General features: G+C 50.4%; 1 protein-coding gene across 10 annotated transcripts; it reads left to right on the forward strand.

Moving 5' to 3' along the window:
• Window positions 1–29160: 29160 nt before the first annotated feature.
• Window positions 29161–60506, forward strand: CYTH4 (cytohesin 4). 10 transcript variants are annotated; one of them, XM_088837210.1, is made up of 15 exons: window positions 29161–29280; window positions 37910–38100; window positions 38798–38880; window positions 40777–40841; window positions 42106–42172; window positions 43653–43771; window positions 45433–45513; window positions 47367–47479; window positions 49537–49685; window positions 54557–54668; window positions 56059–56135; window positions 56600–56671; window positions 57206–57360; window positions 58577–58697; window positions 60228–60506. In XM_088837210.1, the coding sequence occupies exons 2-14, from the start codon at window positions 37953–37955 to the stop codon at window positions 58647–58649; spliced, it is 1314 nt and encodes a 437-aa protein (XP_088693336.1). In that variant the 5' UTR covers window positions 29161–29280; window positions 37910–37952; the 3' UTR covers window positions 58650–58697; window positions 60228–60506. The 10 variants fall into 10 exon arrangements, with proteins under 10 accessions (XP_088693336.1, XP_088693337.1, XP_055251480.2 ...); XM_088837211.1 differs by having other exon boundaries at window positions 58577–58661; XM_055395505.2 differs by having other exon boundaries at window positions 58577–60506.
• Window positions 60507–60948: the final 442 nt, after the last annotated feature.

Here is a 60948-nt window from a genome sequence, read left to right on the forward strand (position 1 = left end):
TGATTAAAACTCGCCAACCAACTTTGATGTCTTTTCTCTGTGCTTTGCCTGGGCTGAGTGGAGACACTGCAAAGACTTAATGGCACGCAGCCGGGGTCAGGAAGGTCAAGGGTCCCCCCACGTCCCAGGCTGGGCGCCTCACAGGCCACCTAAGGACTTTGTTCTGGCTACTCCCCCAAAATCCACGTTATTTTCCCAACCCTGGGATCCCATAGGGTAATCTCTGTGTTAATCGAATGAAAACAATGTACTAAGTGCAGTATGGGATCCTGGATTGGATCCTGAAACAACGGGGGAAAAAAAGATAGTAATGGAAAATGCAGTAAACTCCAAGACAAATTTGAAATTAAATAATAGTATTATACCAAGGTTAAGTTCTGTGGTTATATAAATGCTGTGAACATTAGGGAAAACTGGTTGAAGGATATGGTGAATTCTCTCACTGTCCTTGCAATTTTTCAGTAAATCTAAATTTATTCCAAAATAAAATGTTTATTTAAAAAGAAAATAGAAGAATGCACTTCTTTGGGAAGACACAGCCAATGAAGATGGCCACGTGACTTGGAAGCGAATATATGTACTGTGTTTTACCCCCTGTTTGTCCCCTGGGGTGGAACTTCCTCGTGCAGTGAACAATCTACTCAACTGTACATGGCCATGACGGCCTTAAATTTGTACCTGCCCTCCATGTTGAGAAAGCCAATCTCCAGGACAACACAAGCAAAATCTTCCCTGACTTAAGGGCACCCAAATCCCGCCTTCACTCTGTGAGCATCCATTATATACCAGTTGAATACCTAGCTCTGGGCTTGGCACTGCAGTGGATAAAAAAAATCAGGAAGTCGAGAAGCTGCCCCTGAGGAACCTATAACCTGTAACGAGAGTGACTCAGAGGCCTGGGGACCACAGAACATCTTGGGATGGCCCCAATCTGCAGGTGGCCCTATGGCTGTAAGGACAGGGCAGGGATAGCAGCAGAATAAATGGGGAGTAAGGCAGCCTGGTTGACCACCACCGGGTGTCTGCAAAGCAAGAAGGGCAGTAGCAGCCTCTGCGGGCCTCCAGTGAGGCGGCCACTGCTCTAAACCCTGGCTGGTGGTATCTCTATTGTTCCCCCACGTTACAGATGAGAAAACTGAGGCCCAGAGTGGTTCGTGAATTTGCCCAGGGTGACTCGATGCACTTGTAACCATTACACTGGAAGCAAACTCTCATTTTACAGATGGGCATTTGAGGCTCCTGTGCATGAGATCAAGACCAAGATACAGCAGCACTGGCCTCCTGTCTAGGCCTCTTCACTTTTTCTTTTTTGTTTTTAATTATCTATATTAAGACATAGTTTATATACATTAAATGAATCCATTTAAAGTGTTCAGTTCCATTCATTTTCACAGATATTGGGTTGGCCCAAAAGTTCATTCAAGTTTTTCCATAACATCTTACAGAAAACCCAAATGAACTTTTCGGCCAACCCAATATATACATGCATGAAATCTCTACCACAATCAAGACGCCAAACATCAGAGAACGTTTCCATTCCTGTGGAAGGTTTCCTCTCACCCCTGCGCATCCACTCCCCTAGCCCCGTACCCACCCAGAGAAGCTCTGATCTACTTTCTATCATTACAGATTACTTTTCTAGCGTTTCACATAAATGGAATCACAGTATTCAGCCTCTTGCAAAAGGTTCCTTTCCCTCGGCGTGCTTTTGAGCTCCATCTGTGTATGCCCGTGGTCCATCCCCTTTCGTTAGTGAGCAGTTCCATCCAGGGATGTGTCACAGTTTGGTTATTCATTCAGTCCTCTCTTGACCACACTGTGCAAGCTCCCTGACTCACAGAAGCACGGGGTCTCTGGGCACGCGCAGAGGGATCATAGTGGCCATCTTTATCCAGCTCCGCCTCTGCACTTCTGGTATCCAAGGCTTGGCCCACGAAGCAGCTGCCCAGTCCAACTCACATACCTCCAGTGACAGGGAGCTCATTCCGTTAGGGGACAGCCTCTTCCATCCTTGGGCAGCCGGGCCTGTTAGAAAACCCTTCCTCATGTTCAGCCCAACCCACCTTCCTAGATCATGCTCACAGAGGTCCTCATTCTTATCCAGGGGCTGCTCAGGTCAGCTTCCTCCCAGCACCACAGGCCTTAGCATTCTGGAAGCACCCAGCAGTGTGCTGGTAAATGTTTAACTTGTAGCTGTTGTTCAGTTATCTTTGCTTGTGTGTAATATTGTGTGAGATCCAACCAGTCTATTCTAAAGGAGATCAATCCTGGGTGTTCATTGGAAGGACTGATGCTAAAGCTGAAACTCCAATACTTTGGCCACCTCATGCGATGAGTTGACTCACTGGAAAAGACTCTGATGCTGGGAAGGATTGGGGGCGGGAGGAGAAGGGGACAACAGAGAATGAGATGGCTGGATGGCATCACCGACTCGATGGACATGAGTTTGAGTGAACTCCGGAAGTTGGTGGTGGACAGGGAGGCCTGGCGTGCTGTGATTCATGGGGTCGCAAAGAGTCGGACCTGACTGAGCAACTGAACTGAACTGAATGGAACTGAATATTGTGTGATATGATTGCATCAAAATGCATTTATCCCATCTCCTATTATGGATATGCACGAGGCTTGCGATGTTTGCTTTACAAATAGTTCTGCTGTGGATGTTTATGGACACCTGAAGCTGGTGAGTGAGGTTTCTCTAGAAGAGGGACAGTAGAGCTGTTGGGCACATACATCTTTCACCTAAATGCAGAGTGAAAAGTCATTTTTCAGGGATCCTCATGGTCCACACCCTGACCCACATTTGGCTTTGTAAGACTTTCTATTCTTTTGCCAACTTCATGGACGTGAATTGGCATCTCGTTGCAGTTTTAACTTATATTAACTTGTTTCTAGTGAGGTTGAGCATCTTTATCAGACACTGATGATTCCTGTTCCATAAATCATCTTGTCATATCTCTTGTCCACGTCTCTACTCTCTGATACTTATTCGGCAAAGTTCTTTATATATTCTGATTTTCAAACTTAAATTTACTATATGCATTACAAATCTTTGTTCCAGTCTTCAAGATGTCTTATAATCAGTTGTGACTTTTAATACATAAAATTTTCACTTGGATGTAGTCTGATTTAAATTTCTTTCCTAATAACTTGTGCTTCTGGAGTGAGTTTTGCTTTCGAAGTTCTGCCCTATTCCCAATTTCATAAAGACATTCTATCACATTTTCTTCTAAAGCTTCTAAAGTTTTGTTTCCTACATTTAGGTCCTTAAACATTTGGGATGGATTTTAGGCTGTGGTAAAATAAGATTTCTTCAGTTTTCATGAGATTAAGGATTTAATTTCACCATCTCCATGGCCAATTACTCCAGACCACTTTTAAAATAATTTTTAAAATTCTGCTTATTTATTTTTGGTTGCACTGGGTCTCTGTTGCTGCACAGGCTTTCCTCTCGTTGTGGAGAACAAGGGCTACTCTCTAGCTGTGGAGCACAGGCTTCTCCTTGCCGTGGTTTCTCTTATTGCGGAGCACGAGCTCTAGCACACGCAGGTTTCAGTAACTGTGGCACTTTGGGCTCAGTTAGTTGCGCTCCTGGACTCTAGAGCACTGGCCCAGCAGCAAGAGGGATCTTCTCCAAACAGGGATCGAACCTGTGTCTCGAGCATTGGCACGTGGATTCTTAACCACTGAGCCACAAGAGAAGCCCCAGAACCATTTTTATTTATTTGCTTCCATTTCTTGGCTGCACTGGGTCTTCACTGCTGGAACTCTATCTGGTTGTGGCAAGTGGGTGCTACTCTTCTTTGCTCCACTTGCTGCGGAGCACAGGCTGTGGGAGCACAGGCTTCAGGAGTCGTGGTGCCTGGGCTTAGTTGCTCTGTAGCATGTGCGATCTTCCTAGACCAGGGATCAAACCCACGTCTCCTACGTCGGCAGGCAGATTCTTAACCCCTGGACTCCCAGGGACATCCCAGCAGCACCATTAATGAGCACAGCTGCCCGTCTTGTCACCATTGAGCTGTAGCCGAGCTGTCCATAGCAAGTGTCTCTGTGAGTGTGTGAGTCTGTTCCTAGCTTCTCCATCTGTTGGTTTATGTGTCCACACTGGAGCCAGCATCACGCTGCCTTAGTTACCGAAATTCTGTGTTAGGTCATTATATTCAGAAGGGCTAAGTCTCCTCTCAAACTTTTTCAAAGTTGTTACAGTTGTCACTAACCATTTGCTCTTTCACAGAAATTTTAGAATCAGCTTGTCAAGTTGCAAGAAAAACTATGACAGGATTTTGATTAGAATTCTGTTCAATTTATAGAAGAATTTGGAGAGAATTGACATCTTGGTAACATCCTTCAATCTTCCTACCATTAACATGTCATATTTCTTCTTTATAGCTTTCAATAAAATTTTATAATTTCTCCCAAAAAATGTCATGCACTTTTTAAGTAAGATTTATCCCTTGATACCTTATTACTTTCAGTGTCATTATAGCTAACACTTTTAAAATGTCATTTTCTGTTTGTTGCTTATACATAGAAAAATGTCAAACATTGTAGATTGCACTTATATATATGGCAACCTGGATGGAAATTCTTAATATAATTTATGGAGAGTTTGTTACTAACGAGTCTGTTTTTGTAGACAGTCTTATCTGTGAAAAATGACAGTTTTATTTCTTCCTTCCCAATTTTTATAACATAACTCCTTAGGTTGAATAGAATCAGTGATGGCAGGCATCTTTGCTTATTTCTGATTTTAAAAAAAATGCTTCTAGTATTTTGCCACTGAACGTGATGCAGGCTCTTTTTGGTAGATATTATTATCATATATTATTATCAGTTAAAGAAACTTCCTTGCTATTCTTAGTAATAACAGCTTTATCTTGATCATAAGTGTTTAGTTTTTTGAGTGCTTTTTTTTTTCTTATGTATCTATGGAGATACTGCGAATAATATTAATACATTCCCTGATATTCACTTGGGGCTTCCCTGGTGGCTCAGCAGTAAAGAATCTTCCTGTAATGTAGAAGACATGGGTTCGATCCCTGGGTTAAGAAGATCCCTTGGAGAAGGAAATGGCAACCCACTCCGGTATTCTTGCCTGGGAAATCCTGTGGACAGAGGAGGCTTTGCAGGCTTCAGCCCATGGGGTCGCAAAAGAGTCGGACATAACGTAACAACTAAACAAAAAAAAAAACATTCACTTAACCAATGAATTAGGGAAGTCAGGTTTATTCCTGCATAAACCTAATTTAGTGTATCTGGGAAATGCTGCTGACTATCCCCCAATAGCCATTCTCCATTTCTTTTTAAGAACAGAGCTCCAAGATTTGTAGCCAACCCCACGCATACCCAGCTGAAGTCCGCATCTCTCAGTGACCCTGGCAACAAGATGTGGTCCCGTAATTACATTTGGAGGAAAAGGGGATGAATGGAGTGCAGTTTGTATTACCGTCTCCTTGAGGGCTATGCCATGCATCCTGAAATCTTTTTTTCCTCTCCACTGGACAGGAAGTATTGACAGAAATACTGCTGCAATCCTGGATGTGTGGGAGATGGTAGATTTGAACCATTCACATCTGGATGTGAGAGAGAAATACACCTTGTCTTCTTTAAGCCACTGTGTTTGGAGGTTGTTTGGTTATAGCAGCTTAAACTGTACTCTAAGAAATGCAGTCATGATGATTGTCTTTTATATATTGCTGGCTTCAAACTGCCAATATTGGTGGGGGACCCCAAGTTCATCAGTGAGATTTGCCAGTAATTTTTCTTTTTCACGTTGTCTTTTTTTTTTTTTTTTTGAGGGGATGGTATCAAAGTTATACTAGTTTCATGAAATCAGTTGGCAGTAATTATCTTTTTTTCAATTTTTAGAGACGTTTGGATAATGTTGTATTGTCTCTTCATTGAATATTTTGTAATATTCGTAAAGTCATCTGTACCTAGTTTGGGATGATGTAGGAGGAGGGAGTGGTAGATTTTAAACTACTAATTCCATTTATTTAATAGATACAGAGCTATTTGAAATTTCAATTACTTCTCGAGTCAATTTTTGTCTGTTTTTCTAGAAATAGTCAATATATCTTTCTATTTTGCTTGGGTTTTCAAATTCACTGATATAAAGCTATTCATAGTATTACTTTGTATCTTTTTGAGCTCTACTTTTTAGTTTTTGTTATATCCCTTTTTTTCATTCTATATTGATTATTTTTGTCTCCAAACTTTGTTCTTAATTGTTTCCCAAATTTGTTCATTTTATTTGGAGAAGGAAATGGCAACCCACTCCAGTGTTCTTGCCTGGAGAATCCCAGGGACAGCAGAGCCTGGTGGGCTGCCGTCTATGGGGTCACACAGAGTCGGACACGACTGAAGCGACTTAGCAGCAGCAGCAGCAGTAGCAGCATTAGTCTTTTCAAAGAACCGACTTTTGGCCTTGTATATCCTTCCTACTATACATTTTTTCCACTTAATTTCTGGTCTTTGAGTTTATTCTATTGTTCTTATTTTAGTTCTCAGTTTTGAATGCTTAGATCATAAGTTTTCCGCCTTGTTTTGTCTCTTGAGGGTCAAAAGACATATAAACTCTTGAGGCTATAAATTTTTCTCAAATACTACTTTAGCTACAGCTTATAGCTTTTTTTAAATTGTGGTACAATTTTGATGTGTAATATTTTATTGTGTTTTAGTTCTAAGTATCTTAAGGTTTTCATTATTATTTTTTGACCGTGTCATTTGAAAATGTGTTATTAATGTTCAAATGCTGGGGAAAGGGGTTTTTTGTTTTGTCTTCCTAATGGTATTGTGGTCAGAAAACATGGACTATATTTCACTAATTCATTTAAATTTGTTGAGACTTGCTTCGTGTATGACTTAGTATGAGGTTTGTTTTTTTCATAAATGTATAGGTTCTTCATACAAATGAATTTGTTTACAAAACAGAAAGAGACACACAGGCTTAGAGAACGAACATATGATTGCCCAGTGGGGAGAGATAGTTAGGGAGTTTTGAATGCGTACTGCTATATTTCAAATGGATAACAAACCAGGACCTACTGTATAGCACATGGAACTTAGCTCAATGTTATGTGGCAGCCTGGATGGGAGGGGAGTTTAAGGGGGAATGGATACATGGATATGTATGGCTGAGTCCCTTTGCTGTTCAACTGAAACTGTCACAACGTTGTTAATCGATTATATCCCAATGCAAAATAAAATGCTTAAAAATAAATGTGTAGATCTTCAGTGTTTCATGAGTCAAAGATGTTAACTGTCTGCTTAAATCTTTTATATCATTACAGATTGCTTTCACTTGTCTCTTGATCTATCAGCTCCTGAGAAAGGTATTGATATGCTAACTCTCACACTATAATGGCGAATTTCTCAGTTCTTGTAATTCTGTCACTTTTTACTTTTGCTTTAGAAATCTTTGGGCTGTATCATCAAATGCATACAACTTTAAAACTGCTAAATCTTCATTAAAATGTTAACCTTTTATTAGAGTAGCAGCCAACATTTTCTGTCTTTCTCGTATTCTAATATCTGGCACTGATATGGAACTTAGTAAATTGTTACAGAAATAAGAATTTTTAAATTAAAAAAACAGAACAAAACAATGGGATGAAGTTGCCCTGGTTGTCTCTGACAGGCCCCCTAGAGGCAGCACTAGGATTTGATTTGAGTGGAGGCTCACTCTGCCTTGGTCAGCCCCAGGCTCAGCATCACAACCAAGAAATATCAGAAACGGGTGGCCAAGGAAGACCCTGGCTGTCTAGTATTTAAGATTCTGCACTTCCACTGCAGGGGGCACGGGTTCGAATCCTGGTCAGGGCACCAAGATCCCACATGCCACGCAGTGCAGTAAAAAAAAATTTTCTTTTAATTTAAAAATTTAAAAAAAAAAATGAAGAGGAGGAGTGACTAGCTCCAGGCAGTCACCATTGATGGAATCTGACCCCCAGCCTGGCACGGTCCTTCCAGAATGACTGGGCTCTGGAGTCAATCAAATTCCTTGAGTTTTGGTTCAAACAGCCACTGAGGGCTGTTTGCTACCCTGGGCCCCAACCCAGCTGCCTCTGCTGATTGCTTTGGGACACTTTCCACTTCTAGTCATCTCCCTTCTTCCAGCAGCCTCCAGGGGGCAAGTCCAGGGCACAGAGAGGGGATTTTTGCTTGGGAGATTCCCCACAAAGCCCTGGATGCAGAGCGCGGACCCCTTTCTTCATCAAGTATTCTCCTTCTGCCCCTGGATCAGATTTTGTGTCCCAGACACATCCAGGACCGAGCACAGCCAGGCCACTCTTGCTCCCCAGCCCTCAGACCCCAGAGCCCTCCCCGCATACCTCCAGACCATCCTCCGATTGATGGATCACTGAGAACTGCCCCTCCAGTCCTGGTTCCCTGGCCAGGTCACCTTCCTCCTCCTCTTCTTCACACATCTGCTCCTGGGGTGCTGTCTTGACCTTTCTCTTACACCCCCTTGAGTCATCTCAGCCCTCTCTGGGTTCTATCACCATCCAGAAATTACGACTCCTGGATCTCGCTCCCCTGCCCACTGGAGGGGCTCTCCCCAACCACCGCAGATGGCCCACTGGTCCCTCCAACTCCACAGCTTTCCCCATCTCCCATCCCATTACAACACAACTATCCTAAACTGGGGCCAAGACAGTATCACCGTTAGGCTTTTAAAATTTTTTGCTGTTTTAATATTGTGGCATTACCTCTGAATGAGTAATACATCTACATGGTCTAAAACCTAAAAGGCACACAAGAACTGACCATGGCAAGTCACGAATAAGCCTGTCTTCTAGTCCAGTCACTCAGTCTCCTCCTAGAAAACCACCTTCATTGCCAATTTCCTTTGTGTCTTTCCGGAAGTATCCCAACAGAAAAAGGTGTTCATTATTTCCTTTATCTCACCCGCAAAGGGAGCACACAATGCCTGGTGTCTCCACGTACGTAGCTGGTTTCCATTTATTATTTACCTTCGAGTTTGTTCCATATTTGCCGATCAAGATCTTCCTCATTCAGTTTGGCCGCTGAAGAGAATTCCATTGTTTCACGTGCTGGAATTGATCTGATTACTTCCTACCGAAGGATGGTTTGGTTTTTCTCAACCTGTTTCTCCGCCAGCTGTGCTGCTATGTATTACAACGTGCACACACCGTTTGGTCAGGTGTGAGCGTCTGAAGACTACTGTGTGCTAGAGCTGTCATTTGTCTCAAATCCCCTCCTGGGCTGTGGCAGCCATCCTCCCACCAGCAGGGCATGAAAGCTCTTTTCTCCTCGTTCTCATCAGCAGTCTTCTAGGTGACTTTCTTATGTTGCTATCCCAAGAAGCCAAAAAAAGAGAAAGCAATGGCATCTTAATTTGCATTTCTTTTAACACGAGAGGGCATTTTTTCATAGCATTGAAAGCCATCTGCATTTCCCTTTTCTGGGCACTGTGTTTTCATGCCCTTTGCCCATTTTCTTATTCTGGCTTGGTCTTTTTCATTGATTTTCATTTTAGGGAAATTAGTTCTTTGTCACATGGGTTACAACCACATTTACCCAGATTGTCACCATGTTATTAATAGTGGCTTGAACCAAGCAGACTTCTTCAGAAGCATGTCATTCAGTCTCTCTGTCTTTTCTCGTCTGGCTTCTAGTTTCTTTGTAATTCTTAGAAAGGCCTCCGCCATCCTGAAATTGCATTTCTAGAGCCTTCTATGGTTTCTCCTTGCTGTCACAATCTTGGTTTTACGTTTGGCTAGTTGACACATCTGATATTATCACACTGTACCATATAAGGTACCACCCTTACCCTATTCTTTCCAAATAGCTACCCCCCTTTTTTCTTTTTCTTTCTTTGGCTATGCTGGGTCTTCACTGCGGCACGCAGGCTTCTCTCTGCAGAACACAAGCTCCAGAGCATGCAGGATCAATAGCTGTGGCTCACAGGCTTAGTTGTCCCAGCATGTAGGATCTTAGTTCCCCGACCAGGGATTGAACCCATGTCCCCTGCATTGGAAGGCAGATTCTTAACCACTGAACCACCAAGAAAGTCCTAGATGGTGCTCCTTGACCAACACCATCTACCCCAAGACTGTATCTTCTCCCCGCTGCCTGAAGCAACCTTCATCTCGTGCTACCTTCATACATGGGTTTAGTTAGCCTTGAACTGGGCAGCATTCCTGGGCTTTCCCTCCTCTCTGTCCAGCATCCAGGGCCTTGAGGGGTCTCCCTCCTGAATAGCTCCACCTGCTTCTCTCACAGTCCATCTCATAGCCTGGCTCAGAACTCACCGTTTCTCTCTAGAGGTGTTCCAATGTGTCAGTATCAGTGCTGGGGGGAGGTGTCCAACATGTCAGTGGGACCCTGTTTTCCCCAGAGAAGGCCCACTCCCATCTGGTTAGGGCAGGAAGGTCTCGATGCTGGTCCCTACCCACCTTCACCCTCTATCACCACCAGGCCAGACCCCAGAGACCCTCCACTGCCCGCTCAGAGTGGTCTTGCACCCGCCATTCTTCCAGCCAGAAATCTGTGCTCCTCCTCCTGCCAGGCCAGATGTTATTTCTCCCCAAGACTCTGCATTGGGTGTCCCCTCCAGCTCCCACCACTCACCTCTCCACTCCTCAGCACAGCCCCTACCCTTACTGTTGGCAGGTAGGAGCAGAGACCACCCCCATCCTCTAGTCAGCCTGCCTGTCAGCCTTCAGGCACCACATGAACCACACAGGACAAACCAAGGCGCAGAAACTCCTTGGCTCCAGAGGACAGAGGCCAGGAGTCTTGGGGCAGCTTCTACTCCAGCCACTCTCAGTGTCCCCCCCCTCCCACACGGACCCCCAGCCATTTAACCCCGTCACCCTCACCTTTTTCCTTGTGCCCTTGCTATGATCAGTTGTCCAGCTCTGCCTGCTCTCATGTGGGTGAGCTGGAGTCCTGACCCTAAGCAGGGCGGGGAGGGGAAGACACCTTCAACAGGACCTGGCCTGGGGGGTGGGGAGCCCAGGAGAGCTCAGAGCTGGCAGAGACACAGACTATAAAGAATATAATAAATAGAATGAAATACAGGTGGTGAAAATGCCCTGAAAAAATAACAAAGGAGGCTGGGGAGAAGAGAATGACACAGAAGGGCAGAGGCAGACTTAGTCTGACTAGAAACCAGGCTGAGTTCTCAAAGATCGCAGGCTGAGCACTGCAGGAGGAACTTGCCAAGGGCAAAGGTGGAGAAGAGCTCGAAGTGTTCTCAGGCGCAGCCAAAAGGCCCATGGAGCTTGAACGAAGTTCACTAGGCCAAGTGGCCAGCAGGCCTACAGGCGCCAGGCAGGACTGTGCACTCAATCGGCGAACAGGGAAGCCACAGGAGCCACATCAATATGGCACCCTCTGGTGGCCATGTGAGGAATAGACCATTGTGGAATAAGGGCAGAAGCTGGAAGACCCTGTCATCACAGAAATGTCCAGGAGAGAGGGGACTGAGGCTAGGACCACCAAGGTGGTGGTGGAGGAGGTACAAAGTGGCTGGACCCAAGATATATGCTGTGTGGTCTACAGACTGATGGAGTCAAGGATGGTGCCAGTTTCATTTTTAGCAACTTGGCAGGTAGATGTGCCATTTAACCAGGAGCGGGTGACGGTGGGAGGAGAGGGTTTGCAGGATGGGGAATTCAGGCTTCTGTCCTGGAAATTTCGGTTGAGAAGACTGTTGGACATGAGAATGTCAAATATGGAGTTGGATGATGTGTCTGGAGCAAGGGAAGGAGCCAGACTAGAAATATAAGTGTGGAAAATCCTTCTTACCATATACTTGTCACTGAGTATGAAATGTCTGGGGAGGGGGAGAGATATCTGTCCCCTCTCCAGGCTTTCCCAGACCCACCCTCACCCAGCTTCGGCCTCCTGCCCTGGCCCTGCTTCTCTTCCTCCCCTCCACACCCCAGCCAGCAGCTCATTCTCAGATTGCTCTTCCTGCCCAAGTTACCCAGAGCACCCTTAATTTCTCCCTACTTTGTTCTTCCAACCACACACTGGCTGCCTGCCTACCTCCCTACCCTCCACCCCCTACCCAGCCCATTCATGGGCTGCACACAGTGGTTGGAGAAAGTCCATGGGGGCAAACTCCAACTTCAGTCTTGGGAAGGCACTGAGGTCTCAGCCATCCCCTTACTGAGCCCTTGAGGGCACTCTTTCACACAGGCCCCGGGCCCTCTGACCATCACCTATTCAGGAACCACAATCCTCCTTCAGTAGACCTCAACTCCCGTCTCACTCTAACCCAGTCAGAGATGGGTCCTCCTCCAACTTCCTTCTCCCCCGACTCACGGACCTGGAGTCAGCTGTGTGGTCACACCGACCCCCTTCACTTGCTGGAGAGCCGTGAGCTCATGGCCTGTGATGTGCAAGCCAGAAACACTTCTAAATATCTGGGAGGCTAGGGCCACCGGGCCAGGTTCCCCTCATCATCTGTCCCGCTCCTCTCCTCCAGGATGCTGCTCTGTTCTTTCTGCAGCATCTCCAACTGCTTTCCCACATTCACCCCTTCCCACACTGAGCCTCCCAGCTTACAGAGGAACAGTCCTGGGGCTTTGCCTGTGTTCCCCCAAGCTTCTACCCACCTATCCAAGCCATCTCTTGGCCTTACCTTTTAGGAAACCCCTCACCCACTGCAATCTGGTTTTGCTGTGGCATAACCATAGCAAGACAAGACCCAGACGTCAATACACAAAGATGAGGGGTCCAGGGACTAGGCCTAGAAGGGCTGGAGGCCAGGGACCCCAGTGAGCCAAAGACACACTTGGGAGCTAAATCTACATACTCAGGTTCTTCCACAGTACTGTACTTCTGGAGACTGGCCTGTGTCTATGTATTAGGCCATGTTCTTCAAAGGCACCAATGGAGCTCCAAAACGGATTGCCCCTCACCACCCTTCCATTGAAACCACTCTCTCAAAGGTCATCACTTCCAGATTCCTAGATCCTAGGGCCACTCCTTGATCCTGTATCAGTCATATTTTTGTGCAGGAACTAAAACCACCCTAGTTACCTTCAGTAGAGAGGGATTTAAGGTGGATAATTGGGTGCTTTAAAAATCACAGGAACTACTCTGTGAGTGGGTGGGCCTCCAGGAACAACTCCTAGAACACCGCAGAACTGACCAAGGGGAGCTGCAGCCAAGGCCACGAGCAGGAAGCTTTCCAGGCTGAGTGGCACAGAAAAGCACAGTGGGGGAGGGTGAGAGAAGGCAAGTGAGCTCACCCAGGGCCCCATCACAGGCTCCGTTCTCTCAGCCTGTCTGCATCACTCGGCTGCACTCCCTGCCCTTTTAAGCATACTTGCTTTGCATTTGCTTGGCTTCCTTTGCCCGAGCTCCAGGTGTCTACAGACTCCACTTTGCTGCAGGTAACAGAAACCCAGCAGCAAGGGCTTGATCAGGTCAGTTAGTCAGTCAGTTCAGTCGCTCAGTCATGTCTGACTCTTTGCGACCCCGTGGAACGCAGCACAGGCCTCCCTGTCCATCACCAACTCCCGGAGTTTACTCAAACTCATGTCCATTGAGTTGGTGATGCCATCCAACCATCTCATCCTCAGTCATCCTCTTCTCCTCCCGCCTTCAATCTTTCCCAGCATCAGAGTCTTTTCAAATGAGTCAGTTTGATCAGGTAGGGGGCCTTATTGCCTATTCAGCAAAACATTGGGAGGAGGCCACCCAGGTCTGAAGCAACAGTCCTGGGATGCCGTCGGGAGCCTCGGCTCTGCGGTGTCTTGGTCCCATCATCCTTAGCGCCTGTCCTGCATCTCCAGCTTGTTGCTGCGTATCTGCAAGATGGTGGCCACACACTCACCCACCCCTGCCCCAGTCTCACAGTCACATTCCAAGCAGCAAGAAGGCGGAAGGGCAAAGGACCCCAGATTGCATTCTCTTAACGAGAATTTCCTTTTACTCAGGAAGGAGCACCCTTCCCCAGGGACCTCCTTACTGGTCACAAAGTGTCACATGGCCACCCTTGGCTGTAAGGGAGGCTCGGAAATCATAATTTAGCTTTCCAGACTCAGTCGCAGAGGAAGGAAAGGAGAAGATGGATTGGGAATAGCATTGAGTGAGACAATTTTTAATGTTTGCAGTAGCCAAAAAGGGAATCACTAATGGTTGTCCAGGCTTCAGGCAAGGATGGATCCAGAAGCTCATATCCTGTCGTTCGTGTGTCCACACTCAGTCGTGTCCGACTCTCTTTGACCCTTTGGACTGTAGCCTGTCAGTTTCCTCTCTCCATGGGATTTTCCAGGCAAGAATACTGGAGTAGCATTTCTGCCTCCAGGGGGTCCTCCTGACCCAGGGATTGAAGCCACGTCTTCTGTGTCTCCTGCCCTGGCAGGCAGGTTCTTTACCACTGCATCACCTGGGAGCCCTTATAAAAGGTCATCCAGACTCAATCTCTCTTGCTCTGCATCTCCCCACTCACCATCCTCTGCTTTGGCTTAATTCTCGGGCTCCTTCTGATAGTACAGGGGGCTCCAGATTTGCACCATTTGCCCAGCTAGAAATCACACCTGAAAGTTTTGTTTTCCTCCTTGTTCTGGCAGAAGTCCCAGGATTGAATCTCACCGGCCCTACTTCAGTCATGGGACTACTGGTGAATCAGTCACCACAGCCAGGCGATGGAGTATTATCAGCTGCACCTGGGTCATGCCTTGTCCCCCTGCTTCCTGGAGTTACAGATGAGGTCAGCCTCATAAATCACCTGGACTGAATGTGGAGGTGTGCTGGTCCCAAAAGAAAGCTAAGACCCTCTCTGGTTAAGGAAGAGCAGATGCCAGGTAAACAGGAACAGCTGATGTCTCTAAATCCTGCCCTCTCCTTCCCTGACCTCTCTCCTGCAGTCCTTCTGCCTGTCTAACCTCATTCTCATCTCTGGGCCCTTCATCCAGCTTGGAACCTTTAGCACAGTGCTCCACGGGGATCTGAGCTCAGCCCTTTTCTCACTCCAAAGCCACCATGACCTCAGGCAGTTCCATGACCCTGTGGTCATCTACATGGTGATGATGCCCAGGTGCATAGAGCAAGCTAGATCTCGCTGTGGAGTTCCAGATGTGTCAACCCACAATACTATGTCATGTATAAACACATACAATATACACATACGTTTGTAATATGTAAATACATACCACAAATGCACATAACATAAAAATCACCATCTTAACTGTCTTGAAGTGTACAGTTCCGTGGTATTAAATACACTCATAATGTGCATCCAGCAACCCCCCATAGCTCTTTTCACCTTGTAAAACTTCACTCTGTCCCCATTAAACAGTGACTCCCTACCCTCCTCCCCCCAACCCCTAGCAACCGCTGTCCTACTTTCTGTCTCTATGATCTTGACTACTCAAAGGACCTCATATAAGTGGGATCATATAGTATTTGTCACTTTGGGACTTTTTTCACTTAGCATAATGTCCTCAAGTTCCATGTTGCATGGATGGAACTTGCAGACATTCTTCATTTTGCAGAATTACTTCAAAAAATTCTTCATTTTGCAGAATTTCCTCTTCTTTCAGGCTGAATCATGTTCCATCACGTGTCTAGACCACAGTTTGCTTATCCATCCAACCATCAGTGGATCCTTGGGTTGCTTCCACATTTCAACTATTGTGAATAATGCTGCCACAAACGTGGGTACCTTTGAGGCTCTGTTTTCAATTCTTTGGGGTCTATACCCAGAAGTGGGATTTCTGGATCATATGGTAATTCCGTTTTTAGTTTCTTGAGGAGCCACCCTGTAGTTTCCTACAGCAATTGTACCATTTTCCATCCCCACCAACACTGCACAAGGGATCCAGTTTCTCCACATCCTCACCAACGCTTGTTTCCTGTTTGTCTGCTTTTGTAAAACAATAGTCATCCTAATGGATATGAGATTCTATCTCACTGTAGTTCGACATTTCTCTGAGGATCAGTGATGTTGAGCATCTTTTTATGTGTTTATTGACCATTTGTATATCTTCTTTGGAAAAATGTGTGTTCAAGTCATTTGCCCGTTTTTTAATTGGACTGTATGTTTATCTGTTGTTGAGTTTTAGAAGTTCTGTATATATTCTGTATACTAATCCCTTATCCTAAAGTAAATCAACCCTGAATATTCATTGGAAGGACTGATGCTGAAGCTGAAGTTCCAATACTTTGGCCACCTGATGTGAAGAGACAGCTCATTGGAAAAGACCCGGATGCTGGAAAAGATTGAAGGCAGAAGGAGAAGGGGACAACAGAGGATGAGATGGTTGGATGGCATCACTGATGCAATGGACATAAGTTTGAGTAAACTCTGCGAGATGGTGAAGGACAGGGAAGCCTGGTGCGCTGCAGTCCATGGGGTCACAGAATCAGACTTAGCAACTGAACAACAATAATCCTTTATCAAATATATGATTTACAAATATTTTCTCCCATTCCCTGGGTTGCATTTTTATTCTGTTGATAGTGTGTTTTTGCACTAATTTTTAAAATTTTCATGAACTCCAATTTATGTATTTTTTCTTTTGTCACCTGTGCCTTTGATGTCTTATCCAAGAAATCATTGCTAAATCCAATGCCATGAAAATTCTGTTCTATGTTTTCTTCAAAGAAGTTTCTTGTTTTCGGTCTTAAATGTAGGCCTTTGATCCATTTTGAGTTAATGTTTGTAGATGGCATTAGGTAAGGGACCAACTTCATTCTCTTGCATGTGGATATCTAGTTTTCCCAGCACCTGTTGTTGAAAATAATACTTTTCTCCATTGAACGGTCTTGGCCTCTTTGTTGAAATCATTTGTGTCTGTCTACTTTTAATCTGTCTTATCCAGTCCTTTTAAGAAATATACATATATACATAACTGTCGGAGTAACCTTTCTAAACTGTAAATTACCGGTAGGCTTGGCTCCCAGTTGTTCACATCTGGTTGTGCAATCCACGGGGGTCACAGAACCTCTCTGGGGACTCAGCCTCACTCATCTATGAAACGAGATCACAATGGCTGTCTCAAAGGGATGTGGTGAGGAGCTCTGGAGACAAAAGACATGAACACCCCTCTGCAGTGTCTGGCACAAGAGAGGTTTCCTACCAAGGGTGGTTCCTTCCTGATCTATTATCAGTCTGGTAAGATAAGAACTATATGGTGTGTTCTGGCATGCAAAACCTCCCACAGTCTAGCAGCCATTCTTCTTTGAAAGCTCATCTCCCCGCCCCCTACTATAGCCACAAGCACAGATTCTCTCACCTAACAGCATGCGCTCTGACCCACAGATGCGCCTAGAGGTCACCTGCTCAGCCTCACCTCTGTGGTCCGCATATGCTGTTCCCACCACTTGATCCCCCTCCTTCTTCTGCCTTCTCTCCTCCAAGCCAGTTCACATAACCTCCCCTCTGGTCCCTTCATTGGTTATCCCCACCCAGAATCCATAATGACTTGCATACCTGTTCCAAGAACTCATCACATGCCCATAGAACCATCAGAGGATGGACTGCCCCGTCTTACTGGCTGTCCAGGGCATGGCTGGACCTCACTTTGTCTTGAGCAGAGGCAGTGACATGAAAAGACAGATATGGTCATTGTGGGATCTCACATCCCTACCACTCACAGACCCTGGGACCCTGGACAATACGCTTCACCTTGGGGACCTCAGTTTCTCATCTGTAAAATGAGGAATATCATAACTATTTCACTTAACGTTTGTGAACATCGGAGATCAATGGACTGTTTAACGATGTATTCAAGTATTACAGTAACACTTTTTTAATGTAAAACTCTATCAAATGGGACCTGTAGATGTTGAATGGACACATAGGTCAGCCAGGATGGGAAGCCAGGATGCAAAGGCAGGCCATCTAAATGCAGAATGCAGGTTCTCAACCACCTTGGCAGATGGACAGGTGGTGAAGGCATGGAGGAAAGAACGGATGGTGGATGACGGGTGGAGGCCGGGAGGGTGAGCCAGTCACTGGATGGAGTCAAAAGGCTGCCTGTGAGGCTTTTCCAGCTGAAGTCCAGCCTCCCCCCACTTACCCCCACTACCCTCCAAAAGGGGCTGGACTAGGGTGAGACACATTGAGGCAGTCATCTCTGGTTCAGAATCTAAAGGGAAGCCAAAGTCACTAATCAAGATAAATTAACCTTTAGGTGATAGCTTTGGAAATCAGTGCCAAAAAGTAATGGTGAACAAAATATCAAAATAATGTTAATTTTTTACCATTTAAATAAAGATCAACTCTCACCCAGCAGTTGTTTGCCCTCGTCTGCCTCCCTTGGTCCCGGCCTTACCTACCACCCTAGTACCCCTCTACCCCTCACCCAGCACCCCCAAGACATCATTTCACTACCACCCCCATCCCCACCCTGAGCCAGCATGAAGAGTCAGGGAGGGAAGTGATGGAGAATGAAAGAGAAGGCAGGTTGGGGGCAGCGCTGCCGCGCTATTCCCAGCACCCAGCCCTGACCCCCACACAGACCCCTCAGAGGAGCTTCTGGCTATGGCTTCTCTGAGTGGTATCCCCTCAGCCACCACAGGGTGGAGCCCGTGGGCCGGTTTTGGTCTCAGAGGAAAAGGGAAGGGAAGAGGGTGGTCAGAACCTCCTGGGTCCCCCATGGCTGGGTGTTGGCTGCTTTTTGTGGATTCTTTCATGAAATTCCTCACACCTTCCCTCGTGGGAGGTTCTGACATGATCCCAGGTTTTAGAGAAAAGGAAAAAGGGGCCCAGGAAGGGAAAGTGGGCCATAGCTGGTTGGGGACCTGGCCGTGTCTGCCAGGCTCCAACCACTTACTGGGAGCCCAGAGCACTTGAGCCTCGAAGAGGGCACTCTGGGTTGGTCTTGGGTGGGCAAAAGGGCCCATTCTGTAGAGCTGTAGACTGAGGCTGATGTGACTAAGGCTTTTAGCTCCTGTCACACAGCCAAGGGTGACGGAGGAAGCAGGGGAAGCTTGACTGTCTGGCATCATCCCATGCCTTCCACCCCCTGCCCAGAGTGACCCCCAGCCGTGAGGCCCCCTGTCCTGGCCTGCAGACCCGGGTCTAGAGAGAAAGTTCTAGCAGGTGGGAGTCAGAAGTCTTTGTCTGTCCCGACTCAGTGATGACTTAAGCCAATTCACATGCTCCATCTGTCCCAGGACCATCTCAGGGCCCTGTGGGCCTGGGGTCATGTGAAGAAACCAGATGGGGCCTTCTCGCAGCACTCCCAACAGCCTGGTGACCCGAACAGCAGAGTCTGAGGGGCATCCAAGGCAATCGGACAGGAGATAAAGAATAAAAAGCCCCACCACCATTTTTTCCTCTATAACCATAAGGATCCTTTGAGCAGAACATTCTGGGATTTCAGGATTGCAGGTCCATTGCCATCACAAGCTGATCTGTATCACCATCTCTGGACATAAGTCCTATGGCCCAGCCTGGTCTAGGGGCCTGGCTTCCTGATGACTGAAGGTTCTGGTTTCCAGAGCTGCCATGATCATATGGGGATGACCAACCTCAGAGTGAAATAATGGCTCTCATTTCATCCCAGGGCCCCTGTGGGAGCATTACCATCTCTGAAACTATGGTTAGCAGATGGAGAAGGGTTGCCGGCTGGCCACCTGCCTTTTGGTTAGAAGGGACTTTACAGTTGTAAAACGTAGAAGGTCAGGGATCAAAAAGTCCTGAGAACTGATTTGGTCAAAACTTGACACCCACCCCAGCCATTTATTCATTCAACAAATACTTAGCATCACCATGTCCCTCAGGCTAATGAGTTAAAACCAGCCCCTTAGAGTTTATGATCCAGCAATGAAAACAAATATTCCTGTCCTGAAGGCAAAAGGGAGCCAACTAAAGTTTCTTAGGCAGAAGAGTGACGTGACCAGATCTATGTCTTAGAAAAATCAGTCTGAGTACTATGAGGGCGAAGGGTCAGGGTAAAGGTGGGGCAAGGCTTGAGGTCAAAAGACTACTCGGCCTGTCACAAGAGGAAGGACAATGGTGGCCCGAATAGGGAGGTGGCAGCGAGGAGGAAAGTCTCCTGAATAGGGAGTCTGTGGCTCTGAGAGTCATTTCAGACACCAGGCTCTAGGGAACACTGATTGTCCAGGCAGGGAGGAGGGAAGAGAAGGGGTCAAAATTGACACTTGGGATCCCACCTGAGTGATTTAGGGGTGGGTGGGAGCAGGGGAGCAGTGTTGCCCTTTGCTGAGCTGGAAAACAAGCAGGGAGCCAGTTTTGAGACCCACTGAGCTGAGAAAGCACCCAAATGGAGCTGTCAGGTAGGAAACTGGAAATGTAGGTCAGGAGTCAGAACACTGGATGGAATGTCGGTGTGGGGGTGCAGGCCTTGAATGATAAAGAAAAGGTTGCTAGCATCCTACACAGCACTGTGTCCATGTCTGCAGGGCCCAATGTGCTGATTGGCGTGAGGAGGAGTGGCAGGTGTTGTTTTCCAAAGATGGCGCCACCAATATCCCCCATCCACCTATCCTCTCCCAATGTGACCCTGTGACTGTAGTGGGAATGACGCTGACAGACTTCCAAGGCCAGCTCATGAAAGGTGACTATTTCCACCTGGCTCTTCCATAGGCCATGCACCTTGGCTCCCAAAGCTACTGGCTACCCTGGAACTGCCATGTTGGAGGGGCCATATGGAGAGGCCACCGAGAGCAAGAAAGAGATGCCAAGGAGTTCTAGATGTTCAAGCCCACAGACCTGTCACCAAACATGCAAGACAGAGAGTTGTCACATATCCCAGGACCTGTCTTGGGCTGTCCCAGTTGATACCAACTGGAGTTGAGACCAGCTGTCCCCATTGAGCCCTGCCTACATCACAGATGTGTGAGCAAAACCAACATCATTTAGATCCACCAGGAAGTTTTGGAGTGATTTGTTACACAGCAGAGCAGATCGGCACTTCATAAATATGTATGAATAGGCACTTCAGGACACGTGGAGAGAGAGAGTCTCCAGAGGAGACAGAGATGGTCAGGAGGTCAGAAGGAATCAGGGAATGTGAGTGATGCCCAAGGATACACAGCAGGCTGGTGGCCAGAACTTTAAGTTTGCTCTCCCCTGACCACTACACTTGGGTTTTACCTGAGATTTTTATTCCATCTTCTTCCCTTTCTTTCATATTCAGAATTTGCATCTCCCAGACTCTTTTCCATGTATACAAACATCTAGGAATATGAAAGTAGAATGTCAGGTTCAGGAGAAAAGAAGAAGGCAAATATGGCAAATGATGCTAAAATTGAGCTTCAGATTTGCCTGAGTTTCCTGGCAGCTGGAGTAAAAAGGGAAACAGGGCAAGTTACTCAGTTCTCCTTACTGGAAAGGCGGAAACAGGCGAGTTCCCCGGTGAGTTGCATTTTCCTAACACCCTGCTAGAAGAAAGCCCTGTGTCCTCTTGATGTAAGGACCACTGAGTGACATCACGCCTTCAACAGCAAACGCAGAAGTGGTTTCCTTATTTCCTGTAATAACCACTTTGCTAAAAGCTGAGTCCAGAGCTCTGAAGCCCAGAATACATTCTGACATCATTTCAGAGAGGAGGACAACGTCTCCCTTACTGAGGTCTCGAGCATCTGAGCATATGCTGATTTTTTTAATTTATTTTTTTATTTTTGGCTATGCTGGGTCTTCATTGCTGCCCGAAGGATTTCTCTAGCTGCAGCAAGCAGAGGCTACTCTCCAGGTGTGGTGTGCGGGCTTCTCATTGAGGTGAATTCTCTTGCTGGAGAGCACAGGCTCCAGAGCTCGGCTCAGTAGATGTGGTGCACAGGCTTATTTCCTCCATGGCATGTGGGATCTCCCCAGACTAGAGATTTCCGAAAAGGGGACTGGGGGGCCCTCGAGGACATGTGTAAACTGAATGCTTTATTAAAGCTCTATAATGAAACTTTTGAGCAAAAAATGAGACTGTGGTAGACAAAGGCTGACTCAGATTTACACACTGAAGTACTGGGTTTCCATCTTTTGAAGACTGACAGAAACTTATTTTGGAGGAACGGCCTCCAAAATAAGTAGAACTGATATCCCAGGGAGATGACCCAACCTCAACCAGAGTAATCCAAAAGTCATAACCAAACTCTGGGCCGAATCCCTGCCTGCTGGGGGCGACCAGGGGGTGAGGTGGGAGTGAGGTATCTCTGAGCCAGTTTGCTAGTCTACAGAGCAGGAAGCTGAGGGGCCTGGGGGACTCCTCTGGCCTCTCCCTCAGCTGCCCTCCACTCCGGTACATCCTCTCCTCCTTCCTGGGATCCTCTCCAGTCACAAACACCCTGGATCCCTAGCCTGGCTCAAGTGAAGTCACTCCCTTCTTTACAGAGCCCTCCTCCACCCACCAGCAGACCCTACTCTCACTCCTTCCTCTACAGAAACCCTTCACTGCCTCCACGTCCTCAGCTCCCCTGCCTGCTGCCCTTGCCCGGCCACTTCCCACTCCAGCCACCCAGCCTCAATGCAATGGACACTCAGAGACCTTTGACTCTGCCCCCTGACTCTTCTGGGGACACCCTCATCTCAGGTCTCTGACCACACCCAGGTTTCCTTCTGTCTTTCCTCTTCCATCCCCATGGTGACCTCTCCCTACAAGGCCACACAGGCCAACACCTTGTTTCCTACTAACAGCCCCTCCTGGTTGGGAGAGCCCACTGACTACCTAGATGCTGCAGACACCAGGGGCTCTTTTTACCAGGATCCCTGGCATCCAGGTGTGAGCATGGGTCTGCCCTGGCCACACAGGATGAACAGAGCCCTGGTGGGCACAGTCAAGTAAATATGAGATGCCTGGAGCTGCTGCAGCCATCTAGTGACCACGAGGGAGGACACAGGGATACATGGCCTCTGGCTTGTCTCAGACCTCAGCCCCATCCCACCCCACGATGCAGCCACCCAGGCCCACAGGAGACCTTCTTCTTCTTCCCTGTCCCCACTTCAGTGAACTTGGGAGGAAGGCGGCATCTGGGTCACCTTCTGCATGTGGGTTGGTTTGTGCATGTGTGTGTTCCTGTGCCCAGTAGAAACTTCTGTTCCTAAACTACTGCAGCCCAAAATGAGAAATCAGAGAAAATTATGAAGGATTGGAAAGGGGAAGTGGGAGTCAGGGAACCGCTGAGTGGAGGGCAGAGGCCTGGGAAGAGGAAGAGATGCAGAGGAGGCGCAGAACTCAGGTAAAACCAGATCCAGGCCTGGGTCATCCCAAGTCCCACCCTCCATTTCACCTCAAGCCTCCAAGCCTTGGCTTGTGCTGTTTCTTCAACACCCTTCCTTCAGCTTCTCTGAAGCACAGACTCCTGCTTGAACTTCCAGAGGATTCTTTCCTTCCTTGTACACGTACCAAGACTCCAGACCAGCATCCCTGCTCTGTGAAGCCCTCTCTGAGTGGTGTGGCAGTGATTGGTCCACGGATGGGCACGTGACCTAGGCCTAGCCAATCAAAGTCATTCCCTGAGAATCTTTTTAGGTATGTCCTCTTTCTGAAGTCAAAGGTGACTTGATATGAACCTGGAGCTTTCTGTGGCCAAATTGGCTGCCCCATGGAGAAAACCCATGAGGCAGAAACAGCCAAGACAGACAGAGAATGAGGGAAAGACACAGAGAGAACAAGGATATTTCAAATTTCTGGCCCAAAGCCAATCCCATCCCTGACTCTCCAGGAACTGAGTCAGTATATTCCATTTGAATCCAGACTGAGTTATTCTTACTTACAAACAAAGAATGCTTGAATTCTGCATTATCATCACTCTTTTTAATGACTCACACTGACCCATCATCTGGGCACAAAATAATTTATTAAGCGTTTAGTCCCTGATTTGCATTTTGACTCATCCCCAATCCCCTGATTATCAGTGATACTGGGAGGAGCCTCTGTGAGTTCGCTCACCCATTTCCACATATGTGCGGTTACCTCACTAGAGCCAGTTTCTAGATGTGACCTTGAATATGAAAATGTGCTTCACTGCCCATACACCTATCCATCTAACCCTGTCTTTGGCTGAGCCATGGGCCCTCCCACAAGTCTAGGTTCCTCTGTCCCTCTGTCCTACAGGCTCCCAGGAAGTCTTGTGGTCAAACCCAGATGAGGAGTGACAGGTCTGGTGGAAATCAGGCTTGTTTGGTGAGTCCATGGACTTCGAGAGCCTTGCTTGCTCCTCAGGTCTCACAGGGCAGCCCCCAAATGCAGGACTGCCCCACCCACCAGACCAATGCTATCTCCAGCTACGAGTCAGGAGAAAAATGAGAAATCAGAGAAAATTGTGAAGGGGAGGGACTTCAGAGATGATTCATCCCAGATACTCACCCTACCCACTGCATCCCACCCAGCCCAGCTGACTTAACCACATGCCCCATGAAGGCCAAGATTTTTGTCTGTCGTGTGCCAGTGCCAAAAACAGCACACAACACATAGCAAGTCTTTGATAAACACCAACTGAATGAGTGGACAAATGGATGGATGGATGGATGGGTGGGAAGATGGGTGGGTGGGCGGAGGGATGGATGGGTGGATGGATGGGTGGCTGGGTGGCTGGGTGGATGGGAGGAGGGATGGATGGGTGGGTGGCTGGCTGGCTGGGTGGGTGGGTGGATGGGAGGATGGATGGATGGGTGGCTGGTTGGGTGGGTGGGTGGATGGATGGATGGGTGGGAAAATGGGTGGGTGGGTGGGTGGAGGGATGGATGGGTGGGTGGTGGATGGATAGATGGGTGGGTGGATGGATGGATGGATGGATGGGTGGATGGATGGGTGGATGGATGGGTGGATGGGTGGCAGAGTGGATAGGAGGATGGATGGATGGGTGGATGGATGGGTGGCTGGGTGGCTGGGTGGATGGGAGGATGGATGGATGGGTGGCTGGCTGGGTGGGTGGGTGAGTGGATGGATGGATGGGTGGGAAAATGGGTGGGTGGGTGGAGGGATGGATGGGTGGATGGTGGATGGATGGGTGGATGGATGGATGGGTGGGTGGAGGGATGGATGGGTGGATGGTGGATGGATAGATGGGTAGGTGGATGATTGGATGGATGGGTGGATGGATGGGTGGCTGGGTGGCAGGGTGGATAGGAGAATGGATGGATGGGTGGATGGATGGATGGATGGGGGGCTGGGGGGCTGGGTGGGTGGATGGATGGATGGGTGGGTGGAGGGATGGATGGGTGGATGATTGGATGGATGGGTGGCTGAGTGGGTGGATGGATGGATGGGTGGCTGGGTGGGTGGGTGGGTGGATGGATGGATGGGTGGATGGGTAGGTGGGTGGGTGGATGGGTGGCTGGGTGGGTGGGTGGATGGATGGGTGGGTGGCTGGGTGGGTGGGTGGATGGATGAATAGATATGTGGATGGATGGATGGGTGGGAAGATGGATGGGTGGGTCGAGGGATGGATGGATAGCTGGGTGGGTGGGTGGATGGATGGATGGATGGATGGGTGGATGGATGGATGGGTGGATGGGTGGTTGGGTGGGTGGATGAGTGGATGGTTGAATGGATATATGGATGGATGAATGGAGGGTGGGTAGATGGGGGCATAGGTGGATGGATGCATTGGGTGGGTGGGTGGCTGGATGCATGGGTGGTTGGATGGTGCATCAGTGGGAGGATGGAACACTCTAACTGCAACATTAAAGGGTTTCAAGGGCGGGTTCAGCCCCTTCCTCAGTCTAAGTGCCCTCCCTCTTCAGGTCTCAGTTACCTTATATGTAAAATGAGGTCATTGAATTAAACTAATCCTGGGTGTTCATTGGAAGGACTTATGCTAAAGCTGAAACTCCAATACTTTGGCCACCTCATGCGATGAGTTGACTCACTGCAAAAGACTCTGATGCTGGGAGGGATTGGGGGAGGGAGGAGACGGGAATGACAGAGAATGAGATGGCTGGATGGCATCACTGACTCGATGGACATGAGTTTGAGTGAACTCCTGGAGTTGGTGATGGACAGGGAGGCCTGGTATGCTGTGATTCATGGGGTCGCAAAGAGTCGGACACGACTGAGTGACTGAAATGAACTGAATTGAACTGTGTTCAGATGAGGAATTCTGAGTGTTGTGGCAAACAAAGGTGTTATCCACGTAGTTTTGCTACAATTTGATTCAAGTGCTTTTTGTCTCTCCCCTAAGGTGTGGGTAGACTGCTGAATTTCTTTCTAAATGTTCAAAATGATGCTTGCATAAATTCAGAGTGGCAGTGAAGTCACCAAAGGGCTTGAATCTTAGTTTTGCCTCTCCCTGGCTGTGTGACCTTGGACAATTGACTTAACCTCTCTGAACTCAGTTTCCCCCTGTATAAAATAGGAATTGCAACACACTTCATTGAGTTGTAAAAAGCATTAAATGAGATGATATGCACTTGGCACTTCACCTGGCAGGTAGTGAGCCTCCAGAAGTGGTTGTGGTGTTGTCTGGGGATCGTCGTGTGTTGTCCCGTAACCAACTATGAACCTTCACCTAGTGTACACGAAGGAAACAGAGACTTCTAACATCAGGTCAGAAGGAACTTCAGGAACAGCCCTTTAAGGGCAGCCCTTCTCATCTTCACTCTTCTTCCTAATCTCAAATTCAAGCACAGAGATCATGCAGTCACTTTGGACCATGAGGAAACCTCGAGGACAGAAGCAGTAAGTTAGAAGGAGCCTGCATCACTGATCACCAGGCTTCCCTGAGGGTAGTCCTGTATTGCATACCTCGGGCTTCTTTCTCGTGAGAGATATATACCTCTAGTTTCTTTAAATCGTTGTTATTTGGGTTTTCTGTTTCATGTAAAAAACTTAGTCTTATCTGTCCCCATTTTGCAGATGACTAAAAACAAGGCTCAAAACAAGGGAGACGTTCACACAACCGGCAGATGTTGAGTAGGGATTTGAATCCAGGTCTCCATAGCTCCCCTACTATTGATGCTACCAAACCCTTTGCCACTCATCGTAAGAGTACCTGAGATGCAGAGACGTGGGTTCAGTCCCTGTGTCAGGAAGATCCCTGGAGTAGGAAATGGCACCCCACTCCAGAATTCTAGCCTGGGAAATCCCAGGGACTGAGGAGCCTGAGAGTCAGACCTGACTGAGCGACTAAGCACACACTCCACCGTTTCCCCTTTTGTAGCCATGTTTGTTTTCTGTCTATGAGTCTTCTTCTGTTTTGTAAATGAGTCCATTTGTAGCAACTTTTTTAGATTCCACATATAAGTGATTGCATATGACATTATGCAATGTCTTTCTCTGCCTTATTCCACTTAGTATGATAATCTCTAGGTCCATCCATGTTGCTATAAATGGCATTATTTCATTATTTTTTATGGCTGAGTAATATTCCTGTGTGTGTGTGTGTGTGTGTGACATCTTTATCCATTCATCTGTTGATGAACACTTGGGTTGCTTCGCTGTCTTAACTACTGCAATAATACAAGCAGGTCTTTTAAAGGATAACATTTCAGATCCATTGTTAACACTTTTCTGCACAGAGAACAGTACCTTTCTCCCCATTTCTCTTTTTGAAGTGACTCAGGAAATTTTTTTTGTGCCTGAAGCCCAGATTTGTTGAGAAAGTTCTAGTTTACCATGAATATAAATTCAATAAGTTTCCTAAGAGACAACCTTGAGTTAGGCAAGAACCAGTGGGCAAGGGGTGGTGGAATGGGGGCGGGTTTGAGTTCTAGACCAGTAGTGAATAGGCCCAGCCACTGGTCCTGAGCTGGCCACTCACTCAAATTCCAACTTGGTCAAGCATCTCCCAGAAAGGAGCCCCAGTTTTCTCTTTTCCACATGTCTCCATCCTCAACTGGCCACCCAGGGTAGCTGGGCCACAAGGTTTCTTAAAACCTTGCCTCGAAAATCATTTCACATCACTTTTGCCACATCCTAGTGGTTGAAGAAAGACAGCCCAGACTAGATTCAGGGGGAAGAGAAGCAAACACTACTTCTTAATGGGAAGAAGGGCAGTGTCACAGTGCAAAGGGGTGTGGAGACAGCCAGTGGTGGAAACCTTAGCCAGCTTTTGCGTCAACCAGGCCATCTCACTGTGTGCCCTTCCCTCATCCATCCATCCATCCATCCATTCGTTCGTTGTATCCATGACCACCCACTAGGCTCCCAGCATTTCCCCGACATGGAATAGAGGGGAGCTTGTCTTCATGGACCCTCAAGACTGATGGGGAAACAGATAAGCAAGCCAGCATGTGTCACAAAGTTACGAGGAATGAGTGTTTACAGATCTTTATTTACACCATACTTTTGTCTGATAAAGGATTGAGGCAGCCTGCCCAAAAAGGCACAAGCAATAAAATTATGCATTTTAACCCCTAAAGAAAACTGAAACCAAAAGGAGAAAGAAGATAGTGTTTACTGAATAGCCAAGCACCTCACACATATTCTCTCCCTCCATCTTTTTCACAAGCTTGAGGAGAGGATTATATAGTTAAATAAACTGAGGTTCATGGCAGATAAATGACTCACTCAAGTTCACACGGGTCCTGAATGGCAGGGCTGAGTCTCACTGCTGAGTCTGGCCTCAATGTCTGTGTGTGACAACAGAGCAGCTATAACAGAGCTTCGGATTTGATGGAGCTTCCCAGCAGCCTGGGGGAAAAGGGAAACTGAACATACTGCCCAGTGGATAACTAGAAGAGAAAAATCTAGGTATTTCACTGAGGGGAAGCAAAGCCCTACTTAGTATTGAATTCATTTTTCTTTGCTCAAGGAAGAGTTGGTGAAAGAGAGTTTATGGGGTGGAATTGATGGGGCTCAGCCTGGACCGTCTAAGTTGGATGATCCTTTAAAAAAAAAAAATTATGTATGTATTTGGCTGTGCTAGGTCTTAGTTGCTCACTGCAGAATCTTTAGTGCAGCATGTGGGATCTAGTTCCCTGGTCAGGGATTGAACCCGGGCCCCCTGCATTGGGACTGTGGAATCTTAGCCACTGAATGGCCCCTAAGTTTGTAGGCAAGGAGGTTCTCTCCTCCAGTCGTCATCTTCGTCTGTGTGTGTGTGTTTCTCTGTGTCACTGTCTTTCTCTTTTTACCCACCCTCTCATCCCTCTTTCTGTCTCCTTTGCCTCTATTCCTCCCTTGCCTACACTCGAAAGGCAAAGAACCCCCACCACTCAAACTGCTGGTTTTAGGAAGTGCTGCTAGGTCAAGAGCCTGCGCACCAGACCCCAGCAAGACAGGACTTCCTCCCCAGGCTGGGCGGGGCGGGCAGACGGGGAGGGTCCTGGTGTGTCTGAGGTGACACATCCCTGCCTGAGCAGCCCGAGTGGCAGCGGGCTCAGCGGGCTGCAGGAGTGCAGGCCACTCTCCCCCGGGGGCTTCAGAATGGACTTGTGCCACCCAGGTAAGCACCTGGGCCGACCTGTCTGGGCCTCCCTTTCCTCTTCTGTAGAATGGGGGTGATAGTGCCTGCCTCACAGGAAGCAGCATGTATAAATAGATATAACACAGCTGGGAGGGACATGCAGAAGCAGGCGACAGACGTTGATGAGCTCAGGCTAGGCACCAAGCTGTGTTGCAGGTACTGGGAGTCCAGCTAACCAAGCAGGCATGGCCCCTGCCCTGATGAGCTTACACTCCAGGGAAGGAGACAGACAGTAAATATATGAATGTGCTGTCAGGTGATGACAAGCAGGATGAAGAACAGTAAAGTGAGAGAAGGAAGACGGGAGAGGGTGGCCAAGAAGGCCTCAGGAGGAGGCACTGTTTGAGCAGAGACTTGCAGCAGGGAAGGGAGTGATCCATGTGGGTTTCTGGGGAAAGAACATTCCAGGCAAAGGAATCGTCAGTGCAAAGGCCCTGAGGTGGGACTGAGAAAGGTGGTGTGTGTTGAAGATGATGATGTTGGTGAGGATGATAACTGTCTGGGTGACATAATAGCCCTGCAGCTCGTTTGGCCTCTGGTGGGCAATGATGGCCTTTGGGGAGGCTGAGGACACCAGCTTTGCCAGTGGAGGGACCGGCAGGGATGAGCAGCAGGGGCTGTGGCTGAGAGTCTGCCTGGCAAGCAGTCAAGGAGGCTGAGCAGCTGGTATGAGAGCAGGACCAGGCTGTGTTGTGTTGTGCTTCTGTGACGCACAAAGGACTGGGACTAAGCCTCTGTGTCCTGCATCTCAGAATGTTCCAGCATGGCCTGGAACTCCAGAAGACACAGGCTGCTTGGAGCTGTCCAGTTCCCCAGGTCCAGATGACATGAACCCTATTAGCAACAGAACTCTCTCTTCAAACAAAACCTAAGACAGAGCATTCTGACCCCGCCCACTGGGCCTCCCCTTGACCCAAGGATTCTGGGGAACACAGTTAGAGAACCACTGATCTGCTTCAATAGCCCTCATTTACTTGTGTGCTCAATCGCTGAGTCGTGTCTGACTCTTTTGTGACCCCATGGACTGTAGCCCGCCAGGCTCCTCTCTGTCCAGGGGATTTTCCCAGGCAAGAATACTGGAGTGGGCTGTCATGTCCTCCTCCAGGTGATCTTCCCAGTCCAGGGATTGAACCCACGTCTCCTGAGTCTCCTGGGAAGCCCTCATTTACAAATGGAACAAAATGAGGGACACAGTCTTGCTGAGACAGGATGACTCCACACCTCCCAGCTGCCTGCTCAGCACTCTCACCTCAACCCCTGTGCGTCTCCTGGGGGATTTGGGGACCAGGTGGCTAGTGGACTGTATGACCTCAGTGAACACATCTTAGTGGCAACTAGGGGGCCCAGAGGAGCCCCAGCAGGAGCAGTGCCAGGCTCAAGGTCACTGAGCAGATGCGAGGGTGGCAGGAGACCGTGAAGTAATTCCCGCCCCCCAACTACATGTCTTTGCACCATTATTCTTGGGATCATCAGATACACAAATCTGAGGATGGTTTGTCCCCACCATGCAAGGAGGTTGTCCTCAGAAGACTGAAGCTCACAGAGGTGAACTGGAGGACAGGATGGAATTGCCCAAAGTCAGGCAGCCAATGAGTGGCAGAATAGGGACAAGATCTGAGAGGAGCGAGAGCCCCAGTTTAGCCTGGGCTGTGGGGGAGGGGCAGGAGGGGCGGGGCCTCCCAGGGAGGCCCAGAGGTTAAGTCTCTGCTTCAGGCTGGTCCTGGGAGGACAGGGATCCAGCGGAGTCACTGCAGCCCGTCTCTTGGGAGATCTGAGGATTCCATTGATCAGTTCACCTATTCATTCATTCATACCATAAGCAGTCCTCTGGTGTGCAGGTCCTGGGCTGTGCGATGCTGGAGACAGCAATGACCAGGCCACAAGCCCAGCCCTGAGGGAGCTGCTGGTCTGGGATGTGGGGGAGGGGAAGAAAAATCCTGCAGGACGGTGACCCAGGGCAGATGTGCAGAGGGGCACAGACCTGCAGCCTGGGAGGGAGACACTTTCTGCCCAGGGCAAGGGAGATCTGGGGGGACTTCCTGGAGGAAATGAAGGGAAGGAAGGTCATTTCTCTGCTACCCAGACTGGGTCTTTATTGGAGCTCCTTCGCAGCCTGGTGACTTTCCCTCTCTGAGCTCAGGTTTGTCATCTCTAAGTGGGCACCGCCACCCCAGCCTCACCTAGGGAAGCGACCTGGTTCAGATCCCACCTCTGCACCAACCTGCCAGCGGTCACGATGGGCCTCTTCCTTCTGTGGGTTTCAGTTTCCCCACTCGTACAATGGACGGGGTGGTGGCGAAGGGGCTGCCTCCCCACCTCCAGCTGTGGGTGTCTGATACCCGCAGGTCCCCTCCCCCGGGTCTGCTGAAACGCTGAGCGGTCCGGGCAACAAAGCCCCGGTGTGACCAAAGGCAGCCGTGGGGCTGGTGCAGCAAGAATGAAGGTTAAAAATAGAGGCAGCTGGGCCGGGGGAGGAAGCCACACGCTGCGATGGGCCCACAGGGCCTCGGGGGCTGGGGTGAGTGTAGCTCTGCTGGCCGCCCCCTACCCGAGATCCCCTTGCTGGATTCTGAGGAGCCTCTGCCTTCAAGGCCCCCGGATCTCAGCCCCTCCTGCCCTAGAAAGGGGAAGCGGGTCCAGCTGTCCTGGAAGTGGGGCTATGAGCAGATTTCTAAAAATATGCTGGGAAAGAGGAAGGACAAAGGGGAAGTAGAGAGGAGCTGGGGAGCTGGCTGGGGCGGCACCTGGGCACACTCAGCCAGCCTGGGCCTGGGGTGCGAGAGGCGGGGCGGGGGCTGGGGGGGACACCCCAGCTTGGTGAGGGGGAGTCGTTGGAGAGGGCGGCCTTCCAGAGGTGTGGATTTACAGCCCAGTGAGGAGTAAACAGATCTCGTGGCAGTGGCAGTTGTTACTAATATTTTAATATTCTTGTGTTTTTTACGTTATTATCACTATTTTTATTATTATTAAAAATCCATCTCCCACGAGCCGCACCAGTGCCTGAAACCTCATCATCACCTGAATTGGAATCAGCAGCGACCCCTGTCAGGCTGTGGCCTCGTCACCCTCTCTGAACCTCAGTGTTCTCAACTCTGAAATGGGCAGAAATCCCCACTTTTAAGCAAATAGGTGAAGGGCCGGAAGGCCCCTGTCCACCGCGTGAGGAGAGCAGCAGGTTCGGGGCGGTCAGCACTGTTTCGGGGTTGGAGGGGGGTTAGATGTACTTGGCCAGCTGCCAGCTTTTGGGGTCAGGACCTGACAGAAGGGGACAGTGGTCTGAGAGGGTTCAGGAACACACCTGCCAAACCATGAAAGGAGCTACGTGAATAAAAAGGCAGGACTTCCTGGAGGTCCAGTAGTTAAGACTCTGCACTTCCAAACCAGGGGGCATGGGTTCAGGGAACTGAGATCCCGCATGCCATGTGGCCAAAAAGTTTAAATCATTAAAATAAAATTGAGCCTTAAAAGAAAAGTTTTTAAAATAAATAACCTCTCACTACCCCCGTGTCATTCCACTCTCCCAGGTGGAAAAAAATAGCACTTTCCGCAGCTCTATGATGTTGGCCCCGCTTTATTTTTTTAACCCAAAAAGAGAAGGGGGCTCAGACTGTGGACATTACCCTGCACCTTGTCTTCATCCTCCTTGGTGGTCAGCAGTTCTGGGTCAGAAGATCCACACGTAGCATCTTGTGGGGGTTTTGACCATCTGTTCAGAGATGCCTGGCTGCAGAAGATGGGTGTCAAGATGGGTATCAAAGCTGTGGCCTCAGAGCCCCAGATGGGCCAGGGTGTAAGCCACAACTCTGTCACCTTCCAGCTGTGTCCCCTTGGGCAGGTCACTTAACCTCTCTGAGCCGCTGGTGCCTCACCTACAGAATGAGATTTAGAAATACCCGACTCCAGAGTTGGGGTCAGGATCAAACAAGATAGTGGATGGCAAGAGCCTGGAGTGCCCAGGAGTGCAACACAGTAGGTGCTCAACCAGCATGTCTTTCCTTTGCCAGCAGCTTGGCTTGTTTGTGGAGCAAGATCCCAGATTTGCTGTGGGGATAGAGGGGTTGGTGGTGCACAGATGGAGCACAGGAGGACCCCAGAGGAGAGGGAGAGAATGAGTAGGAGCCGCTAGGCAGGGAGGAGAAGGAAGGGCTTTCCTGACCCAAGGAACAGAATGTACAAAGGCCTGTGGAGGGAAAGCGCAGCCAGGAGGCCCTCAGGCCAAGGGCAGGGGTGGGTGCAGTGTGAGATGAGCGTCGGCCAGGTAAGACTTGGGGTCTTCTTTTTAATATTGATTATCTAATGTTGGCTATGCCAGGTATTAGTTGCTGCATGAGGGATGTTTAGCTGCAGCATGCGAACTCTTAGTTGCAGCATGTGGGATCTAGTTCCCTGACCAGGGATCAAACCTGGGCCCCCTGCATTGGGAGTGCAGAGTCTTAGCCACGGGACAATGAGACGTCATGGAAGACTGGATGGGAGGGACAGGTGGAGGCAGGGAGGCTTCAGGAGGCTCTACGTTATCTGGAGAGAGTAGCCCAGGGTCTGGGTGAGGGTGGAGGCTGTGGAAACAGAAAGAAGATAAGCAGGGCTTGGTGATGAAGGAGACAGGAGGCTGAGAGTGAGGTGTGTGTCAAGGTGCTTCCTGGGGTTCTGGCCGGGGTGTCTGAGGGCCCATTCCCACAGCTTGAGAACTCAGGAAGAAGGCCAGGTTGAGGGGACATTTCAGGAGTTCTGCTTTAGTTGCAGTGACAAACAAGCTGACGGTCAGTACACAAGAGGGGTGGAAGGGTCTGAAGCTCAGGGCAAGGAGTTGGAGTTGAGGGTATGGGTGTGATTCCTTGGCCCAGGAGGTGAGGGGATAATAATGAGACCCCACAGGAAGAGAGGAGACGTCAGCCTGGGACCCAGCCATGGCATCTCCATGGCTCATCCTTGACCATCTACCTTGGGGAGCATCCACAGAAACATGGAATTCCTAGCTGGCTTCTGTCCGACAAGCAGCCAGCCAGGAATTTACTTGACCTCCACCAGCAGGTGTACCCTGGGCAAGAAATGGGCCTTCAGGACACAAACCCCTGCCAAATGGAAAACAATGAAAAGCAAACAAACAAACACAAAAGTTTGATCTTTCACTCCAAAGTCAACTAGAAGTGATTGGGTTTTTCCACTGTGGAACTCAGCCTCCCTCCACTCCTGACAGAGGAGTTCCAGGTGCCAGTCTCTAGCACTGCCCCTCCTGCTATGGCCCCGCTCCAGTCTCCATGAAGATGGTCCTTCACTCTGTCCATCCCTGCGTGTTTCCAAAGGCATGCAGAATCTACCTCTCCTGGGATGGAGGCTTAGGTATGGGAAAACTAGGGTTCTGATGCCAATACTGCCACTTCCTGGCTGTGTGACCCAGCTCAAGTCACTTCACCTCTCTGAATCTCAGTGTCTTAAACTGAGAAAGATCCGTTTAGAGGTTAATGAGACGCTTACTTTGTCCCTTGGTATAAGTGCTACCTCCCCTCACCTCCACCTCACTCCCACTTGGAAACCAGGATCACTAGACCTCATAGTTGCAGGGAGAGAAAGGAAAACTCCCAAGTGGGTCACTAGAAGGATGGTACCACTCCTGGTTCCTGAATCCCAGTAGATTACCTCTTGGGAACAAAGCACCATCTAATGGTCGTTGATTTAAGGTGTGTAGTGCTTCCTCATTGATGGTGCCCCATCCAAGCAGTTTACCACCTCCAACTGACAGCCCAGCTGCATCTTCAACAGGCTGCTCTATCGCTCCATCAGGCCAGCGTCTTCCAGTGGTGAAATGTGTGAGAGAACCGTTGGGTCCTGAGGCCGCATGCTCCTCCCACACCTTTGTCAGTGCAAAGAGGGCTCCTTGGTTCAGTGGGATGTTTCGCAGTATTCTGGGTCAGCAGATTGAGCCCTTGGGTAGTGGGGCTGGCCCAGGCTCTGTGGGCAGGAAAAGCCACCATAAGCAGAATGAGGGATTCAATGTAATAGATTTGCTGCCAAGTTGCTGGCTGCTCTTATCAAAAAACAGTGGGTCTCTGTTGCGGGCAGGTCTGCTATGGAGTAGTGGCAGTAGCTTGGGGACCCTGGATGAGTGGGTCCACACAGAGCCTCCAACGAGGCCACATGGCCGCCTCACCCATGCACCATGGTGCCAGCACTGGGCTAGCCAGGTAGACACTGGCTGATGTCAACTGGTGGAGTCATTCTCTCAGTCTGATGACTTAGTGACTCTCCTGTGGTGGCTGTTTCCTGGGGAACATCCGTGTGTTTGCAGAAATCTTCACACTCTGCCCACTGCCATAGGGCCACCCACTTGCCTCTTCCCCAGGCCTTTTTGTTCTCAGTCTTGCTTCTTTGTAACCAGTCAAGGCCCCTTCTTCTGCTCATGAATGCATGTATATTCTCACTTTGCACTGCTTCTCTTTCCACATGAAATAAATGCCTTGCCCGAAGCTCTGCCTACTGGAAGGACTTCTCACCATTGTCCTTCTGGAACACCTTGAGCAGGGTTGTAGTTCAATAGCTATTCAGTTTTACTTGTAACCAAACCCTGAGCCATCCAAACCAGAACTAAGTGCAGCACTTTTCTCCTTTGTCATAAGGTCACAAGGGACCCATCTGTGAAGACATAGTATGAGCTGAGAGACCCAGTATAACAGCAGTGGATGATATGGGGGGTCTGGGTCATCTGTCCCTGGGGCTTACTGGATCCTTCTGTCTCTAAGGATTGCTGTTGGGCTCAGTTCAGTTCAGTTCAGTCGCTCAGTCGTGTCCAACTCTTTGCGACCCATGAATCACAGCACGCCAGTCCTCCCTGTCCATCACCAACTCCCGGAGTTCACTCAAACTCATGTCCATCGAGTCGGTGATGCCATCCAGCCATCTCATTCTCTGTCGTCCCCTTCTCCTCCTGCACCCAATCCTTCCCAGCATCAGAGTCTTTTCCAGTGAGTCAACTCTTCGCATGAGGTGGCCAAAGTATTGGAGTTTCAGCTTTAGCATCACTCCATCCAATGAACACCCAGAACTTTCTGCCATAAGGGTGGACAGACCCATCTTGGCTGCTTGATGAGGGGATCATTACCATATATACTTGCCACAATGTTGCAGAAGCCTTCCTTCTCTGGGCTTGGCCTCTCCTTTAGTCAATAGGGCTTGAGTCTAAAAACTGGCTTGGTCCACAAACCAGGCAAGGGCCCTGACTTTTTGTATAGTGACTGCCCAACGGGAGCAGTGTATCCTGGGGTGAGGCAGCTCCATTTGGGCTGAGGTAAATTCTGAGAAGGGACTCAGCTGTGAGTCCTTAGCAGGTTACACACACCCAGCACTGAGGGAGTGGGCGCCTTGGTCCTGCAGGGAGAACTGGGAGGCACAACGTGGCATCCATTATATGTGTGTTGTACCCTTACCATATGTCACATACTCACAGAGTGTTTGGCAAAAGTCAGCATGTTTAACCCTGACAACCACCCTCTAGATTATGGGTCATGTTTCAGAGACAAGGACACTGTACTAGTTGCTTCATGTTTGGCTGATGTAACAAAAAGGCTCAGAACGACAGTGACTGAGACATCCCCAAAACTTCTCTCTCTCATTGAAAAGTCCAAGGGGTAGCTGGTAGGGGTGAACGTGATGACTCTTCTCCATATGGATGCCTGGAGCCCAGATTCCTTCTAGCCCGATGCCCTGCCATCTCAATACCCAGCTGACATTTCAAAGTCCAAGATAGCTGCTCAGTCGATGGAAGGGGGATGTAGGGAAAGGGACCCCTTGATATCCTCTCTGCTTTTATTTGGAAGAGATCATGTCAGAACTTGCAAAACCTTTAAGAAATGTGATCAGGTGCTTCCTGAAGCGAAGCCTTGAGAGTCGAGAGGATTTGGATGAGCAGACAAGAAGAGGCATCCTAGGGTGGAGGAGCTATAAAGGCCAAGGTGGGGAAGTAAGACTGTTAGACCATTTGAGGGCAGGCTGCACTGGTGGGTTCTTGTTGAGAATGGTGGGGAACAAGGCTGGCTGGAGAGGCCTGGGAGACTGTGGAGGCCCCAGGACCAGGATGAGGACTTTCTCCTCTAAGGAATCAAGATTCCATGGAGATTTTGACCAGGAGAGTGTTATGGGATAGAAAGCACAGCAGGGTGAATAGCGGTGGGTCAGCTGATCCAGGTAGGGAAACCGTCATAGCACCTTGCACAGGACACTGGCGCACCCACGTATCCTTTCATTCATTTCCAGGTAAGTTATAGTCATCCCAACCCAAGTCCCACCCTGGAAGCAACTTGCCCCTTTGGAACCCTAGCCAGCCCACCTCACTTCTCTGAGCTTGCATGAAGTGTCCCCCCAAGTCCAGTTTCCTCATCTTTATAGTAAGGCTATCAGGACCACCCTACTAAAGGCTCATTACCTAGCCTCTCTTGAAGGTAGCTGTGGCCATGTGACAACAGGTGGCCACTGGGATGTCAGGGAAAATGATTGCCACTTGCTGGTCACACAAATATATGCATAGATGAGAGATACATGATCCAATGAAAAAATAAAGTTACAGTGAAGGATGAAAGCCTCTGGCAAGTATGGCACTGAGTGCTTGCTATGTCAGCCTCTTTCTAGGTGCTGTGTGTGTGTGTGCTCAGTCATGTCCAATGTTTTGCGGCCCTATGGACTGTAGCCCACCAGATTCTTCTGCCTGTGGAATGTTCCAGGCAGGACTGGAGTGGGGTGTCATTTCTTCCTCCAAGGGATCTTCCCGACCTGGGAATCGGAACCTCATCTCTTGGGCCTCCTGCATTGGTTGGTGAATTCTTTCCTTGTTTTTAATGTATTTATTTTTTGGCTCTGCTGAGTCTTTGTTGCTGTGCCGGCTTTTCGCTAGTTGTGGAAGCAGGGGCTACGCTCCAGTTGTGGTGCTCAGGCTCCTCACTGCTCTGACTTCTCTTGCTGTGGAGCATGGGCTCTAGGGTGCAGGCTCAATAGTGACACACAGACCTAGCTGTTCCATGGCATGTGAGATCTTCCCGGATCAAGGGTTGAACTCGTGTCTCCTGCAATGGCAAGTGGCTTCTTTGCCACTAGCGCCACCTAGGAAGCCCCTGACTAGGTGCTGAGGATATAGCAATGAGCAAAATTATTGAAGCGCCTGTTCTCATGGGGTTGAGTGGAATGAGTAGAACACAAACGATGCAAGTAAACAGATGGCTGAGCGAGCCTGAGCGAGTCTGTACCCAGAGGGGCAAAAGAAACAAAAAAAAAACTGGTGCAAGGCGAGGGTGGGCCAAGAACTGCTTTAGACAGACCAGTCAGGGTAGGCCTCGTGAAGGAGGTGGCATCTCAGCCAAGGCTTGAGTGAAGAGGGCAAGCAAGTCATGGGTTTCTGGAGGGAGGAGAGCCCTGGGGAAATGAGAGATGGCTGGGTGGCTAAGGATGGAGCTGGGGGCTGGAGGGGAGGGCTGGGAACGAGCCAGGGAACCACAAGTTCTTCTCTCTCCAGACCCAGGGGAGCTGAGCAGCGGGGAGGCGGAGGAGCTGCAGCAGATCAAATGGCACCGGAAGCAGCTTCTGGAGGATATCCAGGTGTGCTCACACTCAGCCTACAGTACACACGCTTTTGTCCACACTCGTGTTCATGCCCTCGACCTGCACCCACACACGAGCAAACACTCTTACTCGCTCCTGACCCAGCCAGGACCAACAGCAGGCCTAGATTCCAGCCCACTCGGAGCCTTGGCCTTGGCCCTTAGGAGTGGGAAGGACAGAATTCCCAAGGGGACTCCCCACTCCTGGCTCAGCTTCCAGGGCCTAGAGAGTGCCAGGAGAGCAAGTCAGAGAAAGGGAGCAATTGATTAAGCACCTACTATGTGCAGAACCCCACCTTCATGGCCTCCATCTGGTCTCATCCCCACCCTGGGCCTCAGCTTCCACCCTCCAAACATGTAGACCATTTAGTCAAGATAAGGCCAATATCTGCCTAGCACTTTGCCACCTCATCAGCCCTCAGACATTAGCTCATCTGATTCCCAGAAACCTTCTGAGACAGGCCCTGTTTCTGCTCCTGGAATGAGCCACCCAGCTCGATCCTGCCCCCGGGACTTTGCACTCACAGTTCCCTCTGCCTGAGACTCTCCAAGCCCTCCTTAGAGCTCCTCCTTCTCCTAGTTCATTCTTGGCTCAAATGTCTCTCCTCTTAGGGGTGCCCCGTCCACCCTAGCTGTAGTTGCTGGAACCCCACCCTCTTCACCACGCATATACCTAGGATTCCAGAGAAAGACAAAGGCACAGGATCATTCCCTCAGCAAGTACCTACCACCTGACAGGCTCTTTCTAGACCACTGCTCTGACCATGTTCTGTGTGGTCATTTCAATCGTGCCAAGGTCCCAACCCCACTAGACCGTGAGCTCCATGTAAGGGGAGCCTGGGTCTGTTTCCCACCACTGCATCCCCAGCCCAATGGTCAGAGCATAGTAGGTGTTCAATTAATAATTTTGCATGAACCCACTCCCCATTTTATTTGTGGAGAATTCACTCAGTGACAGCCAAGATCACATGGATGGGAGCCGACTGGGCTTAGAAACTCTAGGCTCCACGCTGCCCCTAGGTCCCAGGATGAACTCCCAGGAACCAGCCCCCCTTCTATGGTCTTGGTGGAGGAGAGGGAGGCTGGGGTGCCTTCAGGGGCTCTTTCCAGGTGTTCATGCTGCTACCTTGCAAAGGGATGCTGGACAAGCAGCCACCCCTCCCCATCCACCCAGCGGTGGCCGTTGGCAGAGTTAGGGGGTCTCCTGGAGACATGTTGGACACATGATCTCACCTCTCTGGGCCTCAGTGTCCTCTTCTGTAAATTCTGCTGGAATTGCAAAGTCCCCGAGAAGAGAGCCTAGGCTGTCTTGTACCATGGTGTACCCAGAGAATCTGACTTGTAGTGGCCACACAGTCTAGGGTGGGGTAAATGGACGGATGGAGGGAAACCAGAGAGGAGTTGGGCCCTGATCACAGGGCAGGAATTTGTCCTTCCTGATGTGGAGCTAGTAGGGAGCCACGGACAGAGTTTGAGCAGAAGAAGGGCCGGCACCAAGCTGTGCTTCAGAAAAATGGCAGCTGGGTGGAGAAGGGCTTGTGGGGAAGGTTTGACTCAGGGCAGGACACTTTACAGCAGCAGAGGCAAGAGATGGGAAGACTGGAAATAGAGCACGGACTGGGGACTCCCTCACCCTGAGACAGGAGCCCCGGGAGAACTAGATGTAAACAGAGGCAGTAAGCTTGGCTTGGGATTTTGAAGATAAGAGACATCTGGAAAAGGGATCTTCCTGGGGAGGGAGCCTTAGTGACAGCTCAAGACAGAGGTCTGGGAGTCATGCCCAGGGTGGGAGTGGTTGTGTTGGGGGGGGTGACAGAGAGGGCTGTGAAGCCCATTTTGTCCTGGCCTCCACCCCCTGACTCTCCCTCTTCGTGACGCCCCTGCCACTCCACAGAAGCTGAAGGATGAGATTGCAGATGTGTTTGCCCAAATCGACTGCTTCGAGACAGCAGAGGAGAGGTAGGGGCCGGCCGAGGACCCAGGGAGGCTGCCAGAGTGGTTTCCCGAGGATATCACATGTCATGAGTGACAGTGAATGAGCCCAGGCCCTGGTGAAGTCGGGGATCAGACCCCCAGAGGGGAGGCTTCGGGGTGAAATAGGAACACGGCAGCTCTGACAGTCCATCCTCTGGTCTGGTCTGGTCCTTGCTTCCAGACTGCCCCCTCTCTTCAGTATCAACCCCCGTCTCCTGCCTCCTCCACCCAAGTCTCTCCCAGCCCACCTGACCCTGCCCCTGACCAATCACTGGCCAGGAGTATCCCGGGAAAGGTCAAGGAGGAGGAAAACTCAGCCCCAAGGATGAGGACTAGGAAGCCAAAGGCCTTATGGGAACAAAAGCCACGCCTGTGGTCAGGCCAAAGCTGGTCCACCCCACCCCACCCATGGGTGTTATCTACTCCGCCCCTTCTGTGGGAAGACGCCCCCTGGCTCTGTAACCTGAGATTGGTCCTCTCCCTTCTCTGGCTTCAGTTCCCCACTTGTGCAATGAGAAGGTTGGTCCATACATAACCCCTAGGGCCCTAGGGCACTGACTCCTACTTTGGTGTCTCAGAAGATCCCCACCCTGCCCGTGCCAGCCTCAGTTTGTGATGCCTCTGATATCCACCTTCCAAGCAGGACACACACACACACAGACGCATGCACACAGATGCACACACACACACATGCACGGCCCCCATGTCTCTAGATCCCCTGCTCCAGCCCCAATGACAATATCATAATATTTACACAGCTCCTACCACCCGTTGTTTTCAATGCTTTAACCTCTCAACAATGCTTGGGGTGCCATGGGTGGAGTCACCCCCCATTTTACAGAAGAGGAAACTGAGTCTCAGAGAGATGAAGTGACTCCCCCTGAGTGAGATTTGCACCAGGAGTCTGGCTCCAGAGCTTATGCTCTCCTCACCCTCCCCTGCCCTACTCACCAGCCTCCTTGTTATATGGCTTCCGCTCCAAGCCCTTCTAAACCCTCGCCCGCCCGGGGAGCATCTCTGGCTCCCGAGGTCACAGCTTCAGAGCTTGTTAAAATGCTGGTGCTGAGCCCATTGGAAATTGGGTTTCTTGGCTCAGGAAGGGGTCCAGACCCTTCATTTCTTACATTCTCCCAGGTGACTCTCACCCCACTTGGAGGTCCTTAAGGAATACTGGCTCTAGCCAAGGATGGGGATTGCAGGGGTGCCCTGGGGTCCAGGGGCATCCAGGCTGATGTCTTTCCATCTACAGCCGCATGGCCCAGAGGGAGAAAGAGCTGTGCATCGGGCGCAAGAAATTCAACATGGACCCCATGAAGGTGGGCAGTGCGGGGGCTCGGGTTGGGGGGGCCAAGGGAGCTGCATGCTGGGCACCTCCACAGTGTCTCCTTCTTCCCCTCAACCGACACAATTACCTACTTTCCAGAGGAGGAAACTGAGGCCCTGCTGGGCTCAGCATCTTGTCCAGTGCTCCATGCCATCAAGGCTGGGGGATCCGCCACCCCACGGCCAAGTAGCCCCAGGGCCTGAGGTGGGAGCCAGGAGGATGACAGGGGCTCTGTGATGTCTATGAGCTTGGGGTGCCATGACTCTGGGCCCCTGTCTCCCACTCTATGAGTAGGACTTTGGTTGGCTGGGCCTTTGGACTCTGGGGCTCAGTCTCTGGAAGTGTCTTTTAGTCGCTCAGCTTAGGCAGCCTGTCCTGAGATGCTGGCATAGAGCCCTGAATGCTCAGATCTCAACTATGGTCTAACCCCCACCCCCACTGGCCTCAGAGCAACCCCAGCCCCCACCCCTCGCCAAAGTAGGTGGCAGCTGGGCTCCTTTCCTGCAAGAACTGAGACAGGAGGAAGCCACAGCTGACACACGGAAGTGGGGTCAGGGCAGCCACGGGGTCCCTGGAAATTTACTGCTCTGGTTTAGAAGGCTGCCTCTTCCGCATCACAGATCTCCTGTGTTCCCAGACACAGAAATGGACCCCTGCTCCCATCCACATGGACCGCACAGACCACACACACACACTCACATTCCTGCCTGAGTGCCCCTCAGGGAGGGGCCTCTGAGGGGTCCCCTGGACCATCTGCCTGTCACACAGAGCCTTCCACAGTCTATCCCCACTCTTCCAAGCAGCCTCTTCTCCAAAAGGAACAGGGAAGCAAAGGCACCATCACAGAAAACTGGAGCCCAACCCCTCCAACTCCTAAAATTAGAATGACAGACTTTGAGTGCCTGGGTTGTGAGGTGAGATGTTTTGATATTGTCAAATCTGAAAAGCAGGGCAAGGCACACTCCCATTTTCACACAGAAAGGGGAGGAAAGGCATGCTACCTCAGAGCCGTAGCAATTTCCTCTCCTTTTGATTGAGCTGGGTTATTTTCTAATTTTTATACAATGGACACAGATTACTCATGAGAAAAAAATGAAACACTATCTTTAAATAATACAAATATTAAGGGGACAAAAGGAATAGCTGAATCATTCAGTCTTAAAATTATAAATTCATTGAATCATCAAAGAATATGATCGGAGAGTGGCAGACTGAGGGGGACCTGGCAGAGCAGCTGGCATGAACCTGGTTCATGGTAGGAACACATGTTTGTCTGCACACCTCTGCTGATGGGGAACTCATCACCTTACAAAGGCAACTTCAATTAAGGAGGGTCACAAATTCCCAGAACAAGCTGTGCCAGTGCTAGAACTCCAGGCCCCAGGGCTCTGGCCACAGGCACTCCCCCTCTCCCCCTCCCCAGGCCAGCTGCTGGGTGGGGGCAGCTTACAGGCTCTGTGTACCACCTCCAGGGCATCCAGTATCTCACTGAGCACAAGCTGCTGACCCCCAACGTCCAGGACATTGCCCAGTTCTTGTACAAGGGCGAGGGCCTCAACAAGACAGCCATCGGCATCTACTTGGGGGAGAGGTAAGGAGGGTGGGGCCTTAGGAAAGCAGGGAATGAGGATGTGCAGGTGTGCACAGTTACGTGTGGGGTGGGTTGTGTGTGCAGGTAACTAAGGAATGAAGCACGTCAGGAAAGTCGTAACTCCTGGGGCTTGAGCAGGTTAAGTGATCGCTCTCCTTCCTGACCTTGAACCAAAGCATGTCTGCCTTCATTCCTTCCTTCCTTCATTTAGAAAACAAGTAGATATTTTTAACATCTAAGTCAGTAAAGCATCTGCCTGCAGTGTGGGAGACCTGGGTTCAATTCCTGGCTTGGGAAGTTCCCCTGGAGAAGAAAATGGCAACCCACTCCAGTATTCCTGCCTGGAGAATCCCATGGATGGAGGAGCCTGGTGGGCTACAGTTCACGGGATCGCAAGAGTCGGACATGACTGAGTGTTATCTTTACTAGGTTTACCAGGAGCTCCAGGCAGTGTTCTAAGCCCTGGATTCACACCAGTGAACAGGACAAAGCTCCGGGGGTGGGCGAGTGGGGATAAATTGGGAGTATGGGATTAACAGATGCAATACCATACATAGCAGATTAACAACAAGGAATTACTGTGTAGCACAGAGAGCTATATTCAATATCTTGTAGCAAACTACAATGGAAAAGAATTGAAAATAAAGAATATATGTATATGTATATATATACAAATCATTTTTCTGTACGCCTGAAAGTAACACAGTTATAAATCAACTATACTTCAATTAAAAAGAAAAAAAAAACTTCTGCCATCAGGGAAGGCACACTCTAATGGGGAAGACAGGTGCCAACATATGTAAAATAATTTAGAAAAAATTAAGTTCTTTGGAATACAAACAAAGCAAGAAAGGGAGCTGAGAAAGTCCTGGGAACCGTGCTTCAAAGGCTGTGACTTTAAATAGTGTGGACACAAAGGGCTGCACAGAGAAGGTGACCTTTGACTGAAATTTAGAGGAAGCAAACAGTGTGGCTCTGGGGGAACAGCATTTCAGACAGAGGGAACAGCACATGAAAAGGCCCTGGGGCAGAAGCCTCCTGAAGGAACAACAAGCCAGTGAGACAGGAGTAGAGGGATGGAAGCTGGGAGGGAGTCGTCGGTGACAGGTGGGGGTACTCTGAGGGGGTCCCTCTGGCTGCTGGGGGAGGGCACAGACTGTAGGGGACAGGTGTGGAGCTGGGCCAGCAAGCCAGCACCTCAGAGAACACTCTCCTTCTCCTAAGGAAGCCGGGAATGCAGCTGGCAAGAAGGGCAGGGCTTTCTGATTTCAGATCTGAGAAGACAGAGGAAGTGGGGGTGGACATGGTTCTCTCCGTTTTACATGAGAATACTGGGGCTTGGGGAGGCCTGGTGGTTTGTGAGGGGTCACCCGAACAGGAAGTGACTCAGGACAGGCCACTCCGAAGCCAGAGCCCCCCTCCTGACTGAGGTCAGTGCTGGTAAGCCAGGAGGGTGTGGGGGGGTCTGCTGTGAGTGGGAGGACATGGGGTGCAGATAGTGGTGGGAGGACGGTGATGCAGGTTAGACATGGAAACAGACCACAGGGTGGCTGGATTCAGAAGGAGGATGTCTCTCCCCTCCTCAGCCTCCCCACCTCAGCCCCCTCAAGGGGGTACAAATGCTCGAAGGTGTCCCACCCTCCCTTCTGTCTCCTCTCCAGGGACCCCATCAACCTGCAGGTCCTCCAGGCCTTTGTAGATTGCCATGAGTTTGCTAACCTCAACCTCGTCCAGGCCCTCAGGTGAGTGGTCCAAGGGGCACGGACTGGACTCCCAAGGGGCTGGAGGGGTGTTGGGGGCACCATCATCCACATGGCTAAGAGCACAAACAGCATCAGGAGCCAGAATTAATTAATGAGGGAATTCCCTGGGGATCCAGTGGTTCAGACTCAGTTCTTTCACTGCTCAGGGCTTGAGTTCAATCCCTGGTCAGGGAACTAAGACCCTGCAAGCTGTGCAGTGCAGCCAAAAAATTATTTTTAATAAATAAATAGAAGTAATTGATGACAGTCTCCCCAAAGAGCTGAGGTTAGATGAGATAACAGGCATGGACTGCCTGTATCAGCACCTGGCTTGTTACTACTACTAATTATTATATTACATCATCATTATAATAATATTTAATCATTTTAATCACTATTACTATTATTATGACTGCTATTCCCACTGCTTTTTGAATTAGTGCTTATTTTATTTATTTTATTCATACAGCTTAGTGTGTACTACATTTATTATTACTTATTATTTTCTAATTAGGATATTATTTTTGCTACTCATTTTTCCAATGATGGGAGGCATTAATATACATGGGTAAGGAGCACAAACTCTGGACCTAGACTGCACAGTTCATACCCTATATCTGCTACTCACCCCTGGGGAAAGTCACACACACACACACAAAAAATAACCTCTCTGTGCCTCAATTTCTTTATCTGTAAAATGGGGTTAATAGCAATACCAACCTCACAGGGTAGTGAGAACTAAGTAAGAAAGTGCTTAGAATTGATCCATAGTAATGGAGAAGGAAATGGCAACCCACTCCAGTGTTCTTGCCTGGAGAATCCCAGGGACAGGGGAGCCTGGTGGACTTCCGTCTATGGGGTCACACAGAGTCGGACATGACTGAAGTGACTTAGCAGCAGCAGCAGCAGCAATGAGATAGCTGGATGGCATCACTGACTCAATGGACATGAGTTTGAGTGAACTCTGGGAGTTGGTGATGGACAAGGAGGCCTGGCGTGCTGTGATTCATGGGGTCGCAAAGAGTCGGACACGACTGAGCGACTGAACTGAACTGAAGGGTTTAGTAAGTCTTGCTGCTGCAGATGATGTCTGGAAAATCATCTCCTGAGTAGGGGCATTTGATCTGGGTTTTGACAGATGATTAGGAGTTTGCAAAGCAGAGAAGGAAAAAGTCACCACTATCTAAGCAATGTGGCCTTCCCTCCAATTCTCATGCTTCTTAAAGGAGAGGGGTAGGTTGGGAGTCTCCAAAATTCATTTGTTCATTTGTTCATTCTCTCACTCATTTAACAAGCCTTTACTAAGCAGGCACTGGCTCAGTAAACACAGTCCCAGTGTTCAAGGCTCAGCGGGAGATGTGAAAGGAACAGGCGTGGCCCTTGACCTTGGCAAATTCAGTTGGAAGATGTGAATATCACTCAGTTCCAAGAAAAGGAAGCTCAGCCAAGGAAAGACAACCTCCCCAGGGTCCATGGGTCCCAGGGCCCAGTGGCCAGGTGGAGAGAGGCCTTAGAACCTGAGAATCTGCATTGGTCCCCTCATGGGCTGGGGTGGACTGGGCCACAAATAGTGCTGGGCCTCAGATGGTCAGAAAAGAATGTACACTAAGCTCCTGTATTCTAGAAGAAAAGGCATTTCTTGGCTCCCTCCTGCAGACTTGGTGCTCACAACACAAATTCCACTGACCCTTCCCATGAGTCTAGATGTCAGGTACAGAGTCTCCCATTTACAGGATAAAGAGACTAAGCATGAGAGACAGAGCAGTTTATTGAAGGGGAGAATGGGGGGCCCTCTTGCCCCACTCCAAGAGCCCTCCACCTCCACTGCACATGGCTCTGTTCCCTGCCCCCAGACAATTCCTGTGGAGCTTCCGGCTGCCAGGCGAGGCCCAGAAGATCGACCGCATGATGGAGACCTTTGCCTCCCGATACTGCCTCTGCAACCCCGGCGTCTTCCAGTCCACAGGTGCCTATGTAGGAAGGGACCCTGCCAGGTGCGAATCTACCTCTTGAGGCACCAGGTCTCTCCCAAGCACCCAGACCCTGGGAGCCAGATCCTGTCATCAACCCTCACTGAGCACCATATCCATGCCAGACCTTCTGCTGGGTGTGTGTCAGGCAGAGCTGCCTACACACACATCTCCCAAGGGCATGATCCTTGGGAAAGAAGGCAGGAGATAATGGCATGGGGCACTAAGGTATCAGTGTCTCATCTGAGGGTGGGGATGGGGCATTCAGCATGTCCAGGCTGGCTTCCCTGAGAACCTGATGTCTGAATGGGGTTTTGAAGGATGAATAGGAGTGCTTCAGGAGGTCAAGGGGAGAAAGGGCCTTTGGGACTGGGGTTCTAGTTTGAGCAAAGGCACAGAAGTATGAAACAGACTGGGCAGGATGCAGGGGGCCAGGGTGGATAAGGAGGATATCAGCAAAAATCAGTCCTCTACACTTCCCAACAGGGTGGGAAAGAAAGGATGGCAGGCTTGTCCTAGTCTCTTCTCTGGATCTGAAGGTACCATAGCAAAAACCAAGTCCAAGTACTAAGCACTCCCCAGATGCTAAGTGCTTTACCTATGCAAGTTATGTAATCCTTACATCTATTCTACGAGGTCAGCAGCATTCTCATCCTTCCAAATACAGACTCAGAGAAGTGAAGGGGGCTTCTCAGCAGTGTGTCTACGGACAAGTCCTACAGAGAATTTGCCCACCTTGTGGTTATACATAAATTAGGGATTTGCTTGCTTATTATCTATCAGGCCCACAATTTTAAACAACCCACAAGGGTGGGGACCATACAGATTTTTTCACCAGTGAATTCTGTAGCATTTATTAGTTACTCAATAAATATTTTTAGGAAGGAAGACATTTTAAAGCACCAGATTTGAATCACTGTTGAACTATTTAATCTTGTGACCTGGGACAAATAACTTACTCTCCCTGTGCCTCAGTTTTCTAATCTGTAAAATGGGTGGGGTCAGTAACCGTGCCGGCCTCATTAGTGTTGTCAGGGGATGTAAAGAGCTTAGCACAGGGCAAACACCAGCAACATTAGAGCCATTGTTATCAGTGGTAAAATCGTTAATGAACATGAAGCTCTTTCAAAGCTAAACCTTCTAAATATTGCAGGGGCTTCCCAGGTGGTACTAGTGGTAAAGAACCCGCCTACCAATGCAGGTTAGACACAAGAGACGCAAGTTCGATCCCTGGGTCGGGAAGATCCCCTGGAGGAGGGCATGGCAGCCCACTCCAGTATTCTCGCCTGGAGAATCCCATAGACAGAGGAGTCTGGCGGCCTACAGTCCATGGGGTCACAAAGAGTCATACACAACTGAAGCGACTTAACATACCTCATATTGCAGATGGGGAAGCTGAGGCTCTGGGAACTCAAGTACTTTTCAAGGTCAACCGGGGAGCTGGGGTCACAGCTGAACTTCCCTGGCTCTGGACTCAGGGCTTTAAAACATCACAGAGTAGCGATCATCTCCCTCCCAAACGCTCAGCCCAGCCTGGCTCCTGAGCACAAGCACGTGAAAGTCTGAATAATAGAACAGGAGCTCGGCCCTGGGAGCCCCACAATGCCAGCGAGATTACCAAGCAGCACGTGAGCAAGCCCTGAACAGGGCAGCAAACAATAAGCATCCTCTGAGTTCCAAGGAGGCAGAGAACAGAGTGGGCAGGGGGGCAGGAAGGGCTCGGCGGGGAGGAGGGCTGGAGCAGGAGACTAAAGAGCAGGAGGGTTTTAATAGGTAGAAAAGGGGAGAGGAGGGCATGCCAGGCAGGGGGCCCAGCAGGAGCAGAAGTGCCGGGTGGGAGGCACACAGGGGCCCGGGCAACTGACAGTTGAAGCTTGTTTGCAGCAGGGAGCTCCGGAAGAGTGGGAGGTGAGGCTAGGACTTGAATGCCAAGCCAGGAGGACAGGGTGGACCTTCAGGGCATTGAGACAGCCAACTCTCCGCCCCTGAGGGGTTAGGGCGGAGGAGGGGGCGTGGCCAGGGCCAGGACTCTGACCGATGTCGCGTCCCGCAGACACCTGCTACGTCCTGTCCTTCTCCATCATCATGCTCAACACCAGCCTCCACAACCCCAACGTCCGGGACAGGCCTCCCTTCGAGCGCTTTGTGTCCATGAACCGTGGCATCAACGACGGCAGGGACCTGCCTGAGGAGCAGCTGCGGGTAAGAGGGGCGTGGCCTCGCCCAGCTGGTCTCCAGGCATCCAGGAGGAGCCTGCCTTTGGGCGGATGACCCAAGAGGGCCTCATCTAAGAGAGACCTCTCCAGGAGGGGGCCCTCCCAGGTCAAAAACTGTCTTGAGATGTGCTAAGTTGCTTCAGCCATGTCTGACTCTTTTGAGACACTATGGACTGTTGCCAGCCAGGCTCCTCTGTCCAGGGGATGGACCGTCACAAAAGAGGTCGGTCCTGAAATGGGCTTCCCATTTTAAGAAGGGAAGCGGTCCCATCTTAAGAAGGAGGTCCAAGACTGAACACCCAGGAGGTTCGCTCAGACCTCAGCCTTTAGACACCGATCATTCACACCTTTCCTCGAAAGGGTGCCTCACACCACCTAGTCTATTTCTTGGAATCGCAGAGTCTTAGACTCTCAGTGGGTCAGAGCAGAAAATTCCCAGTCTCTGCTCAAACCCCACCCTCTTTCAGACAGGAAGAAACAGGTCTTCCATAGGCTACACATCAGCTCGAGAGTCAAGTGGAACCCAAGCTTCCTATCCCATCCTAAACAGCCCCCACCCCTGGCACACTGCACCAGGCTCTGGCCTGGCATGGGGCACCCAGAGATGAATCAACCCAAGTTCAGGGTCTGGTGGGAAGATAAAACACATGTGAATTCTAGCCCTGCCTGATTCATGCTATGCTGACCATAGGAACCTAGCTATGGAGACCCAGCGGACAATACTATCACTCTCCCAGGGGCAGGGCAAGGGTGTCATCCTGGAAGACTTCACAGAGGAGGTGACTTTTGAACTGGCCTTGAAGGTTGAGTGGGAGTTTGCCCAGAGGAGAAGCAGGGAAAGGACATTCCAGAAAGAGGAAGTGGCCAGCACTTGACCTGGTAGGAAAAGGGAGGGGCATCCAGAGTAGCCATCTGGGTACATACAGACAGTGATGGGCACCAACGTGGGGCCAGAGTGTCCAGGGCTTTGAACAACAGCCTCCGGAGTTTACCTGCTTCCTATGGGCAAGATGGAGCTGGGAGCTATCTTAGAAAGACAGGAGTGAGATTCAAAGCCTGGCTCAGCAAAAATGAACTGACAATTCATTTCTAGGATTAGAGGTGCCCAGAGCTCTATAGAGTTTCAGTTCCCTCTGGGTCAGAGTCTGGCAGGAGAGGAGGAGACAATGTGAACCCCACCCTGGCAGCTTAGCACCCTGTGTATGTCTCGCAGTAGAAGTCTGGTGGGGGTGGGGGAGAGTCTGGATCTGGAATGACTCTGGTGCTCTTCAGTGTTTGAAAACAGCCATGCCCTTAGCCCTTCACCCTCCTTGATCCCCAGAGAAAATTTATTTTGGAGGGGGGCATGATATAAAATGAGGGCTTGAGAGTAGATTAGAGCTCAGGTCAAGTCCCATCTCCCCGTTGTTCGCCTCCTGGATGACCTTGAGTAATGACTCACCCTCTCTGGGCCACCATTTCCTCAACCAGGAGAACGGGAATAATGACGCCTGCGTCACAGAGGTGCTTGTGAATAGTAATTTTTAAAAACATAAAGGGCACAGCCCATGCCAGGTACATAGCACAAGCTCTAGATGGTAGCTTAGGTAGCTATTAAGAATCATTAATGATTATTTAAAATCCCCAGCCCTTAGTAAACTGCCTGAAATATGAAAGGCCTTTGAAAACTCATCTCATTGTGGTACTTGGAGCAGGAAGCTGGGCACACCTGGTCTGGCAGATAATGAGTTAACAGCCTGCCAGCACCAGTCCTGTTGGATCTCCCAGGTGCCACTTTATTGCTTCTGTCCCAGGAGAGCCTCCTTCAGCAGCTCCCTCCTTAGGTATTTTTCCCAATTCAAGTCTTTTGTTAATAACAATGCGCTGCATTTGTATAGAGCTTGTAACTTTCTTCTCATAGGGCTTTTGGGTCTATTATCTCAATTTAGCTTCAAACTCTGCCTGGGAGGTCTGGAAAGGGTTTATTATCCTCCTTGGCAGCCAAGAGGCAGGGAAAAGAACAGAGCGTTGGAGTCACAGCCACATCCAAGTGCTAGCTCTTCCATTTTCTAGTTGTGAGACTTTAGGTAAGATGCTTGACCTCTCTGAGCTCCCAGCTTATGGGATTAGTGTAGACATGTAAGGTATTTAGCACAGCACCTATGTCTCTGGGCTGGCTAATTAATCCAGAAGCTTTCAGGGCACAAAGTGAACCACACTGGGCCTAGTCCTTGCTCTTCAAGGCTTTTACAGAAAGCTGCTGTGGACTGGGGGGTTTTCTTGCTTTCTTTTGGGGCTTCATCTTCCCCACGTGTAAAGCAAGGACTCAGCTTTAAGTGTCTTTAAGTATCAGTTTGTGGCTTTGTGGAAGGATTATCCAGGACATATAACATTTTTAAGTGGCCTGATTTATGAAGTTAAATTGACACAGACACATCACCTAAACAGAGGCCACTCTGTCACCATGAAGGTATGCAGGTGGGAAAGGCTTTGGAGAGGTGCATGATGGGAGCGGGGGCTCAGGCAGGTTGAGCGAGTCTTGCCCTGGCCATCCTGATGGGGGCAGGGCAGAGTGCCAAAGAGACTCAGGGCAAAGGCATAGGGAGTGGACTCACATCCCAGCTCCACCTTTATGGCTGTGTGTCCTTGACTGTGAGCCTCAGTTTCTCCATCTGCAAAGTGGGCTGATGACACTGACCTGACATTGTTTTCCTGAGAAGCAGACAAAGCACTTCGAGTGTCTGGCTCCACTCACCATGACAGGGCAGCCCAGAGAGGGACCTGGGGTGGAGAAGGGAAAGAAGGAGAGGGGACAGAAGGAGAGCTTATTCACCCTCTGGCGTCATAGGTGGAGAAACCAAGGTCCAGCAAAGGAAACAGTCAGTTTAGGGCATCTTCTGCTGTGGGTAGGGCCAGATCTCCTGGGTTCTTGTCCAAGCATCTCCATCAGAAATGACTGTATATTGGGCTCCTTAAGTTCTCCTGACAACCACAGGCATCAGGTACTGTCCCCACCCCCCACCCCCAACCCCGCCAGTTTACAGCAAAGGCAACTGAGCTCCAATAGAGGTAGCTGACCAGGGCGGGTCAGTTTGTGAGGAGTCCAGGTTCAAACCCACATCTATCTGAGCCCTTCCCTCTGCAGAGACCAAAAAGCAAGATTTGGGAATGCAGATTTTAACTTGTTTCCCAGCTTCCAGTTTGTTTCAACTCATGTCAATGAAAAGATGGGGGACTGATGGTCAGCTTCAGGTTCGGCTAGTTCCAGGTGTTTCTTTGAGGTCAGGGCTCAATCTGGTTTTTCCATCTCTGAGCAACCTCCTCTTCCAAGTTGGCTTCCCTCTTAAACAGGCTTTCCCCCAAGTTCCCCAGAGAGGACCTGGGCAACTCCAGGTTTCCATCTTGCTTAACAGTTTAGAGTCCCAGAATGAAGGCTTATTGGCTGGTGTGGGTCACAAGTCTCTCTTTGAATCAGTCACTGTGACCAGTAGGATGAAATGCTCTAATTAGCCAGATGGGAGTCATTCACTGTCTCCTGGAGCCGCAAGGGAGTGCTGAGTGGGCAGTGTCAACCCCCTGAGCACCCTGGACAGAAAGTAAGGGGGGATTCTGCAGAGGAGAACAGAGTGGGTGGGGAAGGATGGACACAAGGCCAGTACAACCACTGGTGTGTGGCTGTTGTCCTTCTGGTCACGTCTACCCAGCCAGGAGAAGACAGCTACAGCCTGATTTGGTGGTGGCAGGTGCAAGGGTGTTTTCTTACAGGGGGTAGAGGGAGCCTGGTTTTACAAGGTACAGGAAATCTGGGTGAACAGAGCTTCTTTCCTTGTGGGGGCAGACTGTGTAGGCTGTAGGAGGCCCGCAAAACCTGCCAGGGGGCTCCCCGTGGGTGTCGTGAAGAATGAAGCCCTGTCTGTCCCCCTGCTTGCCCCTTTGGGCCTTCAGAATATTTGTATGGGCTGCCAGCTTTGCTGACAGAGAACAGGCCTTAGAGAACAGAACTCCTTCAACCAGCCGGTGCTACTAGGGAAACCTCAGGGCCCGGCTGGGCCAGGGTGGGAGGGGCAGCAGGGCTTCCTGGCTGCTCTAGGAATGTGGGGGCTCCAGAAAGGGAAAGTGGTCCCTGCCCTTCCCCACTCACCCCACCGCAGCCAGCTGAGTCCTCTCCATGAAACCCAGGAAAACCTGCTACAGGCCAGCACCCTCCTCCCCGACTCTCTTACCCTACCACCACCCCTAAGCGCCTGGATCAGAAAAGATGTTTAAAAACCAGCAAACACCATTTCTAAAACTTTGGGGAATCGAACAGTACTTGTGAAATTTTTCATTTAACATTTCGAGGAAATCATCTGAACAGCAGCACACACAAGCACAACAGAAGGAAATGATTTCATTATGTCAATGATGGCAACCCAGCATTGTGCCTGGTTTTAATCAGCAGAATTAGACAATTTAGAATGTTTTTCCCAAACAGTTGGAAATCTGGGCAGGTTGTCCATGGAAGGCAGTGTCCCACAGCAGGGGGTTCAAAACAAAGAGGGATGATCATTGCCAACATCTACAACTCTCCCACAGGGAATTCTCAGCCCTGGCTTGCATACCTCTAGTGACAGGGAATTCATTGTCCTACAAAGTTGCTTCTTCCATATTTCAGCAGCTCTAACATCTAGAAAGTCCTTCACAGAGAACTGAAATCTGGACATTCCCATCCCCCAGAAGAGATATCTGGTCTATGCCTAGGAGAGGGGCCTGTAAGAGGCAAGATCGGCATCCCACCTTGGGGACACAGAGTCAGTGACCCGCCCGAGGCCACATAGGCCAGACCCAGGCCCTGGGTGAATGTCACAATGGGTTTTTCCCTCCCTTCTCTTGGGGCAGAACCTCTTCGACAGCATCAAGAGCGAGCCCTTCTCCATCCCCGAGGACGATGGCAATGACCTCACCCACACCTTCTTCAAACCTGACCGCGAGGGCTGGCTGCTTAAACTGGGTGAGACGCACACTCCTGCACTCGGGCACATGCACTGATGTGCCTGCACACTCACGCAACATGGCTGACACACGCACCCATTTGACTTGAAGCCTCGGGTGGTGGAGTTGAGAGTCTCCTGAGCCCCAGGGTAGCAGTCTGCTTGCCCCAACCCTCCCTCCATCGGTCCTGGGGATAAGGGGACAGTGGGGGAGGGAACAATGAGCAGGAAGGGAGACAGAAAGCTGACAGATTCATAGATAAGCCCTTCAACCGCAGATCTTTCTTCCTGAAGTGATTCTGAGTAAGCCCAGGCCCAGTGAGGTTAAGGGACCAGCCCAAGGCCACATAGCCCACCAGTGGCAGAATTCGGTGGCAGATGGTTGGCTGTCCCTGAAAGACAGGGCAGGGGGGAGTGTGAGAGGATGTGGCTTGGGGAGCCTCTCCTCAACAGGACTGGGGGCAGGGAGGGCCTTGGGTCTGCAGAGGGGAGCTGTGGTGGGTGCCACAGCAGCAGCTGCTGCAAGTTCTAGCAGCGGAACTGTAGGACCTGGCCATCTGAGCCTGCCACCCCCACACATGCTGGGCACCTCTGGGCAGGGGCAGCCAGCCAGGCACAGAGGCTTTCCAAGTCAGGGGAGGACAGACGCCGTATGTGGGAGCAGGGCCCTGGCCTGGGGGCCCATCCAGCCCCTCCATCTCTCCAGGCCCACCTCCTAGTCCATCCACCTGCAGACTGCAGCCTCCTTTTCTTGCCCAGCTGACAATTCTCAGCCCCAGGGCAGCTCTAAGTCACAGATCCCAGTTCCTCCATCCATCCTTGGCCTCAGTTTCCATAGCTGTGGAATGGTAACAGTCATCCCTGCGAGGATTAAACATGTGGGGAAATGACCATGCACTTGGGCTCTGGGGCTCAGACACTGGGGTTCAAATCCCAGCTCTGCTGCCAGACCTTGAGCAGATGATGTACCCTCTCTGCCCTGTGGTCTCCTCATCGTAAAACAGGGTTAATAATGGTCCACTCCTCATAGGTAGTCACAGGGATTAATAAGTGAATGTTTCTTCAATCTTCTAGAACACTACCTGGCAAATGAAAGATGAAAGGCATAGCATCAGGCAGGGAGTGGGCCAAGGGATGGACAGAGTGGTGGGGGCAGGAGGAAAGTGCAGGAATGGCCAGCCTGCCCCTGGGGCCGGACTAGGGAGGAGCTCTGGGGCAGCCTGGAGGTGATGGAACCCCTCAGGTTTTAAGTTGGGGGGGGATAGATAAGGGGGAGGTGTGGCAAGCTAGGGGTTAGGGGGCTAGGGTGGGGGCCCAGAGGTGGGCATCGGAGGCCCTGCTCTTCCATGGAGAGAAGTGCTGGAGCCAGGGAAGAGGAGGGCTAAATGACTCCATCACTGGCTCTTGCAGGTGGCCGCGTGAAGACCTGGAAACGACGCTGGTTCATCCTGACGGACAGCTGCCTCTACTACTTCGAGTTCACCACTGTGAGCCTTCCCCTACCCTGTCCCTCCCCTCAAACCCTTTCCAGATTCTCAGAAAGCAGTCCATTGTAGAGCTGGGGCCTCTTTGAGATCATTGGGTCCTCCTCCACACCCATCTTACAGATGGGGGAAATAGCTACAAAGAGGGGAAGGGGCTGGGCCAAGGTGCAAGGCAGAGCTGGGGCTTAAAGTCCGGCCTCCTAACTCCCAGCCAGGGCTCTTCCCATGCTGCTCTCTTGCCCTCTCCAGGGCTGGTCAGAGTCTGGGGAAGATGCGCACACTCCTCTTTGGGGTCTGGGGTGCTGCCGAGTTCAGACAGAGGAGCCTGGCAGGCTATAGTCCTTAGGGTGACAAAGATTTGAAGGCGACTTGGTGACTAAACAACAACAAAACTTCCAACTTCACTCCCTGCCCTTGACTCAAGACTCCCTTTGCTGATTCTGATCTTCTTTCTAATTCTCCTGCAGGACAAGGAGCCCCGGGGAATCATACCCCTTGAGAATCTCTCAGTGCAGAAGGTGGACGACCCCAAGAAGCCAGTAGGTGTCAGCGAGGTGGCCTCAGGCCAGAGCAGCTGTAGGAATTTCCAAAGCAGAGTTCATGGAGAGGGCAGCTGGGCTGGGCTCTCCAGGAGGCGAGGCCACGCCCGTGACACCTTCCAGTAGCTCAGGCTTGCCTCAGCCCTCTTAGGGACGGGGATCCTGGAGTCAAGAGGCATCAAGAGGGCCTGGCCACACTGTCTCTCAGAGCCTGGCCCCTGATACTGGCTCTGGGACCTTCAATAAGTCTCTGCTCCTTTCTGAGCCTCCATTTTCCCATCTGTCAACTGGGGATTTTAAGAGGAATCATGGATTTAGGTCAAGTCAGGTACATAGTAAATTCTCAACATGAGGAGCTGTAGCCCCTGCCTGTTCTCCTCTCACAGGAAGGCCTGGCAGTCAGGTATGTCCTGCTGCTCTTCTAGATGCTGGTCTTGCCCAAGCGTTTAGGCCTCTCCGAGCCTCCCGGAGAGCCCACACAGCTGCCCTTTCCTCCCACCCCTGCCCTGCCCTCACCTGTCCACTTCCCCACAGTTCTGCCTGGAGCTCTGCAACCCCAGCTGCCGGGGCCAGAAGATAAAGGCCTGCAAGACTGATGGCGATGGCAAAGTGGTGGAGGGCAAGCACGAGTCTTACCGGATCTCAGCCTCCAGTGCCGAGGAGCGGGACCAATGGATCGAAGCCATTCGGTAACGGGTGGCTGGGCTGGTGGGGAGGGGTCTCTGGTTACCTTCCAGAAGCCCCTGCTCCTCTCAGGGTCCTGTTACCTTGCCTGTAAAAAGGGCTAACTCCAGAACTTCCCTCCTGTTTCTGGCATGCAAATCCCTTTCACCATGTTCCATGAGCATCCTCTCTGGGCCAGGCCCAGGACACAGAGAAGCAAGGCACCGAATTCATGGGGATGGTGGAGGATCATGGGAGATGTTACGTGTAAAGCTCTTTGCCCGGTGCCTATTAGCATTGGGATCCTAAGTGGTCCTGGAAAGGCCTGGTGCAGGTAGGGAGGAGGCCTTTCCAGGTGGAAGGAACAATGCAGGCCAAAACAAAAGGGCAGGGCAGGCATAGGGATGCCTGGACATCTTCCTGGATAGCTGGTGCTGGGCAGCATGGGAGCAGGCAATGCCAGGCAGTGCAGAGGGTAGGGCTATGTGGGGGCCAGGCAGCGTGGGGCTGAGCAGTGGGAAATGAGGCTGCAAAGGATGGCAAGGCCTTGGTGGCCATGGCAGAGAGCTCAGGTTTCTCCTGAGTGCACTGGAAAGCCACAGACAGGTGTGATCAGGGAAGAAAGACCACCATGCAGGGGCTGGGGTTCGACAGGTGTGATGAGCAGTGGAGGGACAGGAGGAGGGAAGCCATGTGAGGGGCAGGATAACACCTTGACTCTGAGTCCATGGGGAGATACCGGTGAGGGTGAGTCCTGTTAGACAGAGGGAGACATGGAAGTGGTCAATGGGCTGGTGACCAGGTATGTCCCAGAGACTTGTAGGGTCTTTTCCCTCTGATCTTGCAGCAGCCCTGTGAGGCTGCCAGGCCAAACCCACTCTCACCTTCATTTACAGATGAGGACTGAGGTCCAGAGAGGGAAAGGACTTGCCCAGGGCCACACAGCCAGAGAGGGGCAGAGCTAGGACTGGCAAGCAGGTCTGATGGCTTCACCTGGGCTCTTGTCACCTCCTTCTGAGTCTGACGGGGCCAAAGATACGTGGGGGCAGAATTCCTGAGCCTCTCAGGCCTGCCTGTGGCATACCCTGGCTGGGTCCTTTTTGGGGTCATCAGGCTTTTCCCCTGCAGTGGGGCAGGCCAACCCCACCCTGGGAGACACACACCCTTATTACAAGCCCTGGGAGATGAGACCCCTTTGCCAGCCCACCCAGCCCTGAAATCTTTTCACTACCCTCACTCCAGAGCCAGCATCACTCGTGTCCCCTTCTACGACCTGGTCTCTGCTCGGAAGAAGAAGATCGCCAGCAAGCAGTGAGCTTCCTTGGAGGTGGTGCCCGGTGTCCTGTGAACACCATGACTTGTGGTACCTGGAGACCCACTCCCCCCTCCCAGGGCCCGCAGACATCCTCTCTCAACCCCCTTCACTTCGACCTGACAGTGGGGGGCGGGGGTGGGGGAGGCAGAGCTCAGGAGCTGGGGTGGGTGGGAACCACCAAGGTCTCAGAGCCCGATCATGAGGCTGCTGGCCCTGGGCATCCAGGAAAGGCCCCACCCCTGCCCCAAGTCCACTACAGGAAGGGGTAAGGAAAGTGGTCACAGCTTGGCACCCTTCCCTCTCTCTGGGCCTCAGTTTCCTCTTTTGTTAGAAGTCTCCTTGCCCTCTGAAATGCCATCAACCTTCAAAGCAGGAGGGACCTGAGTGCTTCCTACCCTCCACCATGGCGATGCCTCCTCCTTCTGCTCAAGGGGTTCTCAGCCAGCCCCTCCCCATCCTCAGTGGGAGCTTGACCCTCCCTGCCCAAGGGACACAGGAGACATATCTCAGATCCATGGACATGACCTCTGGGACACCCAAGAGCACTGGACTAGGAGCCTGGACATCACAGTCTCAGTCCTAGCTTTGTCTCAACTTGCTGTGTACCCTCAGCCGAGTCACACTCCTTCTCTGGTTCCTGGAAAACTGTGGTGCTTGGATAGGAATGTCCCAGCCCTTCTGGCTCTGTGCACTCCACCCCTCAACCTGCCAGCAATGGCCCCTCTCAGACTGCTTCCTGTCCATGGAAGGACAGGAATATGCTGGGTCCCCCAAGGAGCTTCTGGTTGGAGATGTCTACACCTGTTTACTGAGCCGGAAGGGGCTCTGAACTGAAGACTGCTGGAAGGCGGAGAGCAGAGTGGGCCCATCCTCAAGGATGTTCATTTTAGAGAAGGGACAGGTGGGACTCTTCAAGCAAATGGCAGAGAGCATCTCAAACAGACATACTCAAGCAGAAATGGTGGTACAACCAAGAAGCCAAGAAGAGAGCTTTGTGATCTGTGGTTACCCGGAGGGCTGCTGGGAGGCAGCAGCCATGCCATGAGTGACATACACCCTTGTAGCAGAGTCTCCACCACAATTTCCCTTCTGGACCACTGCCCAGGGCTCCTGAGGTGATGAGCAGTTGACCCAGCAGGGTCATAGCATCCTGAGACTCTCTGGCATAGCACCATCAAGAGTGAAGCTAGCTTCACTACCCACAGGCAGGCAGTTCCGTCTCCAGGGAGGCCCCAGCCTAGAGGAGCATTCCACAAACAGGTTTCTTCTCAGTAGCATGATTTACCCTGCCACACAGGCCCTGGGGGAGTCCCTAGAGGGAAGTTCCCTGGCAGGAAAACAGGATATGGGGTTACCTCTGCTAGACTATCAGCCTGAGTAGGTGAGCCAGACAAGGTGAATCCCCCCAGGAAGGGGAGGCAACCTCTCTTCCCCCACCTCACAACACACACACAACACAACACACACTCTCTGTGGGGTCAGGACAGAGTAGCTGCCTTGTAAGTGGTGAGGCCACTGTCTCTGGAGGTGTGCAAGCACCTTGTAATGAAACTGCACTGAGGAGGATCTGTTTGACAGGAAGAAGATTGACAGGACGTCTGAGGTCTTCCACAGGCCCCATGGCACCATGGGAGCTGAGTGCAACATCTGCTGCCTTTTTTGGCCCTGAAGGGGCAGCCAGGGGTCATGGGCTCTGAGGTCCTCTCCTGCCACTGGCTGTGCAATCTTAGTCCACTCTCTTCCCCTCTCTGGTCTTCCTGTCACTGAGAGGGTGGAATGGGGGATTTTCTGGGTAGTGGCTGGATGAGTGGCTGTTCTGGGAATCACTCAGAATAGAGAATAAAGCTCATGAGTCAACTCGTGGGTGGGGCTCTGTCCTCTGCATGACCACATCTGCCATCCTTGAGGCCAACGTAAACCCTTCACCCTCATCCCTTTCCCAGCTGGAGACCAGGAGGGCCAGATGGGGAAGAGTGGGCACTCAGCAGACCCTGGACCCTCATCCTCTGGCCACTGGGGGCTGCCACCTGGACAAAAATTGCTAAATTTGAAGCAAGGGTCCCTCTAAGCAGGGGCAAGAGTGCACTGGTTCTGCCAAGGCCAGGGGAAAGCAAAAGAATTTCCCAATAGGCCATGTTGTCTGAAGACAGAAAGGATACTGCTCAGGAGATAAGTAGTGAGTTCCCTGTCTGAGAAGGGATACAAGTACAGATTGGATCCAATGATCACTTGGGGAGTCACAGAGGGTCTTGTATTTGTTACTCTTCATTCATACTTTCCACAATCTTATATTAAGTGC

Source organism: Moschus berezovskii, chromosome 6 (genome assembly GCF_049115385.1).
Source record: "Moschus berezovskii isolate FMDL1 chromosome 6, NW_MosBer_1.0, whole genome shotgun sequence".
NCBI lineage: Eukaryota > Metazoa > Chordata > Mammalia > Artiodactyla > Moschidae > Moschus > Moschus berezovskii.

Excerpts from the sequence above, each read along its gene's own strand:
- CYTH4 (XM_055395505.2), top strand. The coding sequence starts at position 37,953 with ATGTTTTGCGGCCCTATGGACTGTAGCCCACCAGATTCTTCTGCCTGT. Across the intron at positions 45,514-47,366 it reads AACCTCGTCCAGGCCCTCAG|ACAATTCCTGTGGAGCTTCC; the intron begins GTGAGTGGTCCA and ends CCCTGCCCCCAG. Across the intron at positions 49,686-54,556 it reads TGCCTGAGGAGCAGCTGCGG|AACCTCTTCGACAGCATCAA; the intron begins GTAAGAGGGGCG and ends CTCTTGGGGCAG.